The sequence below is a fragment of the Beta vulgaris genome, chromosome 5, assembly GCF_026745355.1.
Source record: "Beta vulgaris subsp. vulgaris cultivar EL10 chromosome 5, EL10.2, whole genome shotgun sequence".
Lineage (NCBI taxonomy): Eukaryota > Viridiplantae > Streptophyta > Magnoliopsida > Caryophyllales > Amaranthaceae > Beta > Beta vulgaris.
Window position 1 is genome coordinate 59453435 of NC_079206.1, and position 72089 is coordinate 59525523.

General features: G+C 36.7%; 3 protein-coding genes across 18 annotated transcripts in view; 2 read left to right on the forward strand and 1 right to left on the reverse strand.

The window, feature by feature from the left end:
• The first annotated feature begins 6101 nt into the window (after positions 1–6101).
• On the forward strand, positions 6102–19648 carry LOC130591641 (ADP-ribosylation factor GTPase-activating protein AGD3-like). Of its 16 annotated transcripts, none has more exons than XR_008969618.1 (7): positions 6102–6408; positions 6484–6552; positions 7142–7322; positions 7420–7451; positions 7661–7773; positions 14518–15096; positions 15189–15660. XR_008969618.1 is itself a non-coding variant. In XM_057395221.1 (3 exons), the coding sequence occupies exons 1-3, from the start codon at positions 7652–7654 to the stop codon at positions 8593–8595; spliced, it is 231 nt and encodes a 76-aa protein (XP_057251204.1). In that variant the 5' UTR covers positions 7458–7651; the 3' UTR covers positions 8596–8804. The 16 variants fall into 16 exon arrangements, 2 of the variants coding, with proteins under 2 accessions (XP_057251204.1, XP_057251203.1); XR_008969611.1 differs by lacking the exons at positions 14518–15096; positions 15189–15660 and adding exons at positions 6766–7006; positions 8533–8804 and having other exon boundaries at positions 6119–6408; XR_008969621.1 differs by lacking the exons at positions 14518–15096; positions 15189–15660 and adding exons at positions 7856–7901; positions 8533–8804 and having other exon boundaries at positions 6119–6408; positions 7673–7773.
• A 12883-nt stretch (positions 19649–32531) lies between these two features.
• Positions 32532–36919, reverse strand: LOC104894153 (hydroxyproline O-galactosyltransferase GALT6). The gene is made up of 7 exons (XM_010680334.4): positions 35621–36919; positions 34865–35097; positions 34493–34783; positions 34259–34387; positions 33998–34171; positions 33294–33401; positions 32532–33194 (listed from the first exon to the last, which is right to left on the reverse strand). Exons 1-7 carry the CDS (start codon positions 36483–36485, stop codon positions 32985–32987), a joined length of 2010 nt encoding a protein of 669 aa, XP_010678636.1. The 5' UTR covers positions 36486–36919; the 3' UTR covers positions 32532–32984.
• Positions 36920–71332: 34413 nt separating this feature from the next.
• Positions 71333–72089, forward strand: part of LOC104894154 (transcription factor MYB35) — a 1979-nt gene continuing 1222 nt past the window's right edge. Inside the window, exons 1-2 of the mRNA XM_010680335.4 lie at positions 71333–71507; positions 71632–71761. Coding sequence (XP_010678637.2) covers positions 71375–71507; positions 71632–71761 — 263 coding nt within the window. The 5' untranslated portion in view covers positions 71333–71374. The remainder of the gene's footprint in view (positions 71508–71631; positions 71762–72089) is intronic.

Sequence of the window (72089 nt, forward strand, 5' to 3'; positions counted from 1 at the left end):
TTTCATAAAAGGGAGCTAGGCGGATGTCCGCTATACCATTTTGTTGTGGTGTATAAGTTGCGGTTATTTCATGTATAATACCCATCGATTGAGAATAATTTGGGTCATAATATTCACCACCTTTATCGGTTCTAAATCGTTTAACTTTGTTATTTAGTTGCAATTCAACTTCATTTTTATAGATCTTAAACTTATCAAGATAGTCAAGTATACATAACAAAAACGTAAATTATCATCAATAAAATAATAAATGTTATCATGTACTTCTTGATACTCAAGGAAGGAGTGCTATGAAAATCACATAAATCACTATGCACTAAATCAAGCAATTACGCATCTTTTTCACATTATTTTGTAAAGATTTCCTTGTTATCTTTGTTAACATGCATGTTCTACACTTCTCTATACTTGGATCAGAAGAGAGAATCAAATCATGTTTATACATGAGTTTAACTTTTTATAGTTAACATGACCAAGTCTATTATGTCATATAGAAGAATTATCATTAACAACAAAGCAATTTTCTTCGAAATCCTTAGTCTTAATATACCATTGCAAAGATAACCAAGTCCTATAATTATACCACCCTTAGACAATATGAATTCATCCGGTTCAAACACCATCTTAAAACCTAATCGATTCAAGGTAGCACCGGACACTAAGTTTCTCCTAAGTTCTGGAGCATACAACACATATCTTAAAATAAGAGTATTTCCAGAACTAAAAACTAATTCTACTTGTCCTACACCTAGAACCTTATCCGTAAAGAACTTCTCATTGTCAACCTCCTTAAAGGTCTTGAATAGAGAGTGCTCCTTGCATACATGTCTTGGTGCTCCCGAATCGGTCCACCATGGATAATCATCTTGTACACAAAATATTTTAGAAATCATCATACACACAAAATTCATATTTGAATCAATTGAAACTTGTGTATACATACCTTCTTTGGCATGGGCTTGGCTAGACTCACCATTCCCACTATTCTTTTTGTTCACTTTCTTCTTTCAAATAGTATAATCCTTCTTGAAGTGACGAGGCTTACCACATTCGCAACAACCTCGTTGAGCACCTACACCATACTTAGACTTCTTTCCATTATTTCCTTTGGTGAAATTGTTATCCCTCTTCTTAGGATTAGAAGACTCATTTGAATTATTTTCCTCAACCACGTTAACGGTGGAAGAATTAGGATTAATATCCTTTTGTCCATCTTGGACCCCAATGCACTCTTCAATCCGAAGATGAGCGCACAATTGTTCAACATTCATATCATCCTTTTTATGTTTTAAAGAGTTTCTAACATCCTTCCAACTTAGCTTGGTGGTAATTGTAAATTATAGAAGAAATAATAAAAGTCTCATCCATAACAATGTTGCTTAAAACTCCCTAAGATTCTTTGAATTTCATGAAATTGCTCCATCAACAGCCTAGAGTCTACCATTTTAAAGGCATTAAAATTACTAACAAGGAATTTCTTATTAGAAGCATCTTCGGCCATATACTTACTTTCTAGTTCATCCCAAAGAATCTTAGCAGATTCAACATATTGATAAATATCAAAAAAAAACATTGGACATGTCGTACAGGATGTGACCATGGGTCCATGACATATGTAATCATCGTTCTCTCATTTGTTTCTCTGCCTAGTTGCTTCAACAATTTCGTTCTCCACTTCCTCGAGCTTGGGAGTGCTTAGAACATACGCCACACCTAGAGAATGAAGTAAGGAGGAAATGCATCTTCTTTTGCTATATTCTAAAGCAACACCTTCAAACTTGCCAAGTTTGTGAAGATTTGCACACATTTCAAGGACTGTAACCATCTTGTAAGTATTACTTTTAGATTATTATTGGGAAAACTACAAATATCAAGGATCACAAGATGAACACAATTATCTAAGCGTGATACACTTTTCCATAAGTAATATTCCGACCCTATACGTATAGCACGAATTACACATAATTCACCTTTGACATATAAAGAAGAAACAATACATGCTAATTATGGCACTATCAAGAGGAAATGAGTTTGTGAGATTTGCAAATGGTGAAGAATTTCACATTTGATTTTGAATGTTGTGCAAAATATGTGAGAGAGCATATTTCAACATCACTTCATCATATGAGAAATCTCATGTATATATACTCGTTGATTACTTTAGAAACCGAAGCAAAATGCATCGTCACAATTAACCGTCAGACCAACATGAATCAACGCGAGATCAGGAACAAGTCACGAGGCGTGATGAGCATTGCGTGTCGCGAGCTGGGTTTAACGCATAACTTCAGTCATGCAATGCAGTAAACCTTGCGTGCAAACATACGACAACTCATATAACATATTGTACCTTGTACATCGTTTGAATCTCGACACCATAACCAAACAATTCAAACAAACATATCATGAATTAAACCTCACTCTATACTCTAAATCTCCAACACTATTTCCCTCACGGGTTAAGAGCTTTAAAGATATCATTTTTTATATTTTTTTTCTAGCTAAATTCATCCCAATTATTCTGTCATAAATTCATCCTCACGTTGTCATAAATTTAATTCAACATCATGTGTTATATGATCCCTTCCGCCTCTCTATGGTCAAGGAAGCTTCCCATCATGATTGATCAAAGCTCCATCTGCACAGTCAATGTCTCATATTAATTGAGCAAATGGCAGAGCATACTGATGACTGATCCCTTCTTGATCCTAAATAAGGATATTTATATGGGCCGTTTCATGGGCTAGGCTGCATTGAGAATCTAATCTTTTACCACAATTATGCCAGCTGCGGAAAAACCATTCGGCAATCAAGCTCTAATGCCAATTATCTGACAAAAACTATTTTAGGTTAATGAATTGGCTACAAGAGAAGTAAGCCCACTCCAATCCAAGGAGTCAATATATTAGACTATAAGCCCACTACAAGAGACTAAGCCCACTCCAATCCAAAGAGCCATACATCTCATACTATAGTCTCATTACAATATTACTATAAGATTCTTTTTGGGGTTCTTTTGTAATGGACTCATGTATAGGCTATATTCTTTTGGATTGAGCTGAATTGAATTGCAAATTAACTGAATTGAAGTGAATGAAAACTGTAATTGAACTGAACTGAAATTGAATATGTTTGAATTGAAGTGAACGGAATTTTTATTAATTCAGCGTAAAAAAACAGAACCTTAAGTATAACATTGTGAATCGATAATTTTCAGTGTTTGCGATACCTCTATGGTTCTTTGTATTAATATATAGTCTCATAACAATTCACACCCCTTTCCAATCCCATTATTTCGAAACACAGTCGCATCACAATCAACGTTCACCATATTGGCTGGCGGAGGACTCTCCCTAGTTCGTTCTTGGCTGGAAACATAAACCGCGTAGACCTAACTCGTAACCTTATATTAAAATTATTAAAAGAGACGGTCTATTTTTAATATAAAAGTAGACCTAGTCACTAAATGGATTAAACAAGAAATTAACTTAGTAACTATTGGGTTAATTCTCTTTTTAATATTGAGCTTACCATTGCTTAATTTTAATTTAAAAGTAGGCGGTCTTTTATAAGACAAACTCAACCTTATATATGGTCTGCCACATACTTGCAGGCTTGCAGCCAACCAAACTAAATTCACCATTTTATCGTATTAGATATATAGTTTCTTTTGAGCACCAAAAATGGGGAAAAAAGGTAGTTTTTTTTTTTTTTAAAAGGTAGTTTTAATCGAGCAGTTAATACAAATTTCTCTTTGGCACTAGCGTTTTATGTAGTGGGTAGTGGTTAGACAAAATCAAAACGCTACTTAAGAAAATTATGAGTGGCTGGTAAGATAGTGGTTGCACTAGTGGGTAACGGTTGGAGTAGATTATAGTTAGCGGTTGTAGAACGTTACCACAAGCAACATTTGAGATTTATAGGTGGCGGTCTAGTAATAAATAAATACTATATAATAGATAGAGTTGTTGACCAATGTTTTTTATTTCTTTTTCCTTGTACGGTTTATTAATGGTTTTATTTTATGGCAATTCATTATTTTTTCTTTACAATAACAGGGATGTATTAAGTATTTGTTTTAAATAAAAGATATAACTAATATTTCACAATATATTATACTTCTCATTCCACAAGCATTTTAGTTAAAATAGGTAATATATTTTTTTAGGGTTGAATATTATCGTAATTTTTTTTTCTTTGAGTAGTTAAAAAATCATATACTACTGTTAGTGTAAGTTCTTTGGAAAAATAAATATTGAATTTAATTGTTGAACGAACATATGAAATTATTGTAGTTCATTTCATATTTGAATTTATGTCATTTATTGTCTTTTACAATGTCGACAACTACTTTTGTCAAACACTTCTAATTAAACAACTACTTTAATCGCTAATCACTAACAGCTACTAGTAGACAGCTAGCTACCACAACAGCTAAGAACTACTAAAAACGCTAGTTTTGCTAAACATATAGTTAGAGTGGAAGTTAGACAAATTTTAAGGGCCATTAGTTAATAATATTTATACATCTACTTAAAAAGTATTGCAAGATATAATATATATATTGAAGTATTTCCCTCCATGTTGTTTTACTTGTTACATTTTTCTATAAGGCATAATAACATTTACTCTACATATAAGTGCAAAAAAGGTTACATACTACTCTCTTTATCCCATTACTAATAAAAAATAGAATTTTTTGTCAGAAATTACCTTATAAGTGACGTTTTTTGTGAAAAAGTATCTTATAAAAAAATTATTGTGAAAAATTACCTTTTACCATATATTTTTTTATTGCGATAAAACCTTATACCGGATTCTGGGAGTTGACCACAAACTCCGGCGTTGGCTAATTAAGTTACATGATTATTTAATCCCAAAAAAATCTTAAAAAAAAAAAAGAAAAATTCCCCTCTCCCCCCCCCCCAAATTCCTTTCTTTCTTCTCCTTCTTATTCTTTTGGTTCTCCAATTCAATTCTTAGGCCTTCAATCAGTAACAAAACTTGCAGAATTAGAGAGTTCATAAGGAAAAAAGGCCAATGAGAGAAATTTGAATTGAAGGAGAGAGAAAGAATTTGAATGGAAGATAACCCAGAAAAAGTGCCAGTTTGGATGGAAGTGAAACTGTTTAAATTATGCCCAGAAAGTAATTGTTTTGAAGAGAGAGAGTGTGTGTGGTGAGTTGAGAAACAGATTGAGAACCAAGATTTATGGAGGTTACTTAGTTGTCAATATTATAATAGTTGCATATGCACGCGATGCGTGCGTCTATAATCTTATGTAGTTATATACAATGGACATGTTTTTTTTTTATCTAAAATTATTTTAATAGTGATGTAAATTTTTGAGGTTCTTTTGTAGATGTTATTATCTTTTTAAATTAAAGGTGAAAGATTTTAAACTGTTCAATACCGTCACTATAAAATTTGATCGATAATTTAATAATTTTCTTTTCAGCGACTTTAGTATAATTCTTTAACAATTATAAATGTTAATAAACCATATTATGTGAACTTTGTAAATATGAAATATTATGTTATCACGATATATTGCTAACTTTTTTTGTTTGAAGATTCTAATGGATTTCGTGAATTGATTGTGTCAATCTAGTTTTTGAAGTTATTAATGGTATTAGATATTTCATTTTTGACCTACTCATATGACAAGTTTCATTGATTCTCATTTTTCAATTTTTTTTTAAAAGAAAAATATTATTTTAAATTATTAGAGGGTATTTTAGTCATTTCCAAAAAAGGACACGACACCTCCTCCCTTGACTTATATAATAGAGATTTATGCCTTTTCAAGAGCATAACTCTGCGGAAGAATCCCACCTAGAAGGGGGAGTTGAGAAAGTTTTTAAGAGGCCATCAATGACGTATTTGTCATCATCGGAACTCGCGAAGAGGAGGAGTTGAGAAAGCTTTTAAGAGGTCATTAATGACGGATTTGTCATCTGCAAAACTCATTAAAAGGAGGAGACAGAAAATGAAGATCCACAAGCTCATGGTTATTGTAGTTCTTGTTCTTTCCATTTGATAAGAATCAGGTTTTCTTGATGAAAATTGAAGATAGTAGGGGAAAAAAAGGAAGGGCCGTGCTGGAAGAGCTGCAGTTAACAAGAAAACGCAGCCCTTCTTACTGTAAGAAGGGCTGCGGTTTTTGGCTAACCACAACCCTATTAATGAAGGGCTGCGTTTTTGGGCTAACCGTAGTCCTTGAGCCTTTTAAAAAATCTATTCGCCCTAAACTCTCTACGTTTCCCCCTCGTATCACCCGCATAGCTGAGACTTGAGAGCCTTTCTCTCTCTCTCTCCTCCCATCTCCTCTCTTTAATGGATGGGAGATACGACGATGATGTAGCACTCTCCGAATTTCTTGCTCCTTTAGTGGATTATACTCCCACCGTAATCTTTTTCCTTTTTCTTTTAATTTTTCCTTTTCCTTTTTTCAGTTTCTTACGAGATTTCTTCTTTGTATAGATTCTTGATGAATTGGTGGAACATTACCTCGCCAAAAGCGGTTTCCAATGTCCTGATGTTCGATTGTAGGTATTTCTTCTCTAATTTTTTTGCCAATTCTTTGTTTTTAGGCTGAGATTTTGAGTTGTTTTAGAAATATTTACGATTTCTGAGTCGGAATTTCATTTAGTAATCTTGTTACATCGTGAATTGCATTATTTAGAAGTGTAATGTCTATGAATTTTATGTTTTGTGTAAAATTCCTGTGTTTGCTTTGTGTTTAATGTTCAATTCACTGTTTAGATCTCGTTTCTTCATGAAAATCAAACTTCAACCAGTATATATCAAGGGAAAGTAGGCACCTAGTTTCTTAATCATAGGTCTCAAGTCTTAATGGCCTAAGCTTCGAACTGATATCGATGTTCGAACTCTTTATCTCTACTCCTTCATCTTCGTCTTCTTCACTCATCATCATATCGCTCCAATTTATTGGGATTCTGGTTGTTCGATATTCAAAAGAGGTCTTCAAATGTTTAATTTTTTGGTAATTACTTCCATGTTTCTTCTATTTAGTTCTTATTTTTTCTTTTCGTTCTTGTTTCTTCTATTTTGTTTTCAACTCTAAGTTTATTTCGTTAATTTTTCATGTTGTTCAACGCTTTTTGGCATGGTTTAATAGGTGGTGATGTTTTATTCGTGAGATTTTACGGCTGAGTTGAGGGCAAGGAAATGGTGTCGAAGGAATTGTTGACAGAAGTAATGTAACCGTTCTCATTATCTAGGTTCTTCAATTACATCAGATTCGTAAATTGTATGTCATCTTCATCTCCGAATTTGTTCTCAATTTGAATGAAATTCAGGTATTTCTTTATCTTATTTCAAGTTATAAATTTTAGGTCTTTTTGATTTCCTCAAGTGGAGCCTGGTGTTCTTATTGCTTTTGTTTCCATGATTCAGGGGGGTAATGATCTCAAGCGCATTCGCTTCAGGTATACTTTCGATTTTGATTTTTTGTTGTTGTTTTTGGTTTTGATTTGATTTTGGTTTTTTGTTGTTGTTTTTGGTTTTGGAATAGTTATTACATTTTCTCTACTGTTACTTATGATATTTCTTCAGCTGCATTCACTGATAAAATTGTTGTTGTTTTTGGTTTTGGCTCCATCTTGCTTGTGAATATTCCAACATCGGCATGTTGGAGATCCTCCTGCAGTATGGTGCAAATGTAAAGACTTCGGACACTAGAGGTCAGCCACCGCTTCATCGATGTATTCTGAAAGGAAAGGCATCAGCAGCTAGGTTACCTCTCACAAGGTAACTTCCATTTTCTTTCTTTATTAGCTGTTTTGATGTCTTTATAATTCATTGCTAGATAATATTTTTTGTGACCTGTCAGCTTAAGCAAGTTTATCTCCACCTATGTCCTAAGAGCATGTACAATGGTGAGCCACAATGGTGAGCCACAATGGTGATTTATCCCACTACGCTCTCTCTTGTACTCTTTTCTTATACCCCACTACGTATTTTTTTTCTCCTACTCAAATATAGATTAATTAAATCGTCAATTTTTTTTTTTGAGGGGAAATTAAATCGTCAATTAGTATTCCCTCCGTCCCTTAATGTTTACCACATATCCTAATTTGGGTTGTCCTTTAAAGGCTGCCATTTCTATTGGGTAAATTGTGACCACTTTGTCTCTTTGATTATGTGAAAATGAACAAAATCTCCTACCAATGCAGAGCTGTTGAGGCAAGCAAGAAATCATATTGGGCAAGCTTTAGATAGAGGGAGTAGCATTTAGCAATATCAGGCCTTAGAGGGATCACTAAGTTATCTTGGTTTCACCGTTTCTTAATAGCATTTTTAAGTACTTCTGCTTCTTGCAGCACAGAAGTTGAAAAGATAAATTATGCACTACTGAAAAATATGATATTGTTCCTTGGGGGACATCTAGTAAATGTGTGCTTCTATTTATGTGAATGCTGTGAAAAAGTGTAACATTTGCAACCTGTGCTAAATCTCGATGTTTTAGCATTCTGACTGATGTGTATAATATGTTGAATCACATATCAGGGGTGCATATGTTTGATGGTAGAATATCAAAATCAGTTGCAGTGGCATCTAGAAATATGTTGAGCTAGTCCTAGATCTTTGAACAATTTCAGTATAGGCAGTTGTGTTGTGTCGTGTGTACATTATATTTTTCTCCTTTCTTTCTTTTTATTTCTAATTTTTTCTAGAGGTGTAGCTTGAGCGTTGTGCTTTCTTGTATCTAATTTGAGATTGAAAGGAAACAAAAAACACAAAAAAAACAGTAAATGAGAAGTGAGCATTTTGCAGTGGTATTCATATGTTTCCCATCAACTAAGCTCTCTTCTGTTCCCATAAAATACTTAAAATCGCCCAAATTTATGTATGAATGGACTATTATGTCCTTGTGTGTTTTTTACCAATATTATTTTACCAACACTTTACTTTATCATTTAAATTTTTACTGTATTTCTAAATTCAACTCACTTTTCTCTAAACCCTAAAATTAGCACCACTTATTGACATTGGCGATCTTCCACCAAACCTAGCCAAACGTCATTAATTAATATGGGAAATGTCGTCGTCTTCGTCTGCTCAGGTAATTTTTTTTGATGCTTACAAAATAACAAATGTGTGGCCAGAAGGATCACCCCATGAGCCCAACATCTGGTCAGGACGTTAGATCCATAGGACGAACGTGTGGCCAGAACGTTCGACCCATGGACCTAACGTCCTGGGCAGACGTTGGACCCATGGGGCGATCATTCTGGCCACACGTTCGACCCATGGGGCCAACATCCTGACCAGACGTTGGTTCAATGGGGCGCTCCAATGGCCAAACCTGTATGATGTTATATTCAATTAGTTATTAAATATTTAATAATAAACTTATATTAAAATTAATTTGGTTAAAATAACATTTAAATATTCTGATTTTTTTATTTGTTTTGAATATTCTTTTTTTTTTTTAAATTAACAATAATTTTTTTTTTTATGAGCTTGTTAATAATGGGATTAATTATAATCGATATTTCGACAATTGTCCTCAATTTAATACTCGTGATGATGCTGTCGAGTGGTGTAGGAAGATTGCTCTTGAATTCGGTTTTTTTTTTTGTGATAACCAGTCACAAAAAGAGTTATCAATATCTAGATTGTGAATGTGATAAGAAAAAAGAACTTCGTGATTTCAGTTCAGCAATCAGGAGAAAAACGAAAAAAAAACATGTGGTTGTCCATTTCGGTTGCTCCTTGTCCCGATGAAGAACGATTCGTATTGGGTTGTCAAGAGTAAGGCGGAACATGGGTTTCATAATCACCCAATGATGTTATACCCAGAGGGTCATCGACAGATTAGCAGTCTCAGTACCGGTGCGAAGAAGTTAGCTGGAGAACTAATTGCAGCCCATGTGAAACCACGACACATCATGAAAGCCATTGAAGGTGCATTTCCGTCATTGAAGCCTAACATGAGGCACATTTATAATTGTAGAGATTTGTTAAGAAAGGAGAGATCATAAGGCAGAAATGCAGCTCAGGATTTTCTTCATCAGGCTGTTCAAAGCAATTATCTATTTTGGCTTGATTCGGACGAGATGGGTAGGATGACACATACATTCATTGCACACCCGACGTTCGTGAACTTAGTCCGTACGTATCCACATGTGATTCACATTGATGCAACGTACAAGACAAACAAGCACTTGTATCCTTTGGTGGAGATTGCTGGTGTCATACTAACCAACAAGAATTTTCTTATTGCATGGACTTTACTGCAGCATCCAACGTTAACTCTCCCATGCAATAAGAAAATTCTTGTTGGTTGGTGTGACACTAACAATCTCCACCAAAGGATACAAGTACTTGTTTGTCTTGTATGTTGCATCAATATGAATCATATGCGGATACGTACAGACTAAGTTCACGAATGTCGGGTGTGCAATGAATGTATGTGTCATCCTACCCATCTCGTCCGAATCAAGCCAAAATAGATAATTGCTTTGAACAGCCTGATGAAGAAAATCCTGAGCCGCATTTCTGCCTTATGATCTCTCCTTTTTTAACAAATCTCTGCAATTATAAATGTGCCTCATGTTAGGCTTCAATGACGGAAATGCACCTTCAATGGCTTTCATGATGTGTCGTGGTTTCACAAGGGCTGCAATTAGTTCTCCAGCTAACTTCTTCGCACCGAGACTGAGACTGCTAATCTGTCGATGACTCTCTGGGTATAACATCATTGGGTGATTATGAAACCCATGTTCCGCCTTACTCTTGACAACCCAATACGAATCGTTCTTCATCGGGACAAGGAGCAACCGAAATGGACAACCACATGTTTTTTTTCGTTTTTCTCTTGATTGCTGAACTGAAATCACGAAGTTCTTTTTTCTTATCACGTTCACAATCTAGATATTGATAACTCTTTTTGTGACTGGTTATCACAAAAAAAAACCGAATTCAAGAGCAATCTTCCTACACCACTCGACAGCATCATCGCGAGTATTAAATTGAGGACAATTGTCGAAATATCGATTATAATTAATCCCATTATTAACAAGCTCATGAAAAATAAATAAATAAATTATCGTTAATTAAAAAAAAATCAGAATATTCAAAACAAATAAAAAAATCAGAATACATAAACGTTATTTTAACCAAATTAATTTTAATATAAGTCTATTATTAAATATTTAATAACTAATTGAATTTAACATCACGTAGGTTTGGCCATTGGAGCGCCCCCATTGAACCAACATCTGGTCTGGACGTTGGACCCATGGGTCCAACGTCTGGCCAGGATGTTAGGTCCATGGGTCAAACGTTCTGGCCACACGTTTGCCCTATGGATCTAACGTCCTGGCCAGACGTTGGGCTCATCATTTTGGCCACACGTTCGTTATTTTGTAAATGTTAAAAAAAAATAACCTTAGAAGTCGACGGCATTTCTCGTATTAATTAATGGCGTTTGGTTGGGTTTGGTCGAAGATCGACAATGTTAATGAGTGGTGGTAATCTTAGGGTTTAAAGAGAAGTGAGTTGAATTTTGAAATACAGTAAAAATTTGAATGATAAAGTAAAGTGTTAATAAAATAATATTGGTAAAAAACACACAAGGACTTAATAGTCCATTCATACATAAATTTGGGCGATTTTAAGTATTTTATGGGCGACATATAGAAGTTCAGCTCTTGAAAGTGCAATCTCTGTTGCAGGGCGGAGGATAATTTTTTTTCTTTTTCTTTGGATTTTCCTCAATGCCAGACATTTTTTTGTAGAGGTTGATAGTGAATGAAGAAGATGGAAGAGTGAAGGAAAAAAACGGGAAAGTAAATAACGTAGTTCCAAGATGAGAGAGAAGAGGGTAAAAAATCAGAAAACATGAGTAAGGGTAGTAAAGTATATTTATTTGAGAATTTGGGCGATTTTAAGTACTTTAGGGGCGATATTTAACAAACCTCTGTAAGAAACCTCTTTTTTTCGGTTGCAGTTCCATTATATTTTTCTATACGATATGCGACATCTGATATATTTTGGTATAAGATTTTTTTTTCAGAAAAGAAATTATAGGAATTTTACAACTCTATAACCAGTGAGGAGAAGGTTTTGATTTTGTTATAATTTTATCAGTTTGGAATTGATTTTGTGTCAATTTGACATAAAAATGCAAAAAAAAAGGGCTGCGGTTTTGGGCTAAACCCGCAGCCCTTCTATGTTAAAAGGGTTGCGGTTCAGGCCCAAAACTGCAGCCCTTCCATATTGGAACGATTGCGATTTTTAGCCCAAACCGCAGCCCTTCTTTTCTATTGAAAGGCTGCTACGGAGAGGGCTGCTGGCAAAAATCGCAACCCTAGGGCTGTTTTGACCGCAACCCTTCCTTATTTTCCACTAGTAGAAAATGAGGAGGTTTTGAGTACAAAGAAGAAAATAATTTAGTGAATTTCGAGCTTAATCTTTTGTAATTAGCTTTAATTTCATCTACAATGTCCACTATAATTAGCTTTGAATTGAATTCACCTACAATGTCTGTCATTTCATTCAATGATTCACTTGTAGATTAGGTTGAGTTAAGGAGGAACATATTCAGAAGAGGAGAAGAGAGAGAATCGTGGTGAAAGTTGTTTTTTTTTTTTGGGGTGGGGGGGGGGGGGAGGAATTGGGTAAAATGGTGAAGTGGGTCAAAATTAGGAATTTTAGATTTATTAAATGATCACGTGCAAGTCACATGACTAAGTCAACGACGACGTTTGTGGTCAACTCCCATAATTCGGCATAAGGTACTCTTTTGCAACAAAAAACATGATAAAAGATACTTTTTCACAAAAAAATTTATGAGGTACTTTTTCACAGAATCCATCATTTATAAGTTACTTTCTGACAAAAAATCCTAAGAAATTATAAAAATTTGATATCATGAAAGTACACATTGAGGCGATCCTAACAAAATCTTAAATGAGTATGTTTTTTTATACTCTCCGTCCGAGTATACTCTTTACATTTTCCTTTTTTCTAGTCTCAGAATAATCTTTACACTTCTATTTTGGGATATGACCTAATACTATTTTAATTATTCGATCTTTTAACTATTAGCCCACACACTCTCTCTTTCAAATAAAATAATATCACTTTTATTACCTACCAACTCTAACCATGGCCCACATTCTCTTTCCTTAAAATAAAAGAATACTACTTTACTAACTAATAACTCCTATCACATATACTTTTGAATAAAATAACAATTAATAACCAAACAACAACTTATAGTCTAAAAATATGTGTCTTGATATGTGTCAAGAGTATTATGGGACGGGAAAGTATATATTAATGAGTATATTTAGTCAAATATTTTAAAGTTTGACCTTAATAGAGAAACAAACATTATTATAGTACTTGTTATGGGGTAAAATTTCATTCCATGTAGCAATCAATCATTGGCAATAATAAAATTATCCTGCACTGCCACTTGGCAGTAGGCGATTGGTTTGAAAATAGAAGCATGGGTTGCTATCATGGCAGGTTGGTGTGGCAACTCCTAAAATAATGGCAGGTTATTCTTAAAATAGTGGCAAGTGGAGGAAGAGGCAAACATTAAGTCAGTGGTCAAATCAGTTGGCAAATTGTTAAGAAGATCAAGGGAGATCCCTAGAAAGTAGGAACTAACAAGTGCAGCACATTTGACAGATTTTGCTTAAACCGTCATTCTTTCTACAGTTTTTTCACCAGGTACCCCTGTGGTTTTTCAAAATTCATGGGGTACTCCTAATTTTTATTAAATGCCCAGGTACCTTTATTATTTCAGTAAAATGTACGAAATGCCTTTAATGACTAATGGTGTCAAGTTTCCGTTAGTAATTAGGTTTAATTAACCCTTTTAACCCTAATTAAACCCTAATTAACTAATTAAACACTAACCTCTAACCTTACCCTAACCCCATAACTTGAAACCCTAACCCCCAACCACCACCCAACCACCACCACCTCCCTTCCCCTTCCCCCTCCCCCGCCAACCTCCCTCCCCCTCCCCCACCAACCTCTACCCCTAATTAAAAAATCAATGACGAAGATTGAGAGAGAAATTAAGAACATCATCCACGGGGGTGGGGGTGGGGAGGGCGGAATTCGACGGGGGTGGGGAGGGGGAATTTCGACGGGGGTAGGGTGGGGAGGGGGAATTCGACGGTGTGGTGGGGGCTACGAGGGTGGGGGAGGGGTGGGGAAGGTGGTGGTTGGGTTGTTAAGGTTGGAGTGAGGTGTTAGGGTGTTAAGATTAGGGCTTAAGGGTTAGTCATTAAGGGCATTGCGGCATTTTACTAAAATAATAAGGGTACCTGGTGCATTAAAAAAAATCAGGAGGCTATGTTGCAAATCCTGTGAGCCATTGACGAGATGAAGAAGTCCCTGAGAGAAGAGATTATCGTTCAGGGTGTGCAATTCGAAAGGAAAATTGTTACCCTTCGGACCCATATGTTTCTTGTAGCATCAATTATATATGCAACTCTAAGAGGCAACTTTCTCATGAAATGGAAGGGCTCATTCCGGTCAATGAAGATGCCAGATCTGACAATCCACCAAGTCAAGGAGCTCATCTTGGACCTGTGCTAGGATTAGAGGCAAGATGTCAACAATAAGCAAACGATGGAAGCATCTTGGCCAGGCAAAATGTGCAAAATGTCATACCTGCAAATGCAACTGCAAATCCATTATATGAACATCTCAGATAGGTCGAAGAAATGATCCTCAAGATCTCAGGAGTTCCTAAGCCTGTTGAGAAAGCTACCCTGACTAGCTATGAAGATGCCATTGCTCTTGTCGAAATTTCAAAGAGTTTTGTAGTCCCGATCATGAAGCTATATGATGGAAAGATAGATCCCATCGAGCATGTTGCAGCAATATAAACAGAGGATGATTATCATTACAACACCCTACGAGATGCGCAAAGCTTGCATGTGCAATGGATTTGGTTCGACTTTATCAGGTCCTGCCCTTCAATGGTTCAATAATTTACCTAATGGTGTTATTTCTAGTTTTGCATGTTTGGTGGACATGTTCAATCTCCAATTCGCCGGTAGCAGATGCCTTGAGAAGCAAACCAGCGACCTCTACCAGGTTGTCCAAAGGATGTCGAACCATTAAGAGATTACTTCAATCGGTTCAATGGTTCAATAATCTACCTAATGGTGCTATTTTTAGTTTAGCAGGTTTGGTGGACATGTCCAACCTCCAATTTGCTAGTAGTAGATGCCTTGAGAAGCAAACCAGCGACCTCTGCCAGGTTGTCAAAAGGATGACGAACCATCAAGAGATTACCTCAACCGGTTCAATTGTGAGAAGGTTTCCGTCCCAAGATGTGATGCTCCCACAACCATATAAGCTTTCAGAAGAGGTTTGCTCGAAGAATCAGAATTGTACAAGGAGTTGACAAAATACCCTTGTCCGCCATTTGAAGTTGCCTAAGTCAAAGCTCTTACACATATTCAGTTTGAGGAAGATGTCGACACCATATTAGGAGCAATAGAACATGACGGAAACAACGCGCAAATCGCAAGGAGTTGGAATTCAACATACTTGGAAGACCAACGACCTAAGTTTTGACAAGTTGTTTTTGCAAGGTGGCTCAGTGGCAAATAAAAAAAATGCGTCTTTCCATGGCAAATAAAATATGACATTTTCTCGTAGCAAATCAAGTATTCATAAGCAAAAATAATAACATGTTATTTCTGCCTTTTACTTTCACTTCTATTTTTATGCAAATGAATAGCCAGTCCTTTGACTAAATTTGTTATGTGGAAAAATTTCAATGCATGTGGCAATCATTGGCAATAATACAATTATTCTGCACTATTACTTGACAATATAATATTGATTTGCAGATGGACGTACATGTCGCCAATGTGATAGGTTGTTGTCGCAACTCCTAAAATGGTGGCAGGTTCTTAAAATAGTGGCAAGTGGAGGAAGAGGCAAACAGTAAGTCAGTGGTCAAATCAGTTTGCAAATTTTTGAGAAGATCAATGAAAATCCCTAAAAAGTAGAAACTAACAAGTTGCAGAACATTTGACATATTTTGCTTAAACCGTCATTCTTTCTATTATAAATACTCCTATTGTAAACCATACAAAATAGATGAATTTTCTCCTACTCAATCATAACCATAAAAACTCTATTTCAACTCATTCTCTCCATCATTTTTTTTTTTGAAAGAGAAAATTTCATTAATTGAAGGTCAAACGACATCTACAATAGATATTATAGAAAAATAAGATACAATTAAATAAGGTTAAATCAAATTCATCTTCAAAGAAACTAGAATGAACCAGATCGAGGAATACAACGCAGCCCCCTTGTATTTGCTGAATCAAACAGCTATTGAGAAAGTCTATCATTCTGACATAGTTTGGGAAGATCATTCTTGATCGAGCCATGTTAACCGCATCCGAGATTCCAATACCTCCATGTTGAATCTTAAACTTCAGCCAATAAGAACAATTTCTCATACCTAAAAACAACAAAACCATATTCACAACTCCTATAGGGGAGAAGGAGATCTGCACAACAGAGACTAAAAACCCCATAATAGGGTTTGAAGAAATCTCATAAAGAGATACTAATTTATTCAACAAGACAAGAAAATAAAATAAAAACTGAAAAATAAAAGGAAAAAAGGGCCTTACCATGGATGAAATCATCCATGGTAGCCCCTAACTGATGAAGAATGAGTAGGGGAGGCTAGGGTTTTAGAGAGAAAAAGATAGAGGGGGAGGGTTTTTTTTTTTTTTTTAATTTGCCATCTCTTTCTCTCTAAAACTTAACTTGCTCATCCTTCTAATCAACCAAAACTAGTGTACTTGCAGTGCAAATTGATATTATTATAGTGGATTTACTGAACACCGATTCCCATGTGGTTTTTTCCTCATTTAGAGGGTTTAGACATAAAATTGCCTTGTTTCATTTCTTTATCTTTGTACTATACTTCGCCCATTTATTTTGCCAAGTATTGCAACTTAATTATCATACCCCTCTTCAAGCAAATTAGCCTTAGTGTGAAATTTGTCCAAAACATCACTTTCTCTCCTCTTTATCCAATATCGGACAACTCACATGTTTGATGTGAACAAGTATGGAGTTCAACAAGTATTTTTTAGTTCCAATGCAAATTCCGGACTTGTTAGTACTAGTATTTCTAGGTCCCAACTTCTTAATAGAGCACATATACAATATAGCTCTAGCAGTTTCGGGTATGAAATATGGGTCTATTACAAAATTGCTTGGTGCTTGACAAAAAACTGAAAAAGGGAGTATGGTATCTTGCCAAAAACTTCCAATAATACTTACTTCCTCCGTTTCATATGACATGTAACACTTGTACTTTTTATATTACTTACAAATTTCACTTTCACTTTGTGATGGGTTGGACCTACAAAATCATAGGCGTAGATACATTAGCCGGATAATCAACATGTAGGACTAATTATTGGAGAATATTTTTAAATAAGAGCGTTAGATACCTCTACGGCTCTACGTGAAGAAATGTGTAATGGAGAAATTTAGATAAAAATCAGTACTACTAAAATATAAGTATATTGAAGTAGTACATATTGGAATTCTTAAGTACGGTAGTGGGACTCCAATACCAAGCCACTAGCCACCTAAGTAACTTCTCTAATCACCAAGTAGTATTTGGTTTAATGATTTAGTTTGTATCTCACAACCTTGAGGTTGTGGGATCACACTCTACTAGAGGCACTTTAAGGGTGGGGTTTCTCCTTACTAGGGATGGAAATGGATCGGATTCGGGGCGGGTGGAACATCACCCGCATCCACCACCCGCAATTGTTTACTCCACCCGCATCCATCCATCCGTCATCCATCGGGTGAAACGGGTGGATCGGGTGCTAAACGGGTGATGATATCTAGTATATTTTTAAAAGAAATTAGTGACATAATATAAAATAATTATATCAAAAACATAAAATTTAAGTAATTTACATGTAAAATTTAATAATTGGGTAATTAGTTGGGTGTTAAACGGGTGATGTATGAAAAAATTCTCACCCACCACCCACTTTCCATCCATTTAAATTCGGGTTTTCATCCATTTAAAATACCGGGTTAAGCGGGTGATGGATCATCCATCACCCATTTCCATCCTTACTCCTTACCATTCCCACTATTTCTACAGGACCTTGCCTCTAAACCCGGACTAGGTTGACCTGTGTAAGGTTCCTATCCGATTAGGATGCCTTCGTCTTACCTTAATAAAAAAAATCTCTAAAGATTTATACCATGTAGAGAAATAATATGCTACATCCAAGAAATTTTGCTAAAATCTATCATACGAATAGATGAATAACCGAAATGTAATATGAGTAATTGAGTATATGGCTATTCCTGATTCTAACTTGCTAAATTTAAATTTCACATAGGCCTCGTATACGAAAATATAAACTTATTACTAGATCCAATTTTGAGAACAAAAAGAGGGTGTTGGGCAAAAAGAGAGTTTTGGGCAAAAAGAAAGTTGATGACTAGTTCAAAACTCTATGAGTGTGTTTGATAAAGAGCGTTTTGGGGTGAAAACTCTCAAAATGAAAATGCTTCTCTTTGGAGTTTTTCCTTTAGAGGATTAGGCGAGAGAATGTGTAAATGACTTTTTTGCCCATAATTATAATACTAATATTCCTGTTTATATGTCCATAAATGTCACTTTATAAAAACAAAAGGTAATCAACTTTTAGCAATCAGGTTAGTTTTACCAAACACATTTATATCAAAAATTAACCAAATCTACGGTCAAATTTGATAAACAAAAAGATAAAACTCTAGCCGCTAAACCTAAATTCTATTTGTCAAATAAGGTCAAACTTTTTTCAATCCTAGTTTTTGAGATATATGTAAAATATGAAATAGCAATTTAGCCTCAAAGGCCAAAGCCACAAAGAAACGCTTTAGAATAGAGCCAAAAATGAGTTACGGCCCACAACAAACCCATAATTCAGGAATCAAAATCCACCAAAAGATTACAAAAATAAAAAGGCAAGAAATTTGTGGCTAATATCAAATGATTCAAAAAAGACATTATAAATGGAGACAAAAGAGTGCAAACTTTGGTACTATTACTCTGCCAAATCCCATAACCACAACATCAATGGTGTCAACTCAAGCACACATATACGTAATACTTCCAACATTATGTTTTGTCTGTTATAACTCCGTAAGCTGCTGCTCGTTCTCTTCAAATGATTTTATGCAGCCTTCACACTTTGGTCGACTTACAATTATTTTTCCAACTTCTATATTTCGATCAAACTGGATCGGATATCCGATTTTTGGAGTCACAGAAAACACGATTGATTTTTGGTCCTAATTAGTTGCATATTTTTTATCCGTGATACCTAATATAATTGAATCGAAACTGGATTATTTGTATTCAATTTGGGTGAAAAAAATTATTATTGATTTGTCAAATTAACCCATTGAAATTTCTTATTAATTATTCATTCTTTGCTTTTGATAATTTTATGCAAGGCGTTAGGGTAAATTTGCCAATTGGCTCATCAATTTGATATGAAAAACTCTTAATTGGACAATCTCTTAGAGAATAAGATGATTATGTAGATTGTAGTAGTAGAACTATGACTATATATTAACCTAAAAGATATAGCTTAAAAAAGAAAAGATATAGCTTAAAAAATAAAAGATATCTAGCTATAAAACGACATTAACATTATATAATTAATTAATTGACAATGGTCAAACTCTGACGTGTTGAGGTTTTTTTAAAAAAATATCTTTCTATCTTTCAACTTCGAATGCAACTTTTAAAAATATATATCAAATAATTAAGATAGAAAAAAACAAAAATTATTAAAAGAGACGAATTAATTTTAATGTAAAAGTAGACCTAATCACTAAATGAATTAAATTAGTCACCGAATAAAATTAAACTAGTCACTATTGGGCTAATTCTCTTTTTAATATTGGACTTACTATTACCTAATTTTAATTTAAAAATAGACGGTCTCTTATAAGACAAACTCAGAAAAAAATCTCACATTTTGTATACTCGTGAATTTGTTATTATCAAACACAATTTCTCATTCTAAAGTGCTTTTAATTTCTAATATAACTTTTAAAACTTTAACGCATCTAACAACACTTATGCCTATATATCAACGCTAATAAGGTAAAAATATTTAATTTTCAAGATAAGAAAGAAAATAAAGAATCGGATTAGATATGGACATCTGAACTTTAGACAAATGTGACTTAATTTTTATCTAAAATTATGCACAAATAATTGGATCATATATCCAAAAGTTAGGGTGATTAAATTAGTTGTTGGGTCCGAACGACGATCGGATAATGAAACAGATAAAAAGTATGTTTAGTATAGATTGGGATTGACATTTTGTCACAAGCAAAAGTCATAGTTTAATGGTAGAATCATTAAACTACATAATAAGAGGTCGCGGGTTCAAAAAAACTTTATACAAATTTTAATATATTTTACTAGAACCTAAACTTTGAGACTATTAATAAATATTTATGGTTTTATTTCTAGGAGATATAGTTTTGTGGTCTGAAACTACTTCTTGCCAATGTAAGTCAACAAGTCATATAACCATGTACATTGCTTGGTCTGGTGACCAACTAAACTAGTTGACATTCACACGATCTACATTACTGATTAGAGGGACATTTTTAGTGATTATTTAAAACCACTATAAAAAGGCAAAACGGAACCTTTGGAAGCTTTGGCTTCCACTATTGGGGGTTCTTGCGGTCAAATGTTCTTTACAGTGCTATTTTCAAAGAAATCAAACATATTTTTAAAAAACATCCGAGTTAGTGAACCGGGTACACGCCTGAGTGTTATTTCAGAGATTTCTTAAAATCAAACTAAGGACACATCTTCTGGTCTCCAAGGAGACTAAGGGTTCATATGTATTAATTTCGAGACAGTAGAAGTTTATTCTAACGCCATTTTTCAAAAGATTTCAACAATTCCTTAAAATCTATATGTACACGCTAGCCAAAACAAAGGAAATTAATTGATTAGTTTTTGAATATTCATAGATTGTGAATTTACTTGAAAAAAATTTAATAAAAAATTATAGAAAAAAAATCAAGTGACGACATAAAAGATCGAGAATATCAATCTAGCTAAAACAAAGAAAATTTTTATAGATTAGTTTCCAAATATCAAATACGTCTTACTACTTAAACAAACAAGATAATGTTAGTCTATCAAGATTAATGAAAATTTAAAAACTTTTAATATGTATATGTTGCGTGTACGATTGATTCACGTGTTGGAGAATCCAATTTTAATAAGAAAAATTGACAGAAATTAAAGAATCCCAACTATGACCGTTCCGCTGAAAATAATCTCAACTTTGGGTTATTCTCCCCCGGTACACGCTTGTGAGGTATTTTTCTTGATTACTTAAAACCATCCTAAAAAGATAACACGAAACCTTTAGAAGGCTTTGGTTTTCACTATTCGGGGCCCTTTGGGTCAAATGTGCTTCATAGTGTAATTTTCTGAGAAATAAAAAATATTTTTCAAAATCGTCTGAGTTAGTGAACTGGGGTAAACGCCTGTCTAGTATTTCGAAGTTTTCTTAAAAACAAACTAAGGACGCCTCTTTTGGTCCCCAAGGGTTCCTCTGCATGGATTTCTAGACGGTAGAAGTTCATTCCGACATCATTTTTCTAAAGATTTCAACAATTCTTTAAAATTTCTATGTCCAGTGACCCCCGGTACACGTCTGTGAGACATTTTTTCGTGATTATTTAAAACCATCCTATAAAGGCAATGCAATACCTTTGGAAGACTTTGGCTTTCACTATTGGGGGCCCTTCCAATCAAATGTGCTTTACAGTGTTAATTTATGAGAAATCAAAAATATTTTCAAAAATCCACTGAGTTAGTGAACCAGGGTACACGCATGAGTGTTATTTCAGAGATTTCATTTTTTTAACTAAGGATGCCTCTTCTGGTTCCCGAGTAAACTTAGGGTTCCTGTACATTGATTTCTAGACGATCGAAGTTCATTCCAACGCCATTTTTCTAAAGATTTCAACAATTCTTTAAAAACTCTATGTTCGGTGACCGCCGGTACACGCATGTGAGGTAATTTTCGTGATTATTAAAACAATCTGAAAAAAGCAACACGAGATCTTTGAAACACTTTGGCTTTCCCTATTTGGGGCCCTTTGGGTCAAATGTGCTTTAACGTGCCATTTTATGAGAAATTGAACATATTTTTGGAAATCCTCCGAGTTAGTGAACTGGGGTACACGCTGTGTCTTATTTCGATGTTTTCTTAAAAAAAAACTAAGGACGTCTCTTCTTGCCCCTAAGTATACTTAGGGTTCCTGTGTATTTATTTCTAGACGATAATAGTTCATTCTGACGCCATTTTTCTAAAGATTTCAACAATTCTTTAAAATCTATATGTTCAGTGACCCTCGGTACGCGCCTGTGAGGCAATATTAGTGATTATTGAAAACCATTCTGAAAAGGAAAACTGAAACCTTTGGAAGACTTTCACTTCCACTATTGGAATCCCTTGCGGTCAAACGTGCTTTACAATATTATTTTGTGAGAAATCAAACACAAAAAATCCTCCTTGTTAGTGAACCGAGGTACATGACCCTAATTGTTATTTCGGAGATTTCATAAAATTAAACTAAGGATGCCTCTTCTGGTCCCAGAGTAGACTTAAGGTTCTTTTGCAATGATTTCTAGATGGTAGAAGTTTTTTCCGACGCCATTTTTCTAAAGATTTCAACAATTCTTTAAAATCGATATGTTCGGTGACCCTCGTACACGCCTGTGAGACAATTTTAGTGATCATTTAAAGCAATTCTTAAAGAAAAACATAACCTTTAGAAAGCTTTCTCTTCCACTATTGGGGGTCTTTGTGTTCAAATGTGCTTTACAGTGCTATTTTACGAGAAATCAAACATATTTTCAAAAATCGTCCGAGTTAGTGAACTGATCTACACGCCTGAGTGTCTTTCAGAGATTTCATAAAATCAAACTAAGGATACCTCTTCTGGTCTCCGAATAGACTTATGATTCCTGTGCATTGATTTATAGACGGTCGAAGGTCATTCCCACAACATTTTTCTAAAGATTTCAACAATTCTTTGAAATCTTTATGTTCGGTGACCTCAGGTACACGCTTGTGGGGTATTTTTCGTGATTATTCAGAACCATCCAGAAAAGGCAACACGAAATCTTTGGAAGACTTTGGTTTTCACTATTGGGGGCCTTGCGGTCAAATGTGCTTTACAGTGTTACTTTGTGAAAAATCAAACATATTTTCAAAAATCCTCCAAGTTAGTGAACCGAGGTACACGCCTGAGTATTATTTCGGAGATTTCATAAAATCAAACTAAGGATGCCTCTTCTGGTCTCGGAGTAGAGTTAGGGTTCCCTTGCATTGATTTCTAGACGGTCGAAGTTCATTCCGACGCCATTTTTCAAAATATTTCAACAATTCTTTAATATCTCTATGTTTTGTCACCCCCAGTAAATGCTTGTGAGGCATTTTTCGTGATTACTCAAAACCATCTAAAAAAGGCAACACAAGATCTTCGAAAGACTTCGGCTTTCTCTATTTGGGGCCCTGTGGGTCAGATGTGCTTTAACGTGCCATTTTATGAGAAATCGAACATATTTTTAAAAATCCTCTGAGTTAGTGAACCGATACACGCTAGAGTGTTAATTCGGAGATTTCATAAAATTAAACTAAGATGCCTTTTCTGTTCCCCAAGTAGGCTTAGGGTTAATGTGCATTGATTTCTAGACAGTCGAAGTTCATCTTATAAGATTAAGGTGCCTGAGACATGGTTTCATAAACTAAGCCAGCAAATCAATTGTGTATTCATATTATCGAACAACGTTTCCACAATCAACACATTCATAACTATGGCCATAGTACGAACTTATTTGTCAAAAAAAAAAACAGAGAGATCCACACACACATGGGCATGAGTAGATGATTTTACCGAACATAAAAGTTACCTGAACGCATTCCAATTACGACAACACAATTTCCTTCATAACTCCAAACGATATTCCACTCCAAAATCATCGTCCAATAATCACCTCACAACAGTAACGATAATCAATAACCAATCTTAACTATTCTAAACTAGAAAATGAAACCATAACCAATTCCTAATTTAGAGATCCTTTACGACAATAATACTAAACTCTTAATCTTAAATTCTTTAAATCGATTCTACCTCATAGAAACATAAATCTAAATTACAGACCTAAATCAGTAACCTTCAACTAACAAACTTGAAACTAATTTAACTATACATTTCTCCATTAGGAAATTGTAACCTGACTTAGGTTGTTTCTTCAACAATGACAAGTACTACAAGAACTAAGAGCAATAACAACACAAGTAGCAGCACCACAGACAAACAGACACCGACAAAGAAGCAACACAGAACACTAGCAGCAGTAGCACAAGGGGAGGCGGGGGTACACGAGCAGCAACAACAGCAAGGTGGTTGGTAGCATCAGCTCATGCGGCACCAACAACCAAAAACAACGACAGAACAACCAGCAGCACCGCGATAGCAAAAACACGAACACAGAAAGAAGAACAAGACCAACATCCATACAAATGAGGAGAGAGAAACAGAGCGTTGCAGAACAGCGTGACTTCGGTGAGCTTAGGTTGCTGACGAGAAACGAGGGTGGCGCGGCATTGTTCGTGTGAAATAGGGGCTTAGGGTTTTATGGGATTTTCTCGAGAGGTGCTTGTTTAAGGGGATTAGGGGGTGGGAATGGGATATTATATCCCCATGGGTAGATATCACATGTTTGTTTGAGGGGATATCTAAATTCCCATGTGAAGGGGAATGGGATTAAACTCCCCCTTATCCCACCAAAATAAGACATGGGGGGACGCAGGTATTAGGGAGGGGGATTATTTCTGGTTATGTTAAAAGACGAATTTACCCTTCATTAAAATATACTTCACCAATACTGCTTGCTCTTCTTTTGCTATCCTTCATTAAAATGGGTAAATTTATAATTTAGCAATATATTCCCTACTTAAGTACCTCATACCAAACATGGGATAATAATATTCCCAACATAATCCCACTATCATACCAAACAAGGGATTGGGATATATTTAATGAATTCCCACATTCTAACTCCCATTCCCAATCTCATCCTCTAATCCCCAAACTCCCAATCCCTCATACCAAACGCCCCGTCACGAGAAAAAGGAGAAACAATTTTGAGTTTGAGGGGTATGGTTTTGGATGAGAATGCCGACCAAAAATAACAAGGGGGGTGGGTTTATTACCTCCTTAATCGACAACATTAAAGGAATGAAGGGAACCCGACTTTAGTTTTCTATTTGGGTCGAATTTCACTGAACTAATTACACACAAAACCAAAAATATAAAATAATAATAATAACCTCATAAAATTAATGAAATAAATACATTATAAACCCGACAATATAAAAATTCATGCTCCCAACTCAAATAAAATGAAAATTTTCGGAACATACTTAACTTAGCAAATATAATCAGCATTTAATTAATGCTCATAAAAATATGGCTTTTACACATGGGGTGGCTCGAGGGGACACTAGATGGTATATTAGGAACTCCCACGGCTTTGAACGGGAATAAGAACTACATTTACGACATTTTCAGGGCCTTTCCATGGCTGCACCACAAAATCATAAATGGGTGGTTTGATGGCATTCTGGAGTATTTCATATGGTGCGATGAACCCGGGATGCAATATAAGTCGGGTGGCACCCCATAGGAAGGTTTTCGGCGAAAAATATAACTGGGCAAGCCCTAAAACTATCAAAAATTGAAGGTTATAAGTCACGCTTTTAGACGTCCACAGGACCCGTGCTTCGATGTCGTGGGATGGTGCGAGCATACATGGGATGGTATATTAAGGACTCCTGCGGCTTTGAACAACCAAAAGAACAACTTTTACGACCGTTTCGGGGTCATTCCTGCACGACAAAATAATAAATGGGTCGTTTGGTGCCATTATGGGGCAGTTCAGATGGTACGAAGCTCCCAGGATGCATTATAAGTTGTTGCCTCACCCCATGGGAAGGTTTTGGGCGAAAAATATAATTAAGCTTAACGATCAAAAGTGAAGGCTATAAGTCAAGATTTTAGATGTCCACGGGAACCGTGCACCGAATGTCGTGGGATGGCTCGTGGGGAAATGGGATGGTATTTTAAGAACTCCCACGACTTCAAACGACCATAAGAACAACTTTTACGACCGTTTCAGGGCCATTCCGTGGCTGCACCACAAAATCATAAATAGGTAGTTTGATGGCATTTTGGGGACATTCATATGGTGCCAAGCACTCGTGAGGCATTATAAGTCAAGCCGCACCCATAGGAAGGTTTTGGGTGAAAAATATGACCAAGCCCGGAGGTGCCCTAAAACGGTCAAAATTGAAGGCTATAAGTCACGCTTTTAGACGTCCATGAGACCCGTGCACCAAATGTCGTGGAATGGCTCAAGGAGACATTGGATGATATATTAAGAACTTCCACGACTTTAAACGACCATAAGAACCACTTTTAAGACCGTTTTAGGGCTATTCCGTGGCTGCACCACAAAATCATAAATGGGTTGTTTATTGGCATTCTGGGGTAATTCATATGGTGCGAAGCACCCGTGATGCATTATCAGACGAGTCGCACCCCATAGGAAGGTTTTCGATGAAAAATATGACCGAACCTAAATGTGCCAGTAACATATCCAATTTTGGCCGCCTTTGTCGCACGATATCTGGTAATGAAATATCAACATAATTCATACTTGTGCACGTCTGCACAAACTAGGAATTAAAAAAAAAATCACTACTTTTTCACCAAAATTTTTTTTTTCATTTTTTTTCCTTTTTTAGATTTTAATTTTGATTTTGAGAAATCTCTGAAATAACGCTCAAGCGTATATCCTGGTTCACTGGCTCGGAGGTTTTTTAAAAATACGTTTGATTTCTCAAATAATGGCACTATAAAGCACATTTGACCTGAAATTCCCCAAATAGTGAAAGATAAAGTCTTCAAAAGGTTTCGTGTTACCTTTTTAGGATGGTTTTAAGTAATCACGAAAAACTGCCTCACAAGCGTGTACCGGGGCTCACCGAACATAGTTATTTTAAAAAATTATTGAAATCTATAGAAAAATAATGTCATAATGAACTTCGACAGTCAAGAAATCAATGCACAGGAACCGTAAGTCAACTCGGGGACTATAAGAGGCATCCTTAGTTTGATTTATTGAAATCTCTGAAATAATACTCAGGCGTGTACCCCGGTTCACTAACTCGGAGGATTTCAGAAAATATGTTTGATTTCTCCCAAAATAGCACTATAAACCACATTTGACAGCAAGATCCCCCAACAGCGGAAGCCAAAGCTTCTAAAGGTTCTGTTTTGCCTTTTAAGAATGGTTTTAAATAATCTCTAAAAATGCCTCACATGCGTGTACCGAGGGTCACTAAACATAGAGATTTTAAAGAATTGTTGAAATCTTTAGAAAAATGGCGTTAGAATAAACTTCTACCGTCTATAAATCAATGCACAAGAACCCGAAGTCTATGCGAGGACCAAAAGAGGCGTCCTTAGTTGGATTTTATGAAATCTCCAAAATAACACTCAGGTGTGTACCCCGATTCACAAACACGAAAGATTTTTAAAAATATGTTTGATTTTTCAGAAATTGGCACTGTAAAGCTTATTTGACCCAAAGGCCCCCAAATAGTAAAAGTCAAAGTCTTCCAAAGGTTCCTTTTGCCTTTTTAGAATGGTTTTAAATATTCACTACAATTGCCTCACAGGTGTGTACCGGGAGTAACCGAACATAGAGATTTTAAATCATTCTTGAAATCTTAAGAAGAAAGGCGTCAGAATGAACTTATACCATCTAGAAATCACTTCACAAGAACCCTAAGTCTACTTGGGAACCAGAAGAGCGTCCTTAATTTGATTTTAAGAAATCTCCGAAATAGTACTCAAGCGTGTACCCCGGTTCACTAACTCGGACAATTTTTAAAAATATGTTTGATTTCTCAGAAAATGGCACTATAAAGCACAATTAACCCAAAGGGACCCAAATACTGAAAGCCAAAGTCTTCCAAAGGTTTCGTGTTGCCTTTTTAGGATGGTTTTAAGTAATCAAGAAAAACGCCTCACAAGCGTATACCGAGGGTCACCGAACATAGAGATTATAAAGAATTCTTGAAATCTTTAGAAAAATGGCGTCGGAATGAACTTCGATGGTCTAGAAATCAATGCACGGAACCCTAATACTCGGGGATCCTTACTTTGATTTGATGAAATTTCTGAAATAACTCCCAGGCGTGTGAGGTTCACTAATTTAGAAGATTTTTGAAAGTATGTTTGATTTCTCACAAAATAGCCTTGTAAAGCACATTTGAGGGTAAGGGCCCCGATGCTGGAAGCAAAAGCCTTCCAAAGGTTCTGTTTTTCCTTTTTAGAATGGTTTTAAATGATCATTAAAATTGCATCACAGACGTGTACAGGGGTCACTGAACATATAGATTTCAAAGAAAACAGTTGATATCTTTAGAAAAATGACGTCGGAAAGAACTTCTAACGTCTAGAATCAATGCAAAAGAACCCTAAGTCTACTCGGGCACCAGAAGAGGCATCATTAGTTTGATTTTATGAGATCTCTGAAATAACACTCATGCGTGTACCCCGGTTCACTAATAAGGAGTATTTTTGAAAATATGTTTGATTTCTCACAAAATATCACCGTATAGCACATTTGACCACAAGGTCCCCTAATAGTTCCAAAGGTTCTGTTTTTCATTTTTAGAATGGTTTTTAATAATAACTAAAATTGATTCACAAGCGTGTACCGAGGGTCAAAATCTTGAGCAAAATGGCGTCAGAATGAACTTCTACCGTCTAGAAATCAATGCACAGGAACCCTAGGTCTACTTGGGGACCAGAAGAGGAGTTCTTAATTTGATTTTAAGAAATCTCTGAAATAACACTCATGCGTGTATCCGGTTAACTAACTCGGAGGATTTTTAAAAATATGTATCATTTCTCATAAAATGATACTATAAAGTACATTTGACCGAAAGGCCCTAAATAGTGAAAGTCAAAGCCTTCCAAACGTTTCGTGTTGCCTTTTAGGATGGTTTTAAGCATCAAGAAAAATGCCTCACAGGCGTGTAGCGGGGGTCATCGAACATAGAGATTTTAAAGAATTGAAATCTTTAGAAAATGGCACCGGAATGAACTTCGACCGTCTTGAACACTAAGTCCACTTGGGGACCAGAAGCAGCGTCCTTTGTTAGTTTTTAAAAAATTTTCGAAATAACACTCATGCGTGTACCCCGGTTCACTAACTCGGACGAACTTTAAAAATATGTTTTATTTCTCGGGAAATGACACTATAAAGCACAGTTGACCCAAAGGGCCCCAAATAATGAAAGCCAAAGTCTTCCAAAGGTTTCGTGTTGCCTTTTTAGTATGGTTTCAAATAATCACGAAAAAATACCTCAGAGGCGTGTATCAGGGTGTAACTGAACATTGAGATTTTAAAGAATTGTTGAAATCTTTAGAAAAATGGCGTCATAATGAATTTCTACCGTCAAGAAATCAATGCACAGGAACCCTAAGTCTATTTGGGGACCAGAAGAGGCGTGCTTAGTTAGAATTTAAGAAATCTCCGAAATAACACTCATGCGTGTACCCCGGTTCACAAACTCGAAGAATTTATAGAAATATGTTTCATTTCTCAGAAAATGGCACCGTAAAGCTTATTTGACCCAAAGGGCCCCAAATAGTAAATTCCAAATTTTTCCAAAGGTTTCGTTTTGCCTTTTTAGGATGGTTTTAAGTAATCAAAGAAAAATACCTCACAAGCGTGTACCGGGGGTCACTGAACATAGAGATTTTTAAGAATTGTGAAAATCCTTAGAAAAATGGCGTCATAATGAACTTCTACCGTCTAGAAATCAATGCATAGGAATCCTAAGTGTACTTGGGGACTAGAAGAGGCGGCCTTATTTATTTTAAGATATCTTCGAAATAACAATCAAGCGTGTACATTTGACGCAAAAGGCCCCCAATAGTGGAAGCGACAGCCTGCCAAAGGTTTATTTTGCCATTTTATAATTGTTTTAAATAATCACTAAAATTGTCTCACAGGCGCACCCCATAGAAAGGTTTTCGTCGAAAACTATATTCGGGCCCGAAGGACCCCTAAAACACTCAAAATTGAAGGATATAAGTTACGGTTTTAGACGACTCCGGGACCCGGGCACCGAATGTGTGGGATGCCTCGATGGGACATGTGATAGTATATTAAGGACTTCCACGACTTTGAACGTGCATGAGAACAACTTTTACGACCGTTTCGGGTCCATTCCGTTGCTGCACCACAAAATCATAAATGGGTGGTTTGATGGCATTCTGGGGTAATTCAGATGGTGCAAAGCTCCTGTGATCAATTATAAGTCGTGTTGCATCCCATAGGAAGGTTTTCCGCGAAAAATATGACCCAGCCCGGAGGAGCCTTAAAACGGTCAAAATTGAAGGATGCTTCAAGGGGACATGGGATGGTATATTAAGGATTTTCACGAATTTGAACGGGTAAGAATAACTTTTACGACCGTTTCGGGGACATTCTGTGGTTGCACCAAAAAATCATAAATGGGTGGTTTGATGGCATTCTGGGGCAATCAAATGGTGCGAAGCTCCCAGGATGCATTATAAGTCGTGTCGCATTCCATAGGAAGGTTTTTGGCGAAAAATACGACCTGGCCCGGAGGAGCCCTAAAACGGTCAAAATTGAAGGCTATATAAGTCACGGTTATAGACGTCTTCGGTACCCATGCACCGAATGTCATGGGATGCCGCCAAGGGACATGAGATGGTATATTAAGGACTTCCACGACTTTGAACGGGCATAAGAACAACTTTACGATCGTTTCGGGGCCATTCCGTGGCTACACCACACAATCATAAATAGGTGGTTTGATGGCATTATAGGGCAATTCAGATGGTGCGAAGCACCTAGGATCCATTATAAGTCGTATCGCACCCCATAGGAAGGTTTTCAGTACAAAATATGACCGGACCCGGAGGACCCCTAAAACGGTCAAAATTTAAAACTATAAGTCACGGTTTTAAACGTCAGACTCGTACACCGAATGTCGTGGATGCCTCGAGGGGACTGATTATATCTTGGGGAATTGCTATAGGCTTAATCCAACTTAATCTCTATGAATCTATCAAACAGGAAGGACAGTAGTTTACTTCTGAAATTAATTGCTTGATGTTGTTATGATTTAATAGTTTTAATGTTTACCACTGTGCAGTAGTAACTTTGAATGTACGTATTGCTTGAAAGTTATAATATTCTGAAGAGAAAATAATTGCACGTCTTTCTTATAACAACCTCATTTTGATTTCAACTTTGTGGTGTCGAGGAGGCTTCTACAAGTCCATGCTGGCAAAGACTCAAGCACGTCATTAACTACAGGGAACGTTCTCATGTGCAATTTTTTAGTCCTTGGAACAAGCCGAACAGCAAGTTCTACATCATGTTATATAACATAGAAATATATTTCAATATTGCTTAGCCTCTGTAATCATTTTTTTGTGTTTCATCTTTGATATTAATTTGATTTGAATGAAACTCGCGAGTTCATCCATTATATGCGAATTCACCCAAAGTAAGATACATTTTATTACGTTGTTGTGCATTGAAAAAGTCAAAAGAAACTATCACGAAGGTGAACTAATAAATAAATAGAAACGAATGACACATTATACAAAAGAAAATCATTTATTATCCATCATGTTGTCAGACTCCTAATAGCTTTTTTTTTTGCAACAACCTTGTAACTTATGTTGTACTATTTGTAATCAATTTATCTGATAAATACAAAGTAGCAACAGTTAAAAACTTATAACTTCTTAAATTAAACAAGCCAGTTTTACTATATTTTAACACTTCTGAAAGTTTTTACTTACTCTCCTTTATAATCTTCATAAGATGGTCAATTTTTCTTCTGTTAATTACGAGTGGAATGCATTTGGTGAAATTAGTCAGAGCCATCATCAACTTCTTATTCTAAAGGAAGCCAACATCAACCTTATAGGAAGAGCAAGAAAGTTTTAGGGAGAGAAAAAGGGATGATATGTACTTCCTCCGTTTCTTTTTACTCGCAACGATTTAACTTATACACTATTCACCAACTCTACTCAATTTATGTTTGGTGATTTATAATTAAGGAAAAACATATTCATGTAGGATCTTATTTGATTCATCTTAATGTACATTTTTCAAATATCTACTTTTTATAATTTTTATTTATCGATAATTAAATTTATTCATGGTTGAAAGTATGCATTGGCAAGCGTGAAAATCAAACTGTTACAAGTAAAAAGAAACAGAAATATTATAATTTGTAGGGAGAGAAAGAGGGATGACATGTTTTTTGCATCACGCATACGAGTAAGCAAATATAGGATATCCAATTTTAGATTATCTGAGAGAATTTTCTGTTTAGTAGGATGGTTCCATATCCAATCAATAAATATACACCTGATCCGCTAGTAAGTGGAAATTGAGGATCCAGTTCCAAGTACTGCTTCTCTACATTAGATTACAATACCCTCCCAGCTGGTCTGTAAAGGATGTTCACTAGGGTGCATATTTCGCATCTTCATCATTCGGAGGCTCGTGCGGGTCACGAAAACATCAATAATGGCAAGAGAAAGAGGGTGAAGAAGAGGGAAAATAATGAATGAATATGAAATTGGCACCTATATTGGTCCCCTAGAGAACAACCTACAAAGGACCTTTTGCAGAATTTACAAAAAAGAAACTGTGGCCTCAAAAATTGCTATCTCTAATCAGATTCGCGAAATGGGAAACTGGCTGTGTTTCCCTGAAAGTTCACAAACTATCATCTCATGTTACAGCAAACCGGGCGACCTAGCTGTTGTAACTTGTTCCACAGACAGATCATCTGTTTTGGGGACTGATAATGAGCAGTGTAATAATCTTCTATACAACCAAACTGGCAGAACTTTAAACTGTGAACATATTCGACTGGTCGAGTGCTGTTGAAATTCTCCACCCACATTCCCATACTCACATCTTCCATCTTGAATAACTGCATGAAATACGCATGTGAGAACAATATAATACTAAGACAACTTGGATTTCAGTTCAAGAATCAGTTGTCATTACTCCAAAAATAACAAATGCTCACCCTTAGTTTGTGCTTTTCAAACTCGGAGACGATGAAATGTGCGACATCGGATGACAATATGTAACCTGGTCCATTTGCATAAGGTGGATAATCCTCCTCTGGCCACTCCTGAACAAAATAAAACAGGAATGAAGGATGAGATACTTACCATTAACTCTACTAATTACAGAGATAAGAACACATATTACGGAGAGAGAGAACTCATCAGCTGCATTTGCTTGAATCACAACGTTATAAACAGTCAAATCACAAGCGAATCAGTAGTAACTCCATGTCATAAGATAACAAGATGAACACGAACGTCAAACTCATAAACTACACTCTGTTCTAATCTCCTTAATAAATTTAAGTTCTATTAAGGCTCTACCCAAGTTCGATCCACGACTAAATCAAGTCCCAATAAGTTTGAATAGTTCTAACAAGTTATTAATTCAAGTGCACTTTAAGTGAAAAGAACGAAAGCTTAAATGGATTTCTTTCATATGCGGTGTTAATAGTTTCATGCAACCTTTGTAACCTAGCAAGTCAGTCTGAGATCAAATAAATCCAACCTCTGGCCAGCAGCCACCACACAAACAAAAACAAAATGATATTCATCAAATAAAGGAAATGGATTAAAAAAAGCACAAATTCCACAAACTCAAATATCACACCTGTAACCACCACACATTACAGTTTTTGGGCAGCATGGTCTGAAGTCATACCTCATATGTGACAGCCCATTTACCACTTCGCAGAGGCTTGTGGTAGTAGTTGATGTTACCCACATACAAGCTACCACCATCGGGAATCTTGTTTGCTTCCTTAATGACCGCATCAACCCGAACAAAGGTATCATCATCACATTTCATGATGTACTTTGCATCGACAGTGCGAATCTGTTGGCAAGAGGTTCTTATAAATTAAAATTTGCATGCATCACAAGGGAAGGACAGCAGCCAAAATTATGATGTATGATGACTTACCCCGTATTCACAAATAGCCACAGTTTTCACAACCACCAGATCATAACTATCCATGTAAGGGACTATGACAATGTCACCAAAAAAATCAGCCTCTTTCTTCAACTCTACATTCACCTCCTTCCTTGCATGCTGAAAAGGAAGGTCGATTTCATGTTAAAAAAAAAAAAAAAACAGGCAACATGCTAGAATCAACACCGGTAAGATTAGCTACATGAAAACATAGTCTCCACTAACCAATGCCACAAAAAAGCGAGCCACCACTTTAGAAGATTTTATTATCCTATGCTGCATCCAAGACTTCCTTACAGCCATTCTCTCGGCAAAATGGTTGCCTGCTGAAAGAATGCCAATGAAGAGCTCCACAGGGCTGTTAGGAAGTGGTGGAGCTTGCCATCTGCCAGACATATCAAGGTGCCTCTGAGGATCGTAACTAGGATGTGATGATGGCAAGGAAGCAGCAAATACTGAATGGACATCAATGTCTCCTTTCAATGTCAGTCCCGTAGCATCTTCAAGTGAAAATCCCTGCAAACATTGGTAAATCAATATCAAAAAGAGTGCACTACACCAGTAAACACTAAAAAAGATTCAAGGAAATTCACTTACTGTTCGGTAAGGAAAGGATGTGATATGCCTCCCATCAACATTGACGTGATAACCTTCCAAGCCAGCACTGACGGTCATAACAAATAGCTTATCCTCAGCAAACGGAAAAGGCCAATCCACAGTGACCTTCTTCGGCCTGCTTAACAGCCGACTCAACCACCACGTCGCCCTAGATTCTTCATTATTACTATCATCATCGCGAATCCATTTCTCACACTTAATCAGCCCATCAACTACAAAGCCCAACAAGCATAACAAGAGGTTAGTAATTATACCTAGGATCAAAACACAGGGTAATCAAAGCTTCAAAAAAACCAAGATCATAGAGAGCCATAGTCTTAGGTTAAGCTTGTATCTCCGCCCATGCCCTCACAAAAATTTCCATACTCTCAACTCTTTTCTTAATTTCCTTACAGATTGCAATTATAAGAGCTTGAGCCAATAATCTAATCTACAGTTAGCTACTTCCAAAAAATATCTCATTCTACTAGCATCATGTATTTGTCCATTTACCATAACCAACATACATGTAATACAAGAGTATCACACATATATCCACATTCTGTCTCGTCAATTTATCATCACCAATCCAAATTCACCCAAATGAAAGACAATTTCTCTCACAATACACCAAGCCATAATTCAAATTTCCAACTCAGAAAGCGAAAAGATCGAAACTTTTTCCAAACAATTGAAGCAAGATTGATCCAATGCATAGATTAAGAAATACCAAAAAGCAATGAAATTGGGACTCACCAGTTTCCTCATCAAACCTAGACTTCCAGCCTTCGCAACGAACGGAAGTTCCCCATTGCTGCCTATAACAAGTGTTCTGCTCAATGACAGGCTTTCCACTCCAATCACCCTTCAACCTGGGATTATAATGCAAAACCCTTGGTGGATCTTCACCATCAACAGTCTTCAATCCAATCAATTCCAACATAAACTGTGAAACCATCAAACTTTTATCCCCATCTTTCAACAATGATATTTTGGGATCATATTCAACATGAGCTATTCTTGGTTTACCAACCAAAGTAATGTGAGAGCCCAATGTCAACCCACAGGGCAAAACCATCACCTTCCCCTTGTGAACAAATTGAGCTCCGGATAGCGAAACGGAGTTGGGGCACGACAACTCGGTCCGATTCTGTGCCGCCTTCTCGACTTCGAGCTTGACCTTCCCTGACTTGAGATCCTCCCATAGCTTCTCCCCCAACTGAAATGCAGTTATTGCAGATTTATGCAACCCTGAAAACCCATCTTTTTCACTACTATTCAAAACTCTCCAATCAAAAATCAACCCTGAAAGTGTTTTATATTCCCTCATTTGACGTTGAGGTCTCGGAGAAACTGAGGATACCCTTAACGGTTCTTTCAACGGTCGGATCGGAGCTTCTTTCTCCTGCAATTCTTCCTCACTATCAAGTTGCTGAGGTCTCACAAACGCGTCGTTTTGGAACGAAACGCCTGAAGTATCCTTCGAAACGCTCTTGAAAACAAAGGGTACCTCAAAAGTCATGAAGATCATGTACATAATACCCAGTAATGCCAGAATTTGAACCGATCGAGCTCGTGTTACTCCCATGTATGTTTCAAGTTTCCCACCTCCTCTCTTCATTACTAGAATTATTTCCCCTAAATATTATTTGAAAACCAAAAGAAAACCCTAACCCTAGACAAATATAAACTAGGAAAAATTAAGGAATTTCAGAAAATTTTAAGTTATGGGTTTTGAAATTGGGGATAAATTCTCAGACCCCTTTAATTCTCGAGGTGTGGAATTAAAGGGGAAAGTGCAGATTTTTAGAGAGAGAAAGGGGGACTGCTTCTGGAGAGAGAAAGCTCCAGAAGTCCGATAGAAAGAGAATAATGTTAGGTCATCAAGAACACACCAGAAACGCGTTTCAGAAGGGCAAGGGTCAGAGAGAGTAGAAGAGAGATTAAAGAGAGAAACTGAAAGAGGGAGGAGAGAAAGATAGTGAAGGAAAGAAAGAGAGAGAGGAGAGAGAGAGAGGGAGAGATGGGGTGACCGACCTTAACAGCTATTTTTTTCTCTCTCTATCTCTCTCACTTTCAGGCAGAATATAAGAGAATCTGATATTGGTGTACTTTTCAAATTATGTTTAAATTGAATTTTTCAATGGCCAAATTAATTTTGAAATAAGTAGCATAAGAGATAAGAGTTACCGCACTTTTCATAATTTTTTGGAAAATTTGTCTCAAGTAATCCCACCTTTAACCGATTTTTCAAAAATAATCTCACCTTTGAATTATTCTGGAATAATCTTATCTTTGCTTAATAATTGAGTTTTTGGTCCCAAGAAAATAGTGACCGGTAACAACAGGTTACCATCCCCCTTACCCTGTTGCCCCACCCCACCCCACCCCCAACAGCCCCCACCCCACCCTCACCCCCCACCTCAATTCCCTGCTGCCCCACCCCTCCCCTCCCCTCCCCCCATCACAACCCCCTCCCCCTGTCGCAGCCCCCCTCCCCTGTCGCAGCCCCACTCCCCGGCGCAGCCCCCACTCCCCCATGTCGCAGGCCCCCTCCCCTCCTCATGTCGCAACCCCCACCCCCTCCCATCCCCCTGTCGCAACCCACCCCTCCCCTTCCCCTCCCCCTGTCGCAGCCCCCCTCCCCAGGGGTGTAAGCGGACTACGAAAAGTCCAATCCAATTCAGTCCAAACTTGTCGGACTGGACTGGACTGAAAATTTTTCGGACTGGATTTGGACTCAAATTTTCGAGTCCAAATATTTTTGGACTGGATTTGGACTCATCCCTTTGGAGTCCAATAAGTCCAGTCCAATCCAAAAATATTTTATTATATAAATATATATTTAAAATATATATGTATATATTAAAAAAATTGATACTATTTTTAAAATTATTGGAGTTTTCAACCTTCCTTCTCTAAATATTTCAACTGGCGCCAAACAATTTTACTTAGCGCCAGACTATTACACTTAGCTCCATTTGTTAAATAAGTAAATTATACTAGCAGTACTGCATTAGTAGGCTAGCCGACTAATTCTATCTCACTTCACTCCTCAGTCCTTACTACTGACTTCCTCTTACTCTTCATTTTCTTTCTACCTCGCTGTCTCGACTCTCGCATTCTCTATTTCTCCCTCAGATTAATTCTCAGTCTCTCTGCTTCCTCTCAACTTAGATCAAGGTAAGCATCTAATTCAACTTTTATTCATAGTATTTTACTTTAATTTAAGCTTTCAATCTAATTTTTGGATATTGATAATTGAATCAGATGTAAAATGCTCAAGCATCTCAAAAAACATTGTGAATCATTGAATCTAAATCGGGAAAAAAGATATAATAATCGGACTGGACTAGATTCGGACTCAAGAAAAAATTATCGGACTGGATTGGACTGGACTCAAAAAATATTTGGATCGGACTTGGACTCCATTTCTCGAGTCCAAAAAACTTTGGACTGGATTTGGATTTGGCAAAGTCCAATCCAGTCCAATCCACTTACACCCCTGCCCCTCCCCTCCCTTCATCGCAACCCCCCTCCCCCGTCGCAGCCCCCACTCCCCCATGTCGCAGGCCCCCCTCCCCTCCTCATGTCGCAACCCCCACCCCTCCCCCTCCCTTCCCCCTGTCGCAACCCCCACCCCTCCCCCTCTCCCTCCCCTCCCTCCGTCGCAGCCCCCAGCCCCTCCCATTCGCACTATCTCACTACCATCATCTTACCATTCGCACCACCATCTCCACCATTCGCACCACCTTGAAATCCGCAAAGAGGAGCGAAAGAGAGAAGTGGCGATGGGGAGAAAGAGGGGTGGGGGTCTGGTGGCTGGTGCATGGTCTGGTGACTGGGGCGGGATCTAGGAGGGAAAACTTACCCTGTTTGCCAAGTTGCAGGCTCTTGGGACCAAAAACTCAATTTAGTAAACAAAGGTAGGATTATTCCAGAATATTTCAAAGGTGGGATTATTTTTGGAAGATCGGCCAAAGGTGAGATTATTTCAGGCAAATTTTCCTAATTTTTTGGGTTCTTATCAGGAAACCTTTTGCTGAGAAAAAGAATTTTACTTGACCAATACCTCTCGCATATCCGTCAGCATAATTATACAGGTCATCACGTGAGAGTAGTAGATATAAAAAAAAAACCCCACTTTTAAATATAATTTGGTAGTGGATTTCAAATTTGTAATCTCAAGTCACAAGATTAGTGCAGTTTACTGCACTTTTCATATACACAAATGTATACTTAAGGTTTTTTTTATCTTACAAAAATAATTGAAATAATAACTCTAATAAGAGTGCATTCTCTTCAGCTTAAAAAATCGAGTTTCATGTCCAATTCATTCAGTTCATTTTCAATCAGGTCCAATCAGATCAATAAGTTCCAATAAGGTTCAATCGAGTCCAATAAGGTCCAATCGGGTGCAATAAGTTCCAATAAGGTCCAAATAGTCAATGATCAATCATTTTAAATATAATTTTATTCAAAGTACCACAATGGTTATATAGTATATTTTTATTATTTTTTTATTCCCATTATTATTAGAGGATTATGTTACTATTAAAAAATATTATAATTATGGTCAAATAAGGTTAACAATAATAATTATCATAATTATGGAGTATTTTGCAATTCGTATTTAAATAAGTAGAGATTAATAACTATAAATTTTTGTTAAGATGTTATTCATAAGAGATTAATAATTACTATTTTTTTCGAATGGTAAAGTTTAATAATTATTATGTCATATCAAATATTCAGGGCTTGTATTTGTGTTATCACTTATCAAATTTATTGTCAAATAAGTTTCAATCAGGTCCAATAACGTCTAATAAGATTCAATCAATTCCAATAAGTTCTAATAAGTAATAAGTTCCAATCAGGTCAATAAATTCCAATTAGGTTCAATCAAATCCAATAAGTTGAATCAGCCCAATCAAGTCCATTAAGTTCAGTTCAGGATTTTCAAGGTGAAGAACGCACCATGAATATATAGTTAGTCTTAGGAATTAGTGTTTGCTCAAGTTGTGAGCTTTCCTATCTCCATAACGAACCAAATAAATAGTTAGTTTAAGGAATTGGAGTTGGATCAAGTGGTGAGATTTCTCGTATCCCCTAGCGAAGTCTAGGTTTCAATTCCTACCGCAAGAAATTTGTTCGAGAATTAGAGATAGGGGTTAGAGGAGTATGACTTGTAATAGGCCTCTACGAAAGGGCATCCCAAAGAATTTATTATTAGATCTTATATTACAAAATTAAATAAATAGTTTGTCTGAGATATAATACTTGCTCTATTTTTTTAGTTGACTCGTATTTTTTTTGGGACACGTATTAAGGGTTTGTTCTCTTCGGCATAAAACAACTGAACTGAATTAAATTAAATCGAAATGAACTAAACTCTTTGCAACTGAACTAAACTAAACTAAATTTAAATGAACTAAACTGAATTAAATTATAACTAATAATAATGATAATAAATAAATTAGGAACTGGATGAACTAATTGAAACTGAACTGATTGTAAATAAAGTGAAATTAACTGAATTTAATCGAACCGAACTGAATATAAGTTGGGGAGAACATTCTTTAAGGACATGAATTATGTTGGTATAGAAACATTGAGTAAACAAGTGAAGAAAAAGTCATATGAGTCAGAAAAGTTACCCTAAAATAATAAATGACAAAATTATTCGGACAAGCTTACCGATGCATGACTTTAACTATTAATCTATATAATTTTCTACATGTAAAAATGATAAAAATTTGAGATTATAAAAGTATATATCGAGACCAACCTAACAAGATTCCACATGATTATATTTTTCCTTAAGTAAAAATCACAAAAGATGGTAGGTCGGATGTGCATAAATACCCAATCCAATTGTCCGGAAAAACTGCTACGGGAACTACCAAGCAAGGGCGATTTAATCTTTCCTATAAAAAATCTCGTAAACCAAAGAAGGTTTCAATCCCATTTTTGAGATGTCCAGAGGTGTGGAAACAACGGCTATGAGGGAAAAAACCATCAATAAACGACTCTGATACGGTAAAATCAGATTCTAGAATCGTTTTTTTAGTTCTTGAATATACAATCAAAAACATACGATACCCGAATCTTTTTAGATCGGATACGAACCGAAATTTTTCAATTTCGGATGTCCAAAAACATACGAAACATGGGGATTCTTTTCGGATATACAATCAAAAATATCTGTTTTCAGGACTCGATATGCAAAATACCCGGTTCCATGATCGGATATTCGAAAACATCTGAAATACTATTCCTTAGAAAAAGTCAATTTTTTAGTTGTTAGAATTTTGATCCGAGTCGAAAATTTAAATATCTAATATTTCGTATCGGATTCAGATCGCATTTTTACTGATCTAAAATTTTCAGATATTACAAAATTTCGGATTAGATTATCTGAAATGAACACCCTAGTCAAAAGATAGTATGCGCAAAGTACTATGTCATCTATTTTGAATCGAATGAAGTACAAGTCAACAGAAAAGAAAGTAGGTTTTATGATGCATTAGGGTATATGGTCTTTGCACAAGATAATTGCTCTGAGTTTTTATCTTTCTAAATTTTGAGTAGGGATATTTTTCTTTTTAGTATATTGAATTAGGTTGATTTTACTTAATGGGTTTTTAACATTATAGCATTGCGTATTTATAAATTTGATGTTGTATCCCAACCTTTTTTAAAATTCCATATAGAACCCTTAAATTTACATATTCAAATGTATAATATAATACCACATTGTTAATTACATGCCATTAGTTTCTCTTATCTTTTAAATTCTAGTGGAATTAATCTAACTTATATATATTTTTTACAGCTAATCTAACTTATACATAGCTTAACTCTTATAGGAGATATTTATAAGTTGGATTAGTTCCTACTAGATTACAATGCATAGCTAGTGGAGTGACATTGTGCATTAAAAACAAGTAATTTTAAGAGTATAATGTAATATTTTTTAAAAATTAAGGTACAATGTAAAAACTGAAAGAAAACATAATAATATAAGGTAGAAAAACCCCTACTTAATTTATCAATAAGACAACAATCCGTTTTTGATAAAAAATGCCACACACAAACAAATTGTGCGACCACGACATCATCAACCTCCAACCTCTTTCCTCCTTCCTCAAATCTTTGGCTTCTTCACCTACGCTAGCGCCACTTTCATCGCCACCGAAGAATCTGACATCACCATCTCCATCAGATGGTGGAGATCGGTGGTCCTTCGATGCCACCTTTTTCCTCTCCCAACCTCCATATATACATCCTGATCATCTCCACCTTTTCTCTCTCTCTCAATTTCTCTCTCCTCCTCTAGAAAAAATGGAGGTTGGCACGTTAACTTCCTCGAATGCAGCGCCATTTCCCTTCTCGAAGCTCCGGCAATACAACCGACAAACTTCGCTGGAGACCAAGTCGCTTCCGAGTCTAAGCCGCGTTGGCTCAGTCAACGACGAGTCACCGGTGAGTTCGAGTGTTGCTGCAGCGTTGAAGGTCCAGAAATTGTACCACAGTGTAGGTAGTTGATACCGGTGTCATTGTCGAAGAACTCTGCCATTTTCTCTCTTATTGTGTGATTTTTCGTTTTTGTGTAAAAGTGACTCCTTATAATTAAAAAAAGTAACTCATACTTTCACTAGAAGTAACCCATACTGTCAGTAGAAGTAACCCATTAGCATTACAAAAAGTAATCCTTAATTTCAGTAAAAGTAACTCCTTAACATTACAAAAATAATCTCTATTTTCAATAAATATAACCCATTAGCATTCAAAAAAGCAACCCCCAATTTCACTAAATATTACCCCTTAGCATTAGAAAAGTAATCCCTAATTTCAGTAAAAATAGCCCCTTGGCATTCGAAAAAATAACCCTTAGTTTCACTAAGAGTAACACCTTAGCATTAGAAAAAAAACCTAAATTAAAAAAAAGTAACACCTATTACGAAAATTAACCCTATTACGAAAAGTAACTCCTCTGAAAACAATTTAACAAAAGTAACCCGTGTTGGGAAAAGTAATGTCTGTTATTAAAAGAACTCTTGTGAAAACAATGGGCTTCATGATAAGACATAGCTTAGGCCATTTTACTAGGGGTAATGTTATATGTAGCCCTTAGGGCTACATATAAGCATTAAATACATTTCTTTAAATGGAAACAGTTTAAGAATTCAAGACACATTTTCACATCAACTGAGGTAATAAATGCTTGATTCAATATTTTATTTCCATTTTAAGCACCTTATATGTAGCCCTATGTAGCCCTTATTATTTTCCTTTTCCTTTTATTAGATGGGAATACCATTTGTTCAAGGTGTAGCATGCCTTATACAAAAGTTTGTGATAAAACAAAGTTTTTGGGATTCTTTCCGCCGTTATGCAGTATGAAGGATAGTAATTACTTAAGATTAAGATGTAAAAAGCAGTTGTGATTAAGGTAGTAAACGTATTTAAGTGGGATCATGGGATGGGAGATAGATGGTGTGAATAAATTTATGGAGAGTGGGAAACTGGGAGTGGTAGTCATGTTCATTAGAACACATGGTGGAAGGAATAAGCTTTGCATTTGGGGAAAAAGAGGCAATTCCAGGGCAGCTTTAGCAACAAGGTAATTGCTGCTTTTTATAGTAGTACCTTTAAGAATTCTAGATTTCTAGGTGCTAGGGATGTGAGAATGTATTTGTTTATATAGATTTTACCTTTATTGGGTAATTCCCATTTTATTAGATTGTACTCATTGTAGGCTCTTGTTTTGTGGAATCCATTTCTCTTTTTATATTCTTAGTTTAAATTTTTTTAATGTCTAAAAACTATTTTAATTAGAAACATTAAAAAGGATTAGCAAAAGTATCATAATATTTTACTTTAGTTATTAGAAATTTTTAGGTCAAATTAGACCTTGTAAAAATCAAATTAGATCGCCATTTTTAGGCTAAAATTTAAATATATTTTGAACTATAATTACATAATAATTAGCCATTAAAGTGTTAAAAAAACGAAGATAACATATCTTGAAATATATGGTGTGCCACCCTCTTTTTAACAATAATATATCGGAGAATTTTATTATTTATCACAAAATGGATCACCACAAAAATGAACACTTAGCCTCTTAACCAAACTCTCCTCCATTAAAGGGTGCAACCTAGCTACAATTGACTAAATTAAATTAACATGGTATTGTCATAAAAAAAAAAGATTTATCAGCGCCTAAGTTGATCCCAAATATTATGGGTTAGGATTATGGACAACTCATATGTGTGATAGTGTTGGGATCCCAAAAACAATCTACATTGAACATAAAGAGAGAAATAGAAAACTATTCCCTCCTTTTCTTTTTATTTGCTACATTTTCCTTAAATAGTTGTTTCTTTTTAATTGCTATATTTTCCTTATTTGAGGTACTTGGTCCACCATAAAGTAATACTTTTATATTTAATCTTTTTTTTTTCACCCAAAAATACTACATTTTCACCTTTTCTCATTATTTTTGATTACATGGGTCAAAAATTACACTCTAAAAAGCTTGAAAGTGATAGTATTACATAAATTGTTATGCATACAACAATGTAATAATAAAAAAACCTATTCGCTATATACCGTCCGTATTTACTAAAAATCTCCCGTATTTTTTTCAAAAATTTCCTAAACTACCCCCTATGTATACTCACTCTCTCTCTCTCTTCCCTCCTCTCACTCTCATTCTCACTTTCTCTCACATCACTTCAACCACCACCACCGGAACCACCACCATCACCACCACACCGGAACCACCACTGAAACCACCACCACAATTTTTTTGAAAACTGACACAGAGGAAACCACCGCAAATTCGTTTACTTTCCTCTGTGTCAGTTTTCAAAAAAAAACTGGGGTGGTTCCGGTGGTGGTTTCGGTGTTGGTGGTCGTTGCCGCTGTGGTGGTGGTTCCGGTGAGGTGGTGGTTCAAGTGGTGGTTGGGGTGAGGTGAGAGAAAGAAAGAATGAGAGTGAAAGGAGGAGAGAGAGAGAGTGAGTGAGGGGTAGTTTAGGAAAATTTTGAAAAAAATACGGGCGGTAAATAGTAATGCCCAATTAACATTGAATTCAACACATACGTATGAGTTAGGCTCATAGGTATATATATATATATATATATATATATATATATATATATATATATATATATATATATATATATATATATCATTGCAATATTCTTTGATAACTGGATACAATTTTATATGTAGAATTTTCTTGATAAAAAAAATTATGAAGATTACACTAAGTATAAATTTATTTGCAAACTTAGAATTAGACCTTTTGATAGGAAAATAGTAACTGGAAGCATTGCTGCAACAAGTGATTCTCGATTTAAATAATTTACAAGCTTGTAGTAGTAAAATTTAGGGTTCTTCTATATGGTTTTCTTATAATTGTCAAAATCTATACTAGGGGTGTTAACGAGCCGAACCGAGACCGAACAGGGCTCGGCTCGGCTCGAGAATGTGAGGGTCTGAGCTCGGCTCGAGCTCGAAAATCTGGGCTCGGCTCGAGTTCGAAAAAAAAAAATTCGGCTCGGCTCGAAAAAGCTCGAAAATATTTCTAGTACATTACCGCACACTTGCTTCCAATATCGAATTTCTATTTTTTTTCCAACTAACAAAATGCATACTTCAAAGTTCAAACTTTAAAGAAAAAAAAGTTGAAAACAAGTTTAACAAAGTTCACATCAAAAACAAAGTTTACAAGTCACAACAACTTTGACAAAGTTTTACACAAACACAAAAACAACAAAGTTTTACACAAACAACAACTCCTCTTCCTTTGACATTCATTTCCAAGTCCAAACCAATCTTCATGTTCTTTTTCCCATAAGACCTACAAAATATGTTTAACACATACATTAGAATAATATTATGAAGATATAATTTTATAAAAACACAATGTAATAAAAAGTATAAGATTAAAGAAAAGCAAACCAATCCATTTTCTGCAAAAGTAGCACGCTGAGTATAAAAATTCAGAATCAACCCAAGGGTACTCACATATGACATACCAATCGAACATGTTTAAAATTAATGTATAAAAATTTGTTCAGATAAACCACTGGGTATTTGTTCCTCACATCTTCTTTACCATAAATAAGCGAAATTCATCATACAAAAACTTCGAATTCATCATACAAAAACTTCGAACATATTTAAAATTAATGTATAAAAATTTGTTCAGATTAAACAGAAAAACTTCGAATTCATCATACAATAGCACATAGTAATTTCGAATTCAGATTAAATCGAAAAAAAAAAAACGAAAACCATTAACATTAGTACATTACCTGTCATCCTGCTCGACGCCAAAGTGCTGCTCGCCGCCGCAGTGATGCTCGCCGCCGTAGTGCTGCTCGCCGCCGAAGACGCTGCTCGCCGACGTTAACTGGACTGGGATTGGGGATTTAGGGTTTTCGAAAACCCTTGAAGGAGTGCAGCAAAACGGCTGAATGAACGTGACTTGAAGTGCTTAGTTTTTTTGTTTTTGGTGTTTCTTGTTGGTTTGTTTTAAATTTTAATTGGGCTGAGAAAAAAGCCCTTAGTTTGTATCTTTTAATTGGGCTAAAACTTTTAATTTGGTATATATTTTTAAAATGGACTTCAAATTGTAATTCAAGTTGGGTTAGAAATTAATGTATAAAAATTTATACTTTAAAATTTTTCGAACCTGTTTGCGAGCTTTCGAGCCGAACTCTACTAGGCTTGGCTCGACTTGTTAAGGTCGCGAGCCGATCTCGAACTCGAGTCGAGCCCTCTCGAGCCGAGCTTTGACCGAGCCGAGCTCGAACAGTTTGCGAGCCACACTGGCTCATTAACACCCCTAATCCACACTATATCCTCACAAATTTGAAAATCTTCATAAAATCTGTGTAGTTTTAGATGTGTCTCAACGATGTTCAATTTATTTCATTGTTTCAATGTTCCACAACTATGTGAAACTAAACGGACATACTACCTCTGTTTTTATTTAGTTGCAACAATTTCTATTTTTAGGTGTTTTTTATTAGTTGCAACATTTTCCTTTTTAGGAAAGATTTTGGGATAATTTGACTATATTACCCTTACTTCACCTACTCTCCCCATTTAATTACAGTACTAGTAACATGGGCAAGTTGGTCAATTATACCCTCTTTTCTCATTTCTTAAAGTTTGTGCAAAAGACGAATGTTGCAACTAAATAAAAACAGAGGTAGTATATCATTATTAGAGGGTTTTAACTCTTAATCATTTACTCAAAAAGTAAGACTTAATTCAATATAATTTAGTTCAACTCTACTAAGTTCATTTTAAATCAACTCAGTTGAGTTTCAATAAATCTAAGAAAACAGGATTTAAAATAACTAGTAAACGAAATAACCTAATCTTTTATAATAATAATAATAAAAAATAATGTAATCTTGACTTGTAAGATCATTTCCCAGAAAGAAAGACTTGTAACTTGTAAGAAGTCGGCATAAGATTAAGCAAATGGCTATTATTAGTTATAGATATAACGAGGAAGTCACCATATCCATGATAATATGCAGGTCAAATTTGGCAAGCCAACGAAAATTGATGAAAATTTTGAAATATTCATGTACAAGTAAATGATAAACGAAGTCGTATATGACCTTGGCTTTGCAAGATTACATAATGTAGTGGGTCCACTCCACGCTACATAGTCCAGGTTGGCAAATTTGACCGTTGGAAGTGCAAATTAGGGAGCTAATTAACGGCAAAATATGTCACATCAAATGCTTAGATTTAAATACTGTGGTCCGTTATCATTTAATTGATGTCTTTAATTGGTAAAAGTGAAATTTTGTTACCTTTAAATTTGGCCATATTGCAACTATTAGTAGTTTAGTACTCAACTATTGATGTTGCTTTCAAGCAATTAATAAGAGTACGTCTAATATTTTAGCCGTGGAAATGGATGATTTTTGGCATCATCTTTGGGACTTTGATGCAGTTGATTAAGTTATGTCAACTGTTTTCATCGGCTATAATGATCTCATGGTTATAGACGAGGTTTGTTAATTATCGCCCCAAAATTACTTAAAATCGCCACAAATTTATTTTTTCGGACTATTTTACCCTTTTCTCTTGAGTTTGAATGCATTCACCCTCCCAGGCAGAAATCTCTTGAGCATCGTGTGACATCTTCTCCTCAGAAAAACGTTTAAACTGGCGAGCTTCCATTTGGACCTCTGCCTTCTCCCTCTGCAGCCTCAAAATCATGGACATGGTCTCATTAGCAGCGTATTTCCTCTTCACCGACCGTATCCAAGCTCCATTCGAAGAAGAGCTGACTGTTAGAGAGCAACTACATCCACAATCACAGCATTGCTCCAGGCTCTTCGATGGGAATGACACAAATTCCGTACCCATATATTGGAATCTACACAAAATTCTGAATGCATTCAAACTCAAGTAGGTGATTATCCCGTCACCTACTTCCCCCAACCACCACCATCACCCACAAACGATTTCTACGAAATTTTTTTAGGCTTGGGCGAACGTTCACGGTGGACGTTCTCCCCATGGCCGAAACGTCTGGCCTGGACGTTCCGGCCATGGGTGGAACGTCCACCGCGGACGATCGCCCCATGGCCGGAACGTCCAGGCCAAACGCCCCGGCCATGGGGTGAACGTCCACCACGGACGTTCGCCCAAGCCTAAAAAAATTTCGCAGAAATCGTTTGTGGGTCGACGGTCTCAGGTCGTCTGGAGTAGTGGACCTGCGAGGCTGTCAAAATTCCGAGTACAGCGCACAGTAAGAGTGGCCGGCGATGAAGGAGAGAGAAGTCAGGGGTAAGCGTCTGTCGTGGCAGGATCGGAGGTGGGGTGGTGGTGGTGGTTGCGGCGGTCTGTTAGGAGGTGGGTGGTGGTGGTAGTGGTGGGTGGTGATGATATAAGGAAAAGAGAGAGAGGTTATAGAGGTAATTTCAACTATTTTTTAGGCGATTTTAAGTAAATGTTGGGCGATGTATAGAAGTTCAGTTATAGACTTATAGTACTTTAAATCAGTTGCCAATTATATTAATGAGATTTCACTTATAGACTAAGATACGTGGAAGTAATACTCTATTTGAGATTTTCATTTTGGAAGTCAAAACTAATGACATATCTAAAGTTCTAAACACAATTTTGTGGTGTGCCGTGTTCTAAATTTGGCTCAAGTAGTGAAAAAGTTTCGTAATCAATTTATAAGTGGACTTAATTTCTATTAATATGATATGGAAAAATGATAGAATAAAAGAAGCAATTAGAATAAATTTTAATGTAAACTCACGCTGTAATTTTTTTATCCTACTCAAATGGTATTACGCATAAGTAGTAGGAAAACGAGGGATGCATGAATTTAGTTTTAATATATAAAAATAAAGGTATGAGAGAGAAATGTGTCTCATGACGTATTGACGTGGATTCATGATAAACATTAAATGAGATTGAAAATCATCCCAATTAACTTTTTCTATTACGAATAATGAGAAAAGAATGAGAGAGATAAAGTGGTCCTAATGCCATAAATAGAAATATTTAAAGTGTGTAAGATAATACTCCTTCCATCTCAAAATATAGTTTCTATTTTCATTTTGGGTGTTCCAAAATATAGTTCTCATTTCCATATTTAGTTCCACATTTTTTCCGTAATTTGTCTAGAAAAACCTAGAGGTGATCATGGGCCGGGCCGGACCGCGGCAAAAAAATTTGCCCATTAGTCGGGCCAGGCCGAAATTCGGGTCGAATGTTTGTGCACAGAGCCCGCTATTTCAGGCCAAAATCGGGCCGTGCCAAAAAAATAGACTAAAAAGTCTTTTTTGGCTTACCTAAAGCCTAAAAAAATCGGGTCGGGTCCAACCGCGGGCCGAAAAATTCTGTCCAAAATCGGGTCGGGCCGAGCCAAAATAATCAGCTCTAGAAAAACCGTATCTCATCATTTATATGCTTCTTGAATATTTTTTTTCCTTTGTCTATTCAACCAAAATGTTACAATTAATGCTCTTTTACCAATTATTCTCCATTCTCTCTTCTAAATATAATCTTTTCCCATACAACATTTATTTAAATAAACAAAAAAATCTTTACTATCCCTCTTAGATTTTACTTGCATAAATTAACGTGAAAAAAGAAAATGAGAACTAATTTTTGGGACGGAGGGAGTAATAAAAAACCACATCCCTACAAGTTATAAGGAAAGTGAGTAAGATAAAAACTCAACGACATAATACTGCCCAAAACTTTTACTTTACTTTGTTTTTTTGGTAAGAAGAAGTGGCTCGGACCCCGCTCGAGTCCAATGGGCCAGGCACTTGAGAGTAAGAGAGAACGATAAGGGGAATCCCTACCCTCAAAGTGCCTCTAGTGGAGATTGAACCCTCAGAATACTCTGCTTACCACTAGATCAAGTACTACTTGGTGCCCAAAACTTTTACTTAATCCACTTTAAAAAAAACGTATACTTAAATATCGCTTTAAAAAAACTTATACTTAATATCGCCCTAATACGTATTTTTATACGTATAGCCCATACCCACTCCTCATTCCGTTTCCCTCTCTTACTCATAGACCCTTTTCTCCCTTTACTACTCTTTCTCCCCTTTAACCCATAACCTCTCATCTTCTTACCATGTTCCCACCATCTTCAAGATTATTCTAGCTAGACTTGGTGACCAACCCTCATCAGAAAATCACTGCCAATAATGGAAGAATTTGTGAGAAAATCTCGTTGGAAAATTATTGCCCAATAACTATAGGCGTTCATGACAAACATATGTCATGGACGCTATGCCTATAGTGGGGCATTTATGGTAGACGCTTGGTTTCTTACAAATTTCTAACAACCTTGAATGGCCATCAATGGTGGGAAGAAAAGAGGGAAATGGAATTTTATGTCCAAATCTTGTTAGAAATTAATTATTCGTTTTCTTCTTTATTTCTTTAGAGATTTATAGGAAATTGATCTCTTTTTGGGTTGAATTTTTCTAGAATTGAGTCATGTGGAAGTGTATTATATTAGTCTTTCTTCATTCAGAGCACAGAGAAAGCTACTGAAAGATTGAGATTTGACTTTGAAACCAGAGCATTACCCTTTTTATCAATTTTTTTCCCTCAAAATTTTTTTAGCTTAAACTTTGAAACACCCTCCTCTTAGATTTTGCTTCATGCCTTTTATGATGGAAGAGTAAAACCAAAGCACTATTAGTAATTGAACTGAAAAAAGAATGGGATATGGGAATTGGGATGGGGTTTGATGCAAAGGAAAGGGGAAAGAAAGGGGGAATGAGGAGGTATTTAGTATAAAATACAGGACAATATTAAGAAAAATAAGGACGACATTTAGCAAAATCCGATAAAAAATATACAGATTCAAAAGCACCATTAAAGTGTTTCAAAGAAGAGTTATATCTTGACGTAGGTCTGCCTTTGGCTTAGATCAATTTTAAAATTAGATGGAGTTTTCATCATTGTGCTTAAAGAATCCAATATGAAACTTCATACATCTCAAATTTCATAGGACGATAAGGAGGATAATCTTTAAATCATTGTGACTTAAAGATTTAGACTAATGATATCATCTCTATTATTGATAAGAGAAGTTGTAAGATTTTATGCGAATGCTAATAAGTATAGTTCATCCATATTTCTAGTCAATAATATGGTGTTTGGATCTTCTAGAATTATAAAAAACTCTACAAGATAGACTTCAAGTAATATCAACCATTGAATAATTTAACGATCCAGTTTTCGCACTTAACAACCTTCTTAAATGGCACCAAACCCATCCAAAGTCAAACCAAGTTAACGTCGTTTATAATTTCGTCATTTTTTATTACAAATTACAAATTACAAATTCGAGGTTATCTGCTATAGGGGTGGCAATGTGAGGGTTATTTGGGAAAAAAGGGCTACATAGGTTATTTGATTATTTCATATAATATCCCAAAAATTAAACCAGAGGATTCGAAACGAACTAGAATACAAAAACTATGACTAATAAGTTGAAAGCTTGACGTAGAAAACTCCACACATAGAGGTACACTACTATGTTGAAATTTGAACTCTCTTCACATCACATGGACGTATGGTTTCCCAAGACCACCTTTTCTGTTACTTACTTTCGCCTTTTGTGATACAAAAGCATGTTTCCCCATTGAGTACCCAATGATGAAACATATCGTCGTTGTAATAAGTTCGGTCCAAACGAAAAACAATTCAATGAGCTAAGCCCAAAATCGTTTAAAGAAACATAAAGTCTATTTATTTGTTTTAAGAAGCAAAATCCGGTCAGATCTTCAGATGCTCTCTGCTCGCTCGGATGCATCTGGTGCACTGATATTGCGCACGCGCAACATCAAGGTAGTTAACAAATTTAAGAAGCGCAAGCATGGATGCGCTCCGCTCGTCGCACATTATTAAATTTTATCTGGCTTCTTCTGATTTCCCTACAAATAGACCTCGTTTTCACCCGATTTCAAATATACTTTTCAGTACGACTTTCAATACATTTTCCATCATACTTTCATACTCTCTCATACTACGAAACACATTCAAATTTACTCAAACTCCATTAAAGCTTCAAGATTGCTTCTCCCACAAATCGTTACATAAGACGACTCAGACGACAAAGGCATAATTCCTGAGGGTCAATTCCAATTATTTCCTGATTTTACTAACAATCTATTTGTCATGATGTAGATCATTAAAAGAATTAGCGCTCTCTTATACATTCTACACTAATTCTCCCTTTTTATTCTTCTTTTATATTTCTGCATTATTATTATTATTATTATTATTATTATTATTATTATTATTATTATTATTATTATTATTATTATTATTATTATTATTATTATTATTATTATTATTATTATTATTATTATTATTATTATTATTATTATGCATGTATGTTCATTGCTTTCATTACCGCACATTCTTATTTTTGTTAATCAAAGACCGAAATAAATGTTCTAATGCTAAATTCAATTAAATAAAGACAATTGGATTAAGTTCATTGTAATTTGATTGCATAATAACATATCATTAAATAGTAGTCTTTTGCGTGTTTAATGAACCGACATAGATTAATTTTTATATTGCATTAACATATTACGTGGTTGTTTAATTGCATAAATCTTGACATATATAGATCGTTATTAAGTAGAGGTTATCAATGGGCAAATTTGACTCATCATCATATTCGCACCCTCACCCCTGAACTCAGGCTTTGGTTCATTGATCAATTATAGAGTCATGATTGAGAAATGTATATTGGATAAGTCCCTAAGTTGTCCCGAAGATTTCTTAATATCCAATTAGGTTTATGAGTCTTCCTTTAAATACTTGTTGATGACAAGTGTATTTCAACACATTTTTCAAAACAAAATATTTACAATGAGTTAGTCAAATACGTGCTCATCCCGCGTAAACAATGAAAATACGCCTACACCTTCACTTTGTAATTCCTTTGTAACATGGACCATGATGCACCATTTGTTCCTAAGCCCAATACCATCTCAAACTATTGGGCTCGCACACTTAACACTCTCTACCTTCCAACCCAAGATGTTGTAATGGGTTGGGCTATCTTATGAAAAGGAAAATCTAGTCCCAGGCCCATATTTGTACTTAATAAACAAAATAAAGAAATTCCTTATAGTAGTAAACGTACTCTCAATTCTTGACTCTTGAGTTCTAATCTTTGTTAATAATTGATCAATCATTTTTATAAGCTAGCTGCATTAAAAGGCAAAAACCAAGAAATAAGTCATCATCTTCAAGATTATGGTCCCACCTATCCAACTCAACTTGAGCCACAAGCCTAATCTGTTGTTAGGAGTATAGGACAGGTAATTTGGTTAAATAACCTAGCTGCTAATTGCTTTTGCCACCCTAGCTAAACGATAGTTGGGCAGTGGTCACACCCAATTCCATGTCAATCGGCGTACCAAAGCTAAAAGCACTTACAAGAATAAACAAACGAGACACTCCGAAATCGCGCTTTAGCTTATACTTTAACAAATTAAAATCAAGATAATCAAAATAATATAATTACTGTTTTCATTTTCTTTTGTTGTTCCTATTTGGAATCCTTTTGTGAGAAGAAATTGGTCAAATTAGAAAGAATTTTCAAAAATAGAGAGTACATAAGTAAAATCCTATAATTAATAAGCATGTTTTATTTGATGCCAACACTACTACATAAAAGAGCTCATGCAATCCCTAACACCTGTTGCAATAGGTTTTAAAGTGTTACGATAGGCCTATTTAAAACATAAATAAATCATCGAATTTCCTAAAAGAGCACGGGAGTGAACTGTAATTTTTTTATTAGTATGAGACCGACTAAAGATATGAGTATATGACATCTACATTGATCAATAACAAATCGGTAGAAGATCAAGAACTTTTTAATTGAATCCCAAAAGGGATGCAAGAAAAATTGAAAGTTGTGCATAGGACTATTTAGAGCTCATCACATATTTACATGTCATGAGAACTTAGTTAGTTTATTTAAATACATATAGTTCTTCTTTAGCTCTGAAAATAAGAAATACTATTTTTTCCTTTTCTTTTAGAGAGGATTTTGTCCTCTTAGTTGTTAGCCACATGTCTAGGACTTGTATACAACTTACACTGCGCTATAATGATCAAAACAAAACTTTTCACACAACAAAATTATAATCAGGTATGGATACACAAAAATATTGATTAATTGCTCAGCAATAATTAGGATAGAATATACCCTAAAAAATGGGAGTAACATTATTAACATGCATGTAATTGTTCATTGTTGGTTGGCATTCGGCCGAAACTTCCATATTTTGACTTGTCTAAAATTGGTCCAAGTGGGTTGCAACATCCATTCTACTTGTAGAATTCAATGAATAGCATCACTGTCTCTGCGTTTTTCTTTATAACTTTTTCTTGCATAAGAACAGGCACCAAATCTATTCAGATAATATGCATGGAATATATTTAACAGCATCAAATCATTCAACTTAGACTTGTAGCTTTTTCATATATATTAATAATCGGGTGTGATAATGGGGATATGCAAATCATACGTAGGAAATAGTTCCGAGCTTAGAAAACAAAATAAGTCAAGCCATTTTAATTTGTCTTGAAAATAGATGTTTGAGAGGTGGAACTTTTGTTTAACGATTCAATAAGATCCAAGGCTAGATTGTTTGACCTTTGTTGACAAGGTCATGTTGGTGGTTGCTTATTTCGCTTCAATTTGAAGTACACCCCTTTTGAAGTAGTATACGCCCCTCATATAGTCATGTACATACTTCAATGATGCACTTTCGAATTATATTGGAAAAATTGACAGGAACAGTTCCAATTATGGACGTTCCGCTATTTTCGGTCCCAACTAAAGATTATTTTTGACTAGTGATCCCAGCAGGTTAATGACCTGCTATAACAGGTAAAACGAATTTTATTTTATTTTTTTCTCCCAAATTTTATTTTCTCTATCCTCTAGTAGGCATCCACCCTCCCGTCCCCCACCCTCAAAACTCCGACCCTCCCCCCCACCACATCACCCCCACCCAAACCTGCCACCCTTGCGACACCCCCTCCCCAACCCCGACTTTTGGAAGAAAACAGAAGTAACATACAAGGATGGCGCACGGCAGAAGGTGAGGGTGGCAGCGGCAGACGACCGCGACATATGGGAGGTGAGGTGGCGTATCAGGGACACAAGGTAGTGGTTTGGGTGGCAGCGCAATCGGGTTGAGTCGAAACCACACAGAAATACACATCAAATTTTATGATTCTTCAAATCATTCTTATCATCTACATCTTATCTTGAATAATTCATCCCTAAAATTCTGAAATAAGAGAACAATCAACAACACCAAAAATCAACAAAATCTCAATTTTCAAATTGGAAAACAAAAAAAAATCCTTTGCCGCTGCTGCTTGCGGTAGTTTGAACGGGGCAGCGCAACAGGGTAGTTTGAAGGGTGGTCCTTGCGGTAGTTCGAAGGGGGCAGCGCAACAGGGTGGTGTTGGTGTTTTGGTATCGACATAAAGCGAAGGAGAGAGAGTGGTAATGGAACTTTGGGGATTCCTTTGTCGGTGCTTTCCGGTGAGATTTTGAGGGGGTGGCGGGAGGAATGCAGGAGGAAGGAGGGAGAAGTGGGTGGCAGGACGAAGGAGGGAGCTGCAACTGGGAGAAGGTAGTAAGGAGAGAGAAAAGGGGGGGGGGGAGAAGGTAATAAACCAGGTAAAAAAAAAGTAGAAACAAAAATTAACCGGTAAAATGGGTCACCGGTCAACTGAGACCATTTTTGTAAAACATACCCTAAAGTTGGGACTACTAAGAGATAATCTTTTGTTGGATTGAAAATGGCGGAACGCCCATAGTTGGGAGTTAGGACTGTTGCTGTCAATTTTTCCAGTTATATTTTGGCCTTGGAGAAAGTAGTAAACACTAGTAGGGTAATGCTCGGTTGGGACTTGTCAAAAAAAAAAATGCTCGCTTGGGCAAAGTCTTTTCCAAGCATATCACATGCATGACTTTGCTTGCTCACTGAAAACACAAAGGTAGCTCATAGCCTCATATTATGCTACGTCTGCTTGTCCAAGCAAAACTCGACCTCGTCCGATCATATGAAAGGTCATGGATAATGGCCTATCCAAAAGCCCCTTGATTCACCATTAGTTTGATGGGAAATTTCATTTATTTAATTAATAGTTATTATTACAAATATGATATTTGATGACCTAGCATAGTAAGTATCAAAAGGGATAACAATTTGGTGGGTGGAGGTTTGAGAGTTAATTTTGTTAGAACAAATTCTCTTTTAAACGAGTTATGTTTCAAAAAAAGCGAATTAACAAGTCATAGTTTGAAAGATATACAAGGCTCTTACATACGTCATTTATCATAACTCACTATAAGCTAGTTTTTGTTGAAGGAATAGAGGGGAATAATTAAATTGATCTTATTCACCACAAAGACATGTAGTCATGCCCCATCTGCTCCAATATGGACGGGCTTAGGCGAGTGCGTGGTGTGGCTCGTTTTCTACCTTGTATACGATTTTTGCCAAAATGTGGCTCATTTTTCTATCTCATATACAATTTTTGTTCAAAATCAATGTTGAATTATGTAGCGACTGTACTATATGGTTTTCAAACACACCATAGTTAAATATTATAGTATTGATTTTCTGACTCTAATATTGATTTTGGCACCACTAGTGGAGGAAAACGTTGAATGCTCCGCTTTTTACGTCCCAAATGCTTCGTATTTGACCTGCAGGCTGCAGTAGACGTCACATCAGCGTTTCAGACATACAAATGCTCCAACAGAGTGAGCATGAGGTAGTGTCATAGTGCTCACCTAGGAACACAAAGCTCATTGTTTTCGGATGCCAAATAAATAAAAGTATTTTACTCTTGGTATAAATAATTTTACGCATGTATCGAGGTGTTTTAATTTTCAGGCATTGCAAAAGATAGGGTTTAAGAAGACTTTCTTTCGAGAGATTATAAATTCTTTTTTCTTTTGAGGGATAATTAGTGAGGTCAGGACATGGGATTCTGTTGGAACCCAAGGGAACACTCAAGAAGGGGGGGGGGGTTGAATTGAGTGGTGAAATCTAATCGTTTTTCGCAAAAATTCTTTTGTGGCTCCGCGCCTGGCACTGTGCCAAACACTCGTAAATCGCTGATTTGAGTTTTTGCGAATAATAAACTTAAAAGATATTAGATTTGACACGCAAACACAGGATATAACGTGGTTCAATCTCACCTCTGAGATCTACGTCCACAAGAAACAAAACTCTTTATTTCTTTGAATCCTAAAATATCAAACTCTTGATACAATAAGATTCCCCTCACTACTAACCCTAGTAATGACTGCCAACACTTAACTCTAAGTGTTGACACTCTCTATAATGTTAAAGTTACAAGAAAAGAACGATCCTCAATGATGTGCTTCTTAGTCAAGCAAATAGAGGACAATTACAATTATGAAATAGTAACTTAAATCTGACTCGCTCAGTGCTATGCTTAGTGCCGGAGGAAATAGTTTTCAGCTTTTAATAGACTCGATTTTTCTCTCTGAAAACGTAAGTTTTAAAAGTGAATTATGATTCCTTTTTATAGGACTTGGTTTGGACGAAAATCACTTAAAAATATCTTTATCTTTTAATCCTTGATTTAAGGGATAAAACTTTATCTTTTTCTATCTTTATCTTTTAAACTTAAAAAGATATGTTTTCCATAACAGATTTTCTTTTCAACTCAAAAGATATTTTCCAAAATAAAATCTGATTTTATAAAACTTGTTTTTAGGAAATTCCAGTTTTTATAAAATCTCTTTGAAAAACACGTTTTTCAGAAAACACGTTTTAAACAAAATTATTTTATAAAAAATCTTTTTAACACGTTTTAAGGAAACTTGATTTCTGTAAAAATCTTTTTTCTAAAATTCTTTTATTTTGTAAAACATATTTTTATAAAATCTTTTTCTAAAGCCTACGTTTTATCAAAACACGATTTTATCAAAATCTTTTTTTCCAAAACTCGTTTTTATCAAATCTTTTATACACACGGTTTTATAAAATCTTTTTCTAAAAAAAACACGTTTTCCTAAGTCCTTTTTTATTTCTGATTTCGAAAACCTATTTCCTTTTTATATAGATATATAATTTTAATATAATTATTTACTTTCTTAACTCAAAGAAAATAATAATTATATTAACTTTATATTTCTATATTTAGCACATAGCATATCACTAAGTTAGAGCATATTACATTTTAATCTAAAGTAACTATTCTAAGAAACTTTAAACTTGGACTTCATTCTTGATTCTTCTTCTTTTCTTCAAAGTCTTCGTTTATCAATTTCTTGCTTCATGCATCTGTTGCAACTGTTACATACTGTTTCTGCTGAGAAATTGAGGGTGATCACAAGTGTTGATGTGTGATGAGAAACTTGATATGGTCCCCAAGAAGGTACGCCTGAGCTCCGTTATCCGTACATCGGAATCATGCAAAAGGTAAGGTTAGCCTACCCCAGGGGTGGTCCCGGGATCGCCCCTCCGACGCTCAAGTCAGTAAATGATTGAGGTTGAGAGAGAAAGGGATCAATGTAGAGAGAGATGCTCTGGGTTTGGCAGCTTAGAGTTGCTTACCTTTGTCTGATGAGACAACCCCAATTTATAGAGGATAGGAGCCCCAATAAATGAGGGTATTTTGGTCACCTCCAGCTGGTGGAGGGATTGCTTCCCTAGATGTAGGGGCATTTTAGTAACTTTGCCATAGGTGGGCTGGTCCAAGAAATGGGCCCAAACAATTAGCCCCACGCCAAGTAATCCGAGTGAAAATCGCCATTTTAGCTTGGTTGATTGGCGGAATAAGCCGATTGCACTTTTGCCGATATTGAGCGGGACCCAAGAATTTTTAGGCCGGATCGTTGTCGAGGAAATCTTTTGGCGTTAGAATTAACCAAACACGGGGGTCTCGCTAGCCGAGTAGCTTCTTGTGGCCGAGCAGGTGGACTAGGTGCGAGGCTGGCCGACCGGGTGCGAGGCTGGCCGACCGGGTGCTAGGCTGGCCGAGCCGGTGCCAGGATGGCCGAGTGGTTTCATAGTCCGACCCACTCCTTTGGCCGACCAGCTGCTGTGGCCGACCAGCTGCTATGGCCGACCAGCTGATGTGGCCAAGCGAGCCTCCTGGCCGACCACCTGCTATGGCTGATAAGTTGCTATAGCCGACCCATTCCCTCAGCCGACCAGCTGATGTGACTCTCCTGGCCGAGTGATTTATGGCCGAGCAGCTCCATGGCTGAGTGACTCCCTTAGCCGACCGGCTTCATGGCCGAGCAGCTCCATGGCCGAGCAGCTCCATGGCCGAGCAACTCCATGGCCGAGCTGGTGTTCGAGGGAGCTGGTGTCCGTGATTTGCCGACCGGGTCGAGCGGGTTGGACGCCGCTCGGATGATGGGCTAATGAGCCCCATGCTGTCCGAGTGGGTGTCAATGAAGTACTTAGCCTTAATTTGGCTAAGTATGAGAGTGACTCGTCAAATGAGAGAGGGTCTCCTAGTGACCGAGCGGGTCTCCAATAAGCCGAGCTGGTCGGACGCCACTCGAATGAGGAGCTAATAAGCCCCATGCTGTCCGAGTGGGTGTCAATGAAGTACTTAGCCTTAATTTGGCTAAGTATGAGAGTGACTCGTCAAAGGAGAGAGGGTCTCCTAGTGGCCGAGCGACTTGATTTGTTTGCCCTTAGCTATTTTCGCTAAGTGGTAGGGTACTCCTGGCATGGCCGAGGAGGTACCGCGAGAATCACGCTCGACTCGGGAGGCTAATGAGCCCCATGTTTGGCCGAGGAGGTGAATTTGTTCGCACGCTCGACTCGGGAGGCTAATGAGCCCCATGTTTGGCCGAGGAGGTGAATTTGTTTGCACGCTCGACTCGGAAGGCTAACGAGCCCCATGTTTAGCCGAGGAGGTGCCTTCTAAGTCATCTAAGACTTAGGAGATTGACTCAATCAAGGAGGGGAAGGCCTCCTTGGGCCGAGTTGAGTGGACACGGCTCGGATGAGGGGTTAATGAGCCCCAAGCTTGTCCGAGTCGGTGCCGTCTCTCGCTAAGTCAAACTAGGACTTGGGAGAGTGACCCAACCAAGGAAGGAGGCTTCCTTGGGTCAAGTTAGGTGGACGCGGCTCAGATGAGGGGCCAATGAGCCCCATGCTTGTCCGAGCCGGTGCCATCTCTCGCTAACTCAATCTGGGACTTAAGAGATTGACCCAACCAAGGAAGGAGACCTGCTTGGGCTGAGTTAGGTGGACGCGGCTCGGATGAGGGGCAAAGGAGCCCCATGCTTGTCCGAGCCGGTGCCGTCTCTCACTAAGTCAATCTGGGACTTAGGAGATTGACCCAACCAAGGAGGGAGACCTCCTTGGGCTGAGTTAGGTGGACGCGGCTCGGATGAGGGGCCAAGGAGCCCCATGCTTGTCCGAGCCAGTGCCGTCTCTCGCTAAGACAATCTGGGACTTAGGAGATTGACCCAACCAAGGAGGGAGACCTCCTTGGGCTGAGTTAGGTGGACGCGGCTCGGATAAGGGGCCAAGGAGCCCCATGCTTGTCCGAGCCGGTGCCGTCTCTCGCTAAGTCAATCTGGGACTTAGGAGATTGACCCAACCAAGGAGGGAGACCTCCTTGGTTGAGTTGGGTGGACGCGGCTCGGATGAGGGGCCAATGAGCCCCATGCTTGTCCGAGCCGGTGCCAATGAAATACTTAGCTTTGAATTTGGCTAAGTACGAGGCCGACTCGTCAAAGGAGAGGGGGTCTCCTAGTGGCCGAGCGACTCGATTTGTTTGCACTTAGCTATTTTTGCTTAGTGGTAGGGCACTCCTGGCATAGCCGAGGAGGTATCACGAGATATACGCTCGACTCGGGGAGCTAATATGAGCCCCATGTTTCGCCGAGGAGGTCTTGCGACGCTACTCGACTTGCGAGTAGGTCCAGTCGTTGATACTTAGCTATTTTTCGGCTAAGTTGGTTAGGACGCTCCTCTTATGACTGAGAAGGTGCCAATTAACGAGCTTCCCGACCCGGGAGGGCTTTGTTAGCTCCATGCCTCCCGAAGGGGTCTTCTAACGCTACTCAGATCCCGAGTAGGTTCAATTGTTGATACTTAGCCGTTTTTCGACTAAGTTAGTGGGACGCTCCTTTTCTGACTGAGGAGGCGTCCATGATGGAGATTCTCGACTCGGGGAAGCTAGGGAGATCCATGCTTCCCGAGGAGGTCTTCGCGACGCTACTCAGATCTGGAGTACGTCCAATTATCGATACTTAGCCGTTTTTCGACTAAGTGGGACGCTCCTTTTCTGACTGAGGAGGTGCCCATGATGGAGATTCTCGACTCGGGGAAGCTAAGGAGATCCATGCTTCCCGAGGAGGTCTTCTGACGCTACTCCGATCCCGAGTAGGTCCAATTATTGATACTTAGCCGTTTTTCGACTAAGTGGGACGCTCCTTTTCTGACTGAGGAGGTGCCCATGATGGAGATTCTCGACTCGGGGAAGCTAGGGAGATCCATGCTTCCCGAGGAGGTCTTCTAGCTACTCATCGATCCGAGTAGGTCAATTGTGATACTTAGCCGTTTTTCGACTAAGTTAGTGGACGCTCCTTTTCTGACTGAGGAGGTGCCATGATGGAGTTCTCGACTCGGGAGGGCTAGGGAGATCCATGCTTCCCGAGGAGGCTTCTGACGCTACTCGATTCCGAGTAGGTCCAATTGTGATACTTAGCCGTTTTTTCGCAAGTTAGTCGGGGGAGGCTTCTCTATTTGAGTGTCATTGGAGAAGTTTTTATTCAGGAGATGACGAACATCATCGCACCTCCATCAATGTATTCATTTGACCAGCTGAGGCGTTCAAGCAATTAGCCCCACCTGGATGATCGGATAGGGTAGCATCATTCTTTCCCAAGGCGATCTCCAGCGGAAACCGAGAGAGATCTATGTTCCTGGGTACCCTGCTAGGCCTGAGAGGGGGGGGGGGAAAGCCCAGTGAGAGTTAGGAAGCAACGCCCTCGAACTTTTGCGAAGTATAAGCTCCCGAGCAGCTCCCTTGGCCGAGATTGTGCCTCGCTTCAAGTTATGTCTAATACAGGATGGCCGACCGGGTCCCTGTCCGAGCAGGTATCAGTGAATTACTTAGCCTAAATTTGGCTTAAGTATAAGGGCGGCTCGACGAAGGAGAGAGGGTCTCCTATCAGCTGAGCGGGTCGGATGCCACTCGGATAAGGGACTAATGAGCCACATGTCGTCCGAGTGGGCGCCAATTTAAGTACTTAGCTTGAGTATGCCGCTAAGTATGAGTGACTCAGCAAAGGAGAAGGGGTCTCCTAGTGACCGAGCGGGTCCAGATATGGAGGATATGGGTCGATTTGAGCTTCGCCATTTTGACGTCATGAATGTTCCGGTATGCTGTACTTAGCCATTTTTGGCAATTGTAGTGAGATTTCCCCCTCCTGACTGAGGAGGTGTCATGGCGAAATTCTGCCTTTTGAGCTCCTTTTGCTCGCCTTATTGACTTGATAGTCTTAGTTTTGCTGGCTGATCTGGGTGATGCAAGGCTTTTGATAGTGTGCCTTTGAAGCTGAGATAAATTTCGCATAAGTTGAGTAGGCATCTGAGGCCGAGTAGATGCCTCGGCTGAGCAAGCACCCAAGGATGAGTGGGTACATCGAAGGAGTAGGTACCATTGATAAGTTGGTGCCTTTGGTGATGAATAGGCATATCTGGCTGAGCATATTCTTTTCGCCGAGTGGGCACCCAAGGATGAGTGGGTACCCAAGGATGAGTAGACATCGTTGATGAGTCGATGTTTTTGATGAATAGGCCCCTTTGGCTGAACTACATCATAAACTCGAGGGTGCCACTTCTTATTCGGGAGAGGTTTTACGGTTCTGAGTCATCACACCCCCTGCTCAGGTTAGTCTTCATGGGTTGTGCTCTTCAATACAACCTCTTCTGAGTGATAACAGGTTTTGCCCTTTGAGGGTTGACACGGTCCTTCCCTCTATTTAGGCCCTAGCCGGTTAGGCTAACCATCTCAGGAAGGACAAATGATCTCCTCACGACGAGTGGAGACCATACACATCCAACTTTGCTGGAGAGTTTGTTGAAGATGAGATGCAATCAAGGTGACGTTTGTTGAGGTTATGGGCTTTGGGTCAGCTACTCATATCTGACCTGATGTTGCGGGATGACCGACTCCGTAGTGGATTCTACATTGGGGTGGAATCCTCATCATTCGGACAGAGGGATAGCACCATAGGTGCATATGGGATGCTTGAGTTTTCCAGGAACGGTTGGCTTGGGAGCATGTCTTCATACATTGCTGAGCAGCAATGAGGTGAGTTTTGCTGAGTAGCAACAAGGTGAATCTTGCTGAGTGGTGGCGAAGTAACTTCTTGTACTTTCCCCACAGACGGCGCCAAACTGTTTTTGCTGAGAAATTGAGGGTGATCACAAGTGTTGATGTGTGCTGAGAAACTTGATATGGGCCCCAAGAAGGTCGTCTGAGCTCCGTTATCCGTACATCAGAATCCTGCAAAAGGTAAGGTTAGCCTACCCCGGGGGTGGTCCCGGGATCGCCCCTCCGACGCTCAAGTCAGTAAATGATTGAGGTAGAGAGAGAAAGGGATCAATGTAGAGAGAGATGCTCTGGGTTTGGCAGCTTAGAGTTGCTTACCTTTGTCTGATGAGACAACCCTAATTTATAGAGGATAGGAGCCCCAATAAATGATGGTATTTTGGTCACCTCCAGCTGGTGGAGGGATTGCTTCCATAGATGTAGGGGCATTTTAGTAACTTTGCCATAGGTGGGCTGGTCCAAGAAATGGGCCCAAACACATACTTTCATGCTATAACATATTATATTAATTTTCATCATCAAAACATAACATGTGCATAAAACATAACATGTACATAACATGTGCATAAAACATAACATGTACATGCACAACCAATTCCCCCTTTTTGATGATGACAAACCATAAATATAATATTGTTAAATAAACATTTGTTCCCCCTTAAAGTATGCATATGGTCTTTTGTTCCCCCTCAAAGTATGCATCATTAATCACATTAGGGAAAGTAACATACTATCATTCACATACGTTTTCACAAGTAACTTGGTAACCAAGATAACTTGGTTCAATAGTCTAAGTATTATACCCATCTTCCTCTTTTGACATTATCAAAAAGGATAGCATCAACATGTTTAGCGAGTCAAAGTGAGATATAGTCAGTAAAAATATTCAAGTAGCTCAAGCAATAAATACTAAGGATGCTGGTGCTATGTCATAATCCAACTCACAATCCGAAGTCATTAAGCAAAATATAATCCAACTCACAATCCGAATTTATGAAGCAAGAAATAATATGAAGGATCATGGTTAGTAGCTAAGAATGTAAGATGGAGATAGGTAATGCAAGCTTAAAGATTTGAAATGGCAATTGGAACAACAAGTGCTTAAACCCTTTTTCATATTTTCAACTTTCGCAAATAAACATCATAAGACTTTCTTCACTGTGGCACTGTGTGTGCCACTGTGCCACTGAACAATCTATTTCCTTTCAAATATAACTAATCTTCGGATATACTGGAATCCAAAATAATGATTTTCAAACCTTTGATAATATTTTTTCCATCTAGAAATTGAACTCTAAGATTTATCTAAACAAGTGTCTTACTCTTCTTTTCTTTTCTTCTTCTCTCTCTCTCTCTCTTTTTTTTTTTTTTTTTTTTAAGAGAGTCAGACCATACAATATTACTAGAGTCAATCAATAAGATATCAAAGGTGAAATAAGTTAATTCGAACCTCATTTTCTTCTAGATACATCTCATGGCACTGTGCCCCGCACAGTATGAAACAGTACTTTCATTCTTTCAAGCATTAGTGTTTCTTCCAACCTTTTCATGTTCCCCCTTAACTAATGCGTCTTCTTCTTTCACCATCTTATCAATATGTCTATGCTCCATATACCATGAATCAAGATTAAAAGCACTTGTGAACTTTGGATGAATGTGTGAAGAAAAGAAGGATAATAATAGGGAAATGAAGATAAGGTGGGATATATGAAAGAAAAAAAAGATGAGGCACAAATGTCAAATTCATGAATAGAAAATCAGAATATTGGGCTAAAGATCAAGCTTGCTATAGGAGAAAGAATTTGCATTTCATAGCTCAAAAATTCGGCAACTTAGGATCATATAGCTTATTAGTTCGGCAACTTAGGATCATGACATTAGGACACATCATTAGACCATTACGAGTCCTTTTATATCAAGTGGACCTTTACTCACAAAGCTTCACCAAGACATGCATCAATAACACTCTAATTAACATATTTAAAGGAGGACAATAGGCATAATATTCAACTAATTTCCAGAAATTAATCCCAAAACCACGAGTTATCTTGTAAAAGGTTCATGCATGACATTCAACATAATTACCTTGATCACATAATTACTTTTCAAACCACTTACCACCATCACATTCTCTATGGAGTGTGTTAAAGATTTGCCGACATTTCAAATACCAATTTATCCCTTTTTATTAGTGCCAAATATAACACACCCTCCATGGTAGGCTACTAGTGAGAGGAATTGAGATTTATCACTAGTCATATGTCTTGAGCAGCCTTTGTCAAGATACTATAGGCTGCTTCCTCTCACATTTGCCTGCAAAAGAATCACTTGTTAGTTTTAGGAACCCAGATTTGTTTGGGTCCCTTTTTCTTACGCTGAGCATCAAGTATGTCTTTCCTAACCCAGATTTGAGTAACACGTTTGATATTCTTTGCAATTCGATTTTTCTTTTTGTTGCAGTCGTCAATTAGATGACCATTATTTCCACAAAAATTGCAAATTAGATATTCAGGAAGGCCCACGTATTTTCTCTTTCGAAAGTCTCTTTCGAAGGTTTGGCACTGAGCCTGGCACTGGGTTGCTGGTTAGTATATCCTAATCCAGTTTTGTTCATGTTGTTTGTGGTGCAAGTTAAGTAATTTAGAGCATTCATCCCATTTAGGGATGGGCAAGGGTAGGGTCTGGGTCGGGTCCAGCTGGACCCTAGACCCGGACCCTAATTTTTTTGCAGACCCGGACCCTAAGGGTCTGAAAAAATTGGACCCTGACCTGGACCCTTAGGGTCTGGAGGGTCTGGAGGGTCCAGGCCTAAATTTTTTATTTTGCTAAATTTTCAACTTTATTAATATCAATAATCATCTGAAATTTGCATGAAACAAACACAAAAAATCGCATGAAACAAACACAAACATATAAATTGAAAAAAACGAAACAAAAACAAACACAAACTTATAAACTGAAAAAAAACGAAACAAACACAATTCACAAACATGTAAACTAAAAAAAACGAAACAAAAACACAAACTTACACTGAAAAAACGAAATAAACACAACTTACATAAGAGTTTAGAATGGGTGTTTTGGTGTTTTAGTTTAGGTTTTAGTCTTTTAGAAAATCAGTTTGTTTTTTCAAAAAAAAGTTAAAATGTATATATTAGATAAGTTTAGGGTCTAAGGGTCGGGTCTGTGTCCAAAACTTTAAGACCCGGACCCTAAAAAATTTACTTGGACCCAGACCCGGACCCAGACCCTTAGGGTCTGAAAAAGTTGGACCCAGACCCTTAAATTAGGGTCGGGTCCAACAGGGTCCGGGTAGGGTCCTGGACCCATGCCCATCCCTAATCCCATTGGTCCATTTTTCGTGCATCTTTCGAGCAATAGAAAGTTGTGATTCCAAATATTCAACTGAGGTATTCAAATCACTACTTCTTTTTCGAGAAATCTCTAAGTCCTTTTTTACTTTATCCAGTTCTTCTCTTATCTTTTCATCACTAGGCAACATGAGTGGAACAATTCAAGATTGTTGTCTTGAGTTCTTAAGTTCATTCAACTCGTGATTTAAATTTTCAATTTGTTCCTCAAGACTGGATTTTTCAGCTTCGAACTCAGTGACTAACACTGAGCTATTTACGAGATTCTCAACTAGAGTCTTTTCTTGTTTTAGTGTGTTTATCTCTATGTCTTTCTCGTCAATCCTTTTCATCAGAGTTTTGTTTTCTTTCAGTAAATCCTTATATTCTGTTTCTAATCCAATTTTTAGCCTGGTCAAGTTTTTTATTTCCTTTTTCATGATATCAAAATTATCATTCATGTTTTGATAATCATCAATTACGTTTCAAGCAATGTACAAGCTGACTTTTTGAAAGACGATGAATTGAAGGTTTTAAAGAAGTTAGACTTACCTCACTGTCTTCTTCCTCTTCAAGAGGGTTCGAACTTTTAGCCATCAAGCATAGATGTGAGTTGTCAGGGCACAATGCCGTCTTCAGAGTTGTCTGTACAACATTCAGACATAATTTGTCCTCGTGGCACTGTGCCTGGCACTGATCCTCGTAAGAATCCGAGTCTCCCCAGACTGCCGCAATCATAGCTTTCTTGTACTCTTTCTTCGAGCTCTCGTTTTTTCTTAGGTTTCTCTTCAATCCACAGATGGCATTCTTTAATCCTGTGATCGAACTCACCACACTTGAAACAACCAGAGTTAGTAGCACTTTTCTTAGGGTTAGAAGTAGTGCCTTTACCTTTGAAGTTTCCACTTCTCCTGAAGTTGTTGCTCCTGTTCTCTTTTTAAGAAATTTTGAAACTTTCTAGTTAGACACGCTACTTCTTCATCACTTTCACTATCATCCGTTTCTACTTCAGTTTTGAAGGCCAACCCTTTATTCTTTGCATTGGTTCATTTGATTTAGGATCTAAAACAAGTTCATGGGTCATTAAAGAACCAATTAGTTGTTCTAGTGAAGTTTTGTTAGATCTTTAGCCTCTTGAATAGCAGTGATTTTGGGAAGCCATTTATTAGTCAAACTTCTTAACACTTTTCTAACTAAATCTTCAGAAGAATAGATTTTTCCTAAGGATCTTAGTTCATTAGTTATTAGTGTGAATCTGGTAAACATATCTTTAATAGATTCGTCCTTATTCATTGTGAACAATTCATATTCATGGACTAGTAAATCTATCCTAGACTGTTTTACCTCATTTGTACCTTCATGGGCCAATTCCAGTGTGTCCCAGATTTTCTTAGCAGTAGTACATGCCGAGATTCTTGAATATTCATCAGGTCCAATTCCAGATTGGAGAATACTCATAGCTTTGTAATTCTTTTCGGCTTTTCCATAGTCAACAGAATTGTACTCATCTTCCTCCTTGTCGATCAGGTTTCCTTCATCATATTTGTTTTGAATAGGAAGAGGTCCAGTTTTTATGATTCTCCAGCATTGAAAATCAGAACCTTGAATGTAGATCCTCATCCTAGTCTTCCACCATCCATAATCTTTCTCGTTGAAAACTGGACACTTGGAATACTTGTCACGATAGTCATCTTGCGTGTTCATGATTTCTATTCTCTAGATGTTAGTCTTACGAGAATAGCCTGCTCTGATACCACTTGTTGGAACCCAAGGGAACACTCAAGACGGGGGGGTTGAATTGAGTGGTGAAGACTAATCGTTTTTCGCAAAAATCCTTTTGTGGCTCAGCGCCTGACACTGTGCCAAACACTCGTAAATCGCTGATTTGAGTTTTTGCGAATAATAAACTTAAAAGATATTAGATTTGACACGCAAACACAGGATATAACGTGGTTCAATCTCACCTCTGAGATCTACGTCCACAAGAAACAAAAACTCTTTATTTCTTTGAATCCTAAAATATCAAACTCTTGATACAATAAGATTCCCCTCACTACTAACCCTAGTAATGACTCCCAACACTTAACTCTAAGTGTTGACACTCTCTATAATGTTAAAGTTACAAGAAAAGAATGATCCTCAATTATGTGCTTCTTAGTCAAGCAAATAGAGGACAATTACAATATGTAAATATAACTTAAATCTGACTCGCTCAGTGCTATGCTTAGTGCCGGAGGAAATAGTTTTCAGCTTTTAATAGACTCGATTTTTCTTTCTGAAAACGTAAGTTTTAAAAGTGAATTATGATTCCCTTTTATAGGACTTGGTTTGGACGAAAATCACTTAAAAATATCTTTATCTTTTAATCCTTGATTTAAGGGATAAAACTTTATCTTTTTCTATCTTTATCTTTTAAACTTAAAAAGATATGTTTTCCATAACAGATTTTCTTTTCAACTCAAAAGATATTTTCCAAATAAAATCTGATTTTATAAAACTTGTTTTTAGGAAATTCCAATTTTTATAAAATCTCTTTGAAAACACGTTTTTTCAGAAAACACGTTTTAAACAAAATTATTTTATAAAAATCTTTTTAACACGTTTTAAGGAACTTGATTTCTGTAAAAATCTTTTTTCTAAAATCTTTTATTTGTAAAACATATTTTATAAAATCTTTTTCTAAAGCTACGTTTTATCAAAACACGATTTTATCAAATTCTTTTTTTCCAAAACTCGTTTTTATCAAATCTTTTATACACACGGTTTTATAAAATCTTTTTCTAAAAAAAACACGTTTTCCTAAGTCCTTTTTTATTTCTGATTTCGAAAACCTATTTCCTTTTTATATAGATATATAATTTTAATATAATTATTTACTTTCTTAACTCAAAGAAAATAATATTATATTAACTTTATATTTCTATATTTAGCACATAGCATATCACTAAGTTAGAGCATATTACATTTTAATCTAAAGTAACTATTCTAAGAAAATATAAACTTGGACTTCATTCTTGATTCTTCTTTTCTTCAAAGTCTTCGTTTATCAATTTCTTGCTTCATGCATCTGTTGCAACTGTTACATACTTTCATGCTATAACATATTATATTAATTTTCATCATCAAAACATAACATGTGCATAAAACATAACATGTGCATAAAACATAACATGTACATGCACAACAAATTCTCTCTCGTAATCACTAATTTATCATCAATATAATTTTTTCCTCTTATTTTGATGAGTTTGATGGCTTGCAACTAAAATTGAAAGATTTTCCCACCTCCCAAATTTAAACCTTCTTGTCTCTAATTTCTAAATTGTACTTGCTTATTCATCCCTAATATATTCCTAATTATCACCCTTTATTCGAACAAAAGTTTCTCACTTGAAGTTGTAGCATTTTTTTTTAATCTATGAATGCTCCTTCCATTTTTTTATTTTATTTTAGTATCTCACACATAAACTAAGAAGTCCAATAATATGATTCAAGTATCTTCACTAGATAGAGGTATCTAATGATTGTAATAGTGCATACTTGACACTTAAACAAGCTTAAGGTGAATCAATTTTTTTTCATGCATTCAAAACATGAAAAACACTTATTTTGTACACAAGAAAATTCTTATATGATACCCATTTTAGAGAAAAGGGAATATGTATCACTATTAGTATATTCAAACCTCTTTTTGTGCTTCTTTGCTTATTAGTTGCTAAAAGTTCTTTTAATAATTCAATGTTGGCAAAAATTATGATTGTTTAGGAACCAAATCAAAGTCATTTTCTTTCACAAATGTCACCAACAAATCTAAACAAATGCATATTTTAAGTTAGTATAGATCTACAACTTTAACCAAATTAGTCACCCAAACTGAACCTGCATTTCCCTCAAGCCAAAGCAAATGATGCATGCACAATACAAAGTTGAGAGAGAAAGAGAGAAACAGAAATATATAAACTTTTATTTCATCCATTTCACTTGATCATCTCTATTTCAATGCATTTATCATGAAAATTTAGCTTAGAAAAGTCTCATGCTTTTCTCATTTTCTTCCCCAAACTCATACAAGAGCCTTTTACTATATTCATCCCTAATCAATTTCTCCCCAAACAGAAAAAAAAATGCAACTGTTTAAAGCATAAACTTCCACCAAGTTTCATTATCATATAATAAGTCAACAATACAATTTAATTTCAGACTAAGAAAAATTATTAAGATGGTAAAAACTTCATGTTGTAGTAAACTAAATGTGAGGAAGGGAGCTTGGGTAGAAGAGAAGGATGCTACAAATTTCGCGTATTTACCAAAGCAAGGGGGTGCAAATTGGAGTTCTGTTCCAAGAAAAACAGGTAGTTGCTATATATGATCATACTGTTGTAATTATAAGTTAAATGAAGAACACATATGTTATGTCATTATGTATTTGAAATCATTTAATACTGTATAAAAAGTTTGTTTTGCATATACTTTTAGGTACAAAAAGATGTGGGAAGAATTGCAGATTAAGATGGAATAATTACATGAGGCCTGATTTAAGTCATGAAGGTTTTACTCAACAAGAAGAGGAGCGTATTATCAAGCTTCATGCAGCTGTTGGTAGCAGGTTACTTCTCCTCTCTTTTTGTTTCAAGTGTTGAAAACCACTTGGTAATTCAAAGATACTAGACTCCGACTAATCCGGATTTGAGCCGGGGCAAGGCTAATTGGGGGGAACAAGTTTCCCTACCTATATGTTGTTGCATATTCAGGTGTTTTACCTAAACCTCTGCTTAAGCTGAAACAACCCCTTTACAAGCTGATCCGGGCATTTGTTGTCCACTTCCCTACATTTGGCTCTTGATTTGCTAGTTGATCTATCAAAAATACAATGCCCTACTAGCTTAATTTCCTCTGCTACGAAATAATTGCAATGAAGATCGGATTAGCAACAC

Coding starts and splice junctions, on each gene's coding strand:
- LOC104894153 (XM_010680334.4), bottom strand. CDS start 36,485: ATGAAGAGAGGAGGTGGGAAACTTGAAACATACATGGGAGTAACACGA. Junction 34,172..34,258: donor TGGCTATTTGTGAATACGGG/GTAAGTCATCAT, acceptor TCTTGCCAACAG/ATTCGCACTGTCGATGCAAA. Junction 33,195..33,293: donor TTGAAAAGCACAAACTAAGG/GTGAGCATTTGT, acceptor TATTTCATGCAG/TTATTCAAGATGGAAGATGT.
- LOC130591641 (XM_057395220.1), top strand. CDS start 7,652: ATGTTGGAGATCCTCCTGCAGTATGGTGCAAATGTAAAGACTTCGGAC. Junction 7,774..7,855: donor GCTAGGTTACCTCTCACAAG/GTAACTTCCATT, acceptor GTGACCTGTCAG/CTTAAGCAAGTTTATCTCCA. Junction 7,915..8,198: donor TACAATGGTGAGCCACAATG/GTGAGCCACAAT, acceptor CTACCAATGCAG/AGCTGTTGAGGCAAGCAAGA.